The sequence below is a fragment of the Salvia hispanica genome, chromosome 1, assembly GCF_023119035.1.
Source record: "Salvia hispanica cultivar TCC Black 2014 chromosome 1, UniMelb_Shisp_WGS_1.0, whole genome shotgun sequence".
In the NCBI taxonomy this organism is placed as follows: Eukaryota; Viridiplantae; Streptophyta; class Magnoliopsida; order Lamiales; family Lamiaceae; genus Salvia; species Salvia hispanica.
In genome coordinates, this window is record NC_062965.1 from 7,866,994 (window position 1) to 7,937,264 (window position 70,271).

Below are 70,271 nucleotides of genomic sequence, written 5' to 3' on the forward strand. Positions count from 1 at the left end.
CCACGGGCTATTCGGGTCAATAGTAATCTTATATGTTACTTTTTATTCAATCCAATATTCTAAATTATTAAAAAGCAGATTGTCGCAAATAGTAAAGTATTATCAAAGTGATCAAGAGAAAGAAAATAATAGCAATTGAAAATGGAAAAAAATAGATAAACATATCGTTTAATTAATAGCACACATAAATAAATCATGCATTTCATATAACCATAACTTTCAATTTAAGAGAGGAGACAAAATTACCATATGTTCTTCATATCAATCTTGTATCTAATATTGATATTACAAATATACTTAATATAAGTATATAATCCAAAATTTTAATTATATTTTTATATTAAATGCCCAACCCGTGGGCTAGCCCGCATAACCCACTGACCCCATCGGGTTAGCCCGTGTAGCCCGCTTCTGAATATGGGTTGTGATTTTTCGGCCCTCAATCTATAATTTTACCGGATAATTCGGGTTGACCCATGAATTTTGAGCTAGATTGACATCCCAAGGTACAACATCCAATTTTCCAACGTCATTAAATAAAAGTTTTCTAACATCATCTTAGATCCACAAATTTGACTCTTCGCACTTAGAAGCCATTTCTGTTTCCGTACATGTATGCCACCTCTATATCTATAACTCTATTGCAACTTTTTTTAATTCCTTCGTCGCATATAAATATGAACAATTAATATGACACGAAAATTAAGATAAAATTAGTAAAGTAGGAGAAGTGTCGTTAAAATAGCGTTATTAAGCCCACACTATTAGTAGTGTTTGATGATAGTATAAGTTGTAAATAAGTTGATGTTTAGAGATAATAAATTGAGATATTTTTTTAAAAAATGGAATGCACTTACTTTTGTGGACGGACGAAAATAGAAAGTGCACATATTTTTATGGGACGGAGGGAGTATAAATCAAGCCGAAGAATAAATTAAATAAATTACTCCCTCATTCCCTCAATAATTGGCACCGCTTGACTTGGCACGAGTTTTAAGAAATGTAGTGGAAAGTAGTCCCATAAAAGTCGAGTCGTATTCCTTTTTAGTTCGTCCCAACAAAGTTGAGTCATTTCCTTTTTTTAACAAAAGACAAAACATCTAATCAGTCTTACTTTATTCCATTATTTACTTTACTCTCTCTTATCTTTTCTATTTTTTTCATCTCTCTTATTTATTTAATATAAATTTTTAACCTCGTGTCCAAAAGTTTTGTCAATTTTTATGGGACGATTAATTTTATAATAAAAGGTGGGTAAAATAAGTTAGTAGAATTTAGGATCTACTATCAAAAATAATAAAACGTAAAGGTGTCAATTAATTAGAAACATACAAAAAAGAAAATTAGTGCCCATTAATGAGAGACAGAGAAAGTATTCAACACCTGCATTCTTTTCTCAATGTTGGTTTTGGTACATCTTCTGCATCATAGAGCAAGTTTTGACTAGATCTCAATCCGTCCTCAGCACATATCAAAGTCTACCATGTTTGGGGTCAAAGAGCTTCTAAATTCCGAAATAACACGACCCGCAGTGGTGGATTTGTGATTTTTAATTCGGGAGTACAATATTTACATTAGATCACTTTTCTTCAGTATTATTAGTTGTTATAGAGATATTTTTATTAACTATGAACAATTTGTAATTATGAATATATTCTACTAATAGGGATGTGATCTATTGCTAACTAATTATCGATCCAAAATTGAAATCAATTTTTAACCATTAGATTAGAAGATCTTGTGGTTGATATAATGTCAAGTGTAATATATTTTAAATTTAAATAATTATTAATTAAATTAAAAGGGTATTAATGTCAAATCCTATATGTAGTAATTATAACTAACTCTCTCAATTTAAATTACTTTTTAGCAAAAAATATATCAAATTAAAGATAATTTAATAAGGATTCCAACGAGATCTCAATTGCATATGTTCCGACGATGTTCGGGTGATGAAATTTGATAAATTATATTTCAATTTTCGTACATGTTGATAAGCAGCTTTTATCAACAAATGCAACAAAAAAATCTCAATATATTGTAGGCAAAATCTCAATATTATGCATGTCCAATCTCAATAAAAATGTGTTGATATTTTTTTGTCCTTGTGTTGATATTCTAATGTCATATTGTTGATATTTGTAATACACAATGTTGATATAAAAAAACACGCACGAAAATTATCATATGATAGTATAATGACGATATTACCCTTTTGTTGATATTTTGTCTACTATTTATTGAGATTTGTGAGCTTTAATCTCATCCACTCATTTTAAAATCCAAGGGTGGAGATTTAGTCTTGATTTTAGATTAGGGTGCTATAAGCATTAGAATAGGACCATATACTAATAATAACATAATAAATAAAAATACTAAATCTTTTGAAAATAAATTATTTGAATAAATTTTAAGTTGTTTTTAAAAAAGAAAAAATATAATCACTACACAATTGATAAATTATTTGTAAATCGTACTGTATAAATAGGAATATACTTCAAGATACTTCAAGATATTTTTTATTTTCAAAACAGAAAAGAAACTTAATCGTAACTTATATGCTAAATATTTCATATTTTCAATAGATAAAAATATAATATTTTCAAAATAAGTAGAAATATACTACTTCCGTTCCACAATAAGAGTCACATTTTTCCATTTCGGTCTGTATAAGAGTCCCATTTCATTTTTACCTTAAATAGTAAACAGGTCTCACATTCCACTAGCTCATTTCACTCACAATCTATTATAAAATCAAATATAAAAAAGTGGACATCATATTCCACTACTTTTTTCTAACACTATTATTTACATTTCTTAAAATTCGTGATCACACCAAATGTGACACCTATTTTGGGACGGAGGGAGTAAACAAAATAAAAAGTGGAATATATTAAAAGCAATAGATTAAAAAGTACGCCTTATGTGTCACTCAAGATGTTTACCTTTTCTTTTTAATTTATCTCACCCAAGATCAGAGGCGGATCTATATATATAGTTGGTGGGGCATTTGCCCCTCCTCAAAGGTTTATACCAGTGGTATTTTTCTCTAAATTTAAAAGTTTATTTGATATTCTCCTTTAAATGCCCCTCCTCATTACTACAAAATATGTCTACAAATATATTTTTGCCCCTCCTTACGTCAAATTCTGGCTCCGCCCCTGCCCAAGATGACCACTTTCTATATGTGAAAATAAACATATCTCTGCTCTCTCTCTCTTTATTGAAATATTCAATCAAATTTTTCACTTTATATTATCACACTCAATTACTCCATCTAAAATTTTATGTCATTCTAGAATGTGGACATCTTAAATGGAACGGAGGTGATTCTTCTTTAGTCAAAGAAAGTGAGGATGATTGGAAGTTGGAACACAATAGGAAGGACAAAAATAAAATGCAAAGTAATAAAAAAGATTATTTGACAGCCGAGGTTCGAAATCAGGCATTTAAAAAGAGCAGGTGACATTCTATCCCTGGACTACCTAGCTTCGTTTGAAATTTCATTAAAATTTAGGGATACGGTTGTACCCCTTTGTATTACACTGGATTGATAGTGACAACCCCCGTGCTAAATGCTAGCAAGGATATCTCTAGCAGAAAAGGAAATAACACATTGTATTTCTATCACCGCTAAAGAATGTCAAATAAGATTCATCTTGTATTACTCCCTCCGTTCCCTAAATATTGTCCCACTTTGACCCGGCACGAGTTTTAAAAAAATGAAAAATGAGTTGAAAAAATTAGTGGAATGTGAGACCTACTTTTATATATTAATTTTATAATAAAATTTGAGTAGGAATGATTTAGTGGAATATGAGATCCACTACCAAAAATGTAAAAAGTTAAATGAGACAAATTTTATGGAACGAGCAAAAATAGAAAAATAGGACGAACTTTCAGGGACGGAGTGAGTACTTCATTGAACTTTCTGCCACCATTAACATAAGCAAACAAAGAACATGTTTTGCATGAATGAAATTCAAAATGAGTCTAATCTAGATCTTAAAAATCGAGATTCATGTCTTCGACTAGTCTCATAATCGGCATTGGCGGACACACATAAGCATGATGGAGCAATGACGGATCCAGAAAATATAGCTCAAGGGGTCGGACCGAAAATTTAATACTAATATATAATATTTAAATAAAAATTAATATATATTAAATAATTATTTTTATCATTTTTGTTGTCCTTATTATGTTTTTGTTACAATTGAATACAAAATTTATAAAACTTGAATTAAATCAATTAACTATGCTAGTTAAATTTTTTTAATATTTAACATAGGATCAACTAAAGCTAAATTAGTTACACAAGATAAACAAGCACGTAGTATTAAATATATCAATTACTAGTTTACAACATAAAACTAAAAAATAATGAAATAAAAATCATAAATAAAAAAATATTCCTAGATTTGCTAAATCGCCGCCCCCTCTCTTCTTCCAAGCAACGTTTTTACAGTTTTCTTCAAATTCAAAATTCATCAATGGAGCTTCCTCTTCACTAAATTTTTGCAATATCTTTAAATTCACTCTTCTTCTCTAAATATCCTTCCTATTATAATCAACAACAATGGTTTGTCTATATTTCTCTACTCTCTTCTCATTTATTCTCTAATTTTCCGTAGAGGCGGAGTTGTCGTACGTGGGGTCGGGATGCGGAGTTGCTGTGGGTCGGAGGACGGATTATAGAGCTTCCCAAGCAGTACTCACGGACCAACGGTGGGATCGGCCGACCCGGCCCGACCCCACCTGGGTCCGTCGTTGTGAGGGAGGGCTTAAGCCCTTCCCAAACTATTTTTTTTTAAATTTTTTTCAGTTGTATAATTTTGTTAGTATTTTATGTGAATTAATGTGCAATAGCCCATACTAAAATGATAAAATATAAGAAAATTATTAACCCATCTAAAATTTGAATTTATACCCCCTACCATGACAATTTTCTGTGTCCGCCCCTGATAATCGGCTCATATGGTAATGCTGACTCTCAAGCATTAAGTACATCGGGTCACACTTGGTCCGCACATCCAAACACAAGAACTTTGAGGTATCAACCTTAGATATCCTGGCTATATTTTTGAATGAGATGGATCTAACTGATGAAGACTTTAACAATTTCACCGCTTATGTGATTCGTCTCTCAGACATGCCTATCTCTGTTAGTCCTTCAAACACAATCAATTTGATTATGTGACATCGACGGTGAATGTATTGCCCTTAGGCAATAAGCATATATCTTGCATTGAACGTGGACTTCATAAGTCTAAATTGCTACATCATTCGCTGAAGCATTGTTCAAAGTGTAACAAAATAGTCATTAGAATCCCCATTGCTCCACACAAGCCGTTAATGATGCAGCAAGATCCTCCCCCATATGACTTCTAAGCTTACCAAAATTGATTACTCTCATCATTTTACAAAATCCGCTATCAGCGGCGATAGATGTGAATAGTTTTGCTAACCATATAATATGCCTAACAAGAATTAGGTAGGTATTCAAGTAGATGAAAAAAGTTGGGAAATGATTGAGATTATTCTTGATTGATTTGGTTAGTGTTTATATTGAATGTGAGAATGACACCTATGCATATAAACAAGTAACATGGGTGTTAACAAATGCATGTGGGTATGGTTGGTGAATTAATTGTGACTCGGCTGTTGGTGCTGGCTTGGCCCCATTATTATCAAACTTGCTTTATGGACCCATCATCACATGCTACCACCCTATGTGCTTCACCAATATTTGCATGTGACCTACAATATTACCCAAATTCTATCATCCTTCAATTTTCATGTTGTGGTAAATCCTCCTATGGAAAATGGGATGCCTTTGCCATGGGATATTTTCATTTATTTATTACTTTAAATGACTAGTATATACGGATAGATTTTATGACTATGTTTGGAGCATATAAACTTATCTTTCTGGTGAGAAATGCTAATTATGAATTAATATATGACAAATTCTCAAGCCTGAAGTTGTTTCTAAGGATAATTAGAAATTATAGCTTGCAAATTAAACACATGTAAAAATCATGTAAAATTTCTTTTCTTGACATAAACAAAGTAAAAAAACCTAATCTTGAGATTATTAATTAAACTTTATGGATTCTTAGTTAAAGTAAATGTTAATGATAGTTCTTACTACTTTTTACGGCAGTGCATACATAAATAATGATTTACTCGTATCACATCGAGATTTAGCCATGTTTTTGATGGGGTCTAGCAATTTATTTGGCGACCATTTTGGCACTTTATTTCCAAAGAAAAAGGTGCCTTTATTGCATGATCATCCAAGGGCAATTACTATTAAAATTCTGGAACTTATAACACCGACAGATCTCTATCTAATTTATGAGATGAGATTTCCACATATCCATATATTACTATTTGTTTTACAGATCTATTCCTCATTAAATAAAAACATACAATGATGATAAGAGAATCGGATAAGTCGAAAAATCAAACTAAATAAATTCCAGAATCAAACAGAAAAATGGAAAGGGGAGTTATGACAGAAGAAATAAAACAGCAAAAATGTAGTAAAAGCATAATGTATTGAACCTCACTACTTACATACTATGCATCATCTATAACAAAAGTTCCTTGTTGGACTCTCACAATAATAGATACTCTTAAAAATGTAGTATAGATTTTCTCTGTTAAGACCGGGACGGAGAAGATTTTGGACAACGCTTCCGCACCTGTTCCGAACAGCAATGTTTGGCGGCAGCCAAGGGCCCCTGCACCGGAAGTGATGGATCCAACCATGGAGGAAGACTTTGCACCCAAACTCGAAGCACGAGCGTAGCTGGCTGAAGCTCCAGCTCCTGATGGTGTGAAGTAAGCCCCATTCAGCATCAGGTCTCCTTCTGATCTCCAGTTCCAGCTCTTCCACTTACCTGCAGCCGTGTCGACTCTCTTTGTCACCTGATCGTAGAAACAGCAGACGTTTAATAAAATCTTGTTTGTAGAGAAAAATGTGACTAAGAAGTGGAAATTTTGAGACTTGCTGTACCTCCTTTGCAAAAGGATTGACTGGTGCAAGGTATCTGTTTCCTTGGCTGTTGATGGTGGGCTCTGCACTTCCACCTATCGCGTACATCTCCCAGTGAGTGTAGTCGTTGTTCACGACATGGAAGTATCCATGTCTGCACCTGAAAATTTTGATGTCTAACAAGTTAGATAGATGGATTGGTTCCAACAACATTGTACATAGTTGTTGATTATAATACCTTGGCATTCTCTGTATGAGGCCTTCTCCGAAATGGTTAAACGCAATCGTCGCCTGCATTGACTTGTCTCTCATGTAAGAATCACTGTGGCCTAACAGAATAACCTGTGTTTTGACCAAACTGTTAAAATCCAAAACAGAGGAAGTGATAGTAACATTCAACAAATGTGAAATTAGCTACCTCATTGTGGTGTGTGAAGTAATTGTTGGAAATGGTGATGGCAGTGGATCCCATGACAGCGTCCACAAGGCCATCCGCGCAGTTAGAGAGGGAGTTATGGTCGACCCAAATGTGGCTCGACCCGAAGATGGAGATAGCATCACCATCAGCCATAGTCCTCCAACCGTAATGCGATGGCGAGCTCCTCACCATGGCATTACCAGTCGGCTTGCAGTCATGGATGTGCAAGCCATGGATGATAACATTTGTAACAAACTGGATTGTGATGCATGCGCCATTGGCAATGTGCACATTGGCTCCGCGCCCGTCGATGGTCTTGAAGCTGTTCATGATCAGCTCCTGCTTCAGCGTGATGACCATGTCGCGCTTGAAGACGATCCACAGGGGCTCGTCCTGTATGACCGCGTGGCGCAGAGTGCCCGGTTTAGGGTTGACAGGGTTGTCGTCGCCAGCGTCCGTCACCACATAGTAGCGGCCATCGCGGCCGCCTATGGCATTGCGGCCGAAGCCGATCCCGCAGTCAGCGAGGCGCCTGCGGTTCCTCTGCCAGTTGGGGTCACAACGCCAGCAGTCGTCGATGGGGTTGCCAGTTCCGCATGAGAAGAAACCGAGTTTTCTCCTCTCCGTGCTGTTTCTTGTGGCCCTGTAGGGTTCAAAAGACTCCCCATCATCAAAATACAGAAATTAACCCATTAAAACCAACTGCTCCTTTTTTATTAGACCATATAAATAGTCCATTTTCATCTGCGGCAGACTTTTTTCTTTTTCTCTTTTACTTTTTCTTATTTTCTCTTATTTTATCATTTAAGTATTAATATGCGTGTCAATCCTAAATGACTTATTTTGATGGGACGGAGGAAGTAAAATGTTTGAGGTAAAAAGAAAACACCTACATTTCTACCATTCTTGCAACCTCTTCTGGATCATCCACCGCGTGTTCGTTGAAATACTCCTCCTCAATTCCTTCAAACCTGAACCAATTTTTTTAAAAAATAAATGAATACATAATCACATGATTTTGTAACAACAATTGAATTTTGAAGTAGTGTAAGCAAGTTTACTCACATTTCCGGCGCCGTTGAATTCCGAGAGGTCTCCTCCAACTTCCCTTTCTCAACCGCACTGCCGCAACCAAAATAAGGAAAACATAAATACAAACAATTCGCTTCACAAATCTCTGTATCCAACTCCTCAGAAATTGTGAGATTAAAGCAAAATTGAGGATGCATTTTGGAAATATAGAAGAAATATCAAAGTTGAACCTCAAAATAGGTGATTTGTCATTCTGAATAGTAGAGAGAGCTCCAGCGACAAACGCGAACAGCAGCAGCAGCGAAAACAGAGTGTTCAACGCCATTCTCTGAAGAAATGTGTAGACAAAAGGTGGAGGGAGCTACGACGAATATAACGGCCATCTCCTGGTTTTATAGAGTGTGACGTTCAGATCATTTAACGTCCGTTACTTAACAGCGCGCCATCAATTACCGGTTAACGCCAATCACTGCCATTCGCAAATCACTATTCTTTGTTTTATTTGTTCCTTTCACCCTTGCACGTTTCACCTTATTAACATTCAAATTTTCCGATTTTATCAGATTGACATTTTGAATTGAGACAAGCCACTCTTTATGAAAATGTAGGTATATATTATAGACTTAGATCATCTCCAACTATTTACATTAAACACAAATTCATTTTTAATACTATATCACACTAAAAATAATTTTATTCTAATTAGTTACACTATATTCAAATTTTTACACTATTTTTGAGTATATGTCTCATAAAAGTTTTGTAGTAGACTCATATTTGATGTTGTTATGTACAAAACTGCAAAAATGAGTTTGAATTTGCAGAATGATTGGGCAAGTTTTCTATACCAAAAAAGAGATTTTGGTGTATGGTTGAAGATGACCTTATCCAGATTTTAAATACTGTGCCATTTGGCTTTGGATTGTGTTACAAAACTCATCTGGGTACTATGGCATTTTTACTTTCTTATTATGAAAACTTAGATTTTATAAGTCAATGCTTCATTGAATAGCCAAGTTTTTTTTTCATTTATGACAATCTCCATCCGGTAGCTTATTTGATTTAGGCACTTACAATGATAAAATTTTGTATTATGTATAAAGTGGCATGGTCTAGTCAATTAACTAACTTTGTGTATACAAAAAAGGTTTCCCTTTTATAAAGGCCATTTACAACTAGAGTAAAACAATTCAAAATAGTAAGTAGTCCTCCCTCCGTCCCCCATTAGGAGTCACACTTTGATCGGGCACGGGTTTTAAGAAATGTAAAGAAAAGTTGGTTGAAAAAGTTAGTGGAATGTGAGACCTTTTTTTATATTGGTTTTATAATAAAATGTGAGTGAATTGAGTTAGTGGAATGTGGGACCTACTTACTATTTATGGTAAAAATAAAGTGTGACTCTTAATTGGGGACGGACCGAAATGGAAAAGTGTGACTCTTAATAGAGGACGGAGGGAGTACTATAAAATTCACGTACTCCTAATATAATGGAAATAAAGTAAATATAACTAGTTATTTTATTTTCCTTTCACATAATTTAAGACTTGCATGTCACTTAATTTTCTTTTATAAAAGTATAAACTTTTATTAATGCGTAAAAGGCATAAAGTTACAAACATTCTTTATCAGTAACGTAATTAACTGAATCTATATTGATTTCCAATCTATAATCTATACAGTAAATCAACTGCTAGTGCCATAAACATGCCCTGATTTTAGGAATCACTCAAAAATCAAAATATTCTAAAGGAGAAATGAATTTTGATAGGTGCATGAATTAAAAAGTTTATACCGTATTTAGATAATTTAATTTAATCTCCCTAGTAAAGACTAAAGAGTAGTCTTCACCTATATATTGTATGTACACGTGTAATTATTTAGCGACCTCTTTCCGAATAATTGGAGAATAGTACAGCCTATGATAAAATTCAATATTGTGGTGCATGTGGAATTGTGGATAATGGATTATTTATCTGTAATTTTTCATAATAAATTAATATTATTATTGTTTATATAGATTACTTATTTGTATTTGAAACGAACTATTGATTTTATCCAATCTCTCTGCATGTCACGTGCTCGTGTCGGTCGCTCACGTGGTACACCTCACATTTTCTGGTTTTTTTATTTTTAAATGTTGGTGACCGTCATTTTCATTAGTTGCAAAATGTTATGAATTTGATTTTTGCAAATTTAATTATTTCGGTATCTTTTATGAAAGTGTTGGTGACCGTCATTTTCGTGAGTTGCAAAATGTTATGAATTTGATTTTCGCAAATTTAATTATTTCGGTATCTTTTTAGTGTAAGGATACTAAAATAGCATTGGTCAAAAGATTATAATCAATAAATGCACTCGGTGAATAGAAAATATTATAGAACTGTGTTTATTTTGAAAGATCTTACTATTATATGAAATGATGCATTACAGAATAGATATAAGAGTCATTCAGTCAATTCACTTGTTAATATTGTGTAAAACAAAAAACTCCTTTCTATTATTGAAAAGAGACATTGAGTTAATTGCTGGCTGATGCTAACAAAGATGGGGCCCACTTAAATTAGGGTGGAATTTCACCATTTTTTGTTTTTTCGTTATAATTAAATTAGTTAGGACTTGTTTGGGCGGCAAGTTTGTTTGACTTGCTCCGCTAGTCTCGGCGCACGCCATTGCGGAGAACTGGGAAGAAGATATGGTTTTCACTAACAGCCAAACACGGTGTTATTTAGAGTGACCACCACAGTGGGACCGCCACGGCGGATGAGCCGCAGCGGGAGAGGAACAGCCGCAAATGCGGCGGTGGAAGAGGCGAAGCGGTGGTCGTGCGGCGGTTCCACGCAGAGGCGGACACATAAATGAGCATTAGTAGGGACTATATTTTCAAAATATTGTTTGAAAACAATTTTCTACGTGATTTAGATTTCTAACAAGAGTTTTAATATAATTATATGTATAAATTATGAATAAATTATAAATTTTTATAAAAAAAATTAAAAATATAAATTCACTAGGGGCTAAAGCCCTGCCCTCTCTCCACATGTGTCCGCCCTTGGTTCTGTGGCGGCCTATTGTGAGCCACTGAGACCGCCGCGGCGGTCAAAAATGCTTTTTTTCCATAATTTAATTTATGATGACAGGAGGATAATTTTTTGTGGCTGTACTGACTAGACGGACAAGTTTTTGTGATTGTGGCGTGGTTGTTACGCCTTATTGTGGACACTCGTATATAGCATCAAGCCACAAACGTAGGATTTTTTAGACAAAATATACAGTTTATTTCATCACGGTATTCCATTTGGTGATAATTCAATACTTTCCGGGACTGTTCCATTTATAAGATTATATCAAAATATTAAATATGTATCATATTTGGTTCATGAATTGAATCTTATAACTAATAGACACTTCATTGTTTAAAATTATACATATGGTTAAGTTTAATAGGTACTCCCTCTGTCCCAGATAATTCGTCTCACTTTAACTGGGCACGAGTTTCAAGAAATGTAATGAAAATTGAGTTTAAAAAGTCAGTAGAATGTGAGTCTTACTTTTACATATTAGTTTTAAAATAAAATGTGAGTAGGAATGAGTTAGTGGAATATGTGGTCTACTACCAAAAATGGTAAAAAGCAAAATGGGACAAACTATGTGGGAAAGACCGAAATGAAAAATGGGAATAAATTATCTAGGACGGAAGGAGTACATAATAGAAAAATAACTAATTTTCAAAACATAACTTTAACCATGAACATATTAACATTGTATATTAAAAAGAGTGAAAATGGTACCTAATCTTTCACTTTTGCACATAAATGATACCAGATCTTTATTTTATACTCCCTCCGTCCCATAAAAATATGTGCACTTTCCATTTTGTCCGTCTAACAAAAATATGTGCATTCTATTTTTGGAAATTTATATCAATTTAATAATATAAGTCTCACCATCCACTAACACTACTTTAACTATCATTCTTCTCCATCTCTCTTACTTTACCAATTTTGTCTTAATTCCTGTGTCATACCCATTGCACCTATTTTTATGAGACAGAGGGAGTATCGTTTTTGGTACCCCGTGACAAAAATAACCATAGGTACCAAACATGTGATTTTTTTGTTATGGAGGATATTTTTGGGAATTTGAATCAAATAGTACCAAACATATTAATTTTGTATATTTAAATTAGAATGAACTACATAAATGGTACCTGATCTTTCACTTTCACACATAAATGATACATGATCTTTATTTTATATCGTTTTGGTACCCCATGACAAAAATAATCCTAGGTACTAAACATGTGATTTTTTTTTGTTATGGGGGATATTTTAGAAATTTCAATTAAATAGTACTCCCTCCGTCCCATAGTAGGTGTCACACTTTCCTTTTTAGTTTGTCCCACAAAAGATGTCACATTTCTTTTTTTGGAAAAAGAGTCCTCTCACATTAATATAAATATATTTTTTTTCTCTCCGAACCTAACACACAAAACAATATCTCCTAAAATCCCGTGCAATTCTCCAAGTGTGCAATCTATTATGGAACAGAGGGGGTACCAAACATGTGATTTTTTCTTCGTCTTTTCTTATTTCTTTTTTTCTTCTTTAGTTTCTTCTTCTTTCTTTTTTCTTCATTTTCTTCTTTCTTTTTAGTATGTTGTCTTCCTTTCTTCTTTCTTTTTTCTCCTTCTTTAGTTTATGTTTCCTCTTGTTTCTTTCTTTATAGTGTTTTATATATACATCTAATTGCATTCATAATATAAATCAAGAACAAAACACATAAAAAATTAATTATTTAAAGTAATTAAATCAATTGATTATTATTTATTAAATTATTTTATACTCAATTTAGGTTGAAAAACAAATTCTCTTTTGACAAGAACCGACTGTGTTACTTTAATGTGAACGACGCCCACAACCAATCTACTTGAGCAAAAGACTTTGATTTTTTTCTTATACATTTAAATATGCAAAACAGCCATTGAATGTACAAACAGAACACATTGTGACATAATAATCTGTTTTACTAATTAAAAAAATAAACGAAGCATATTTAGAATATACAAACACTCGAAAAATGACTTACAATATACAAAACTCTAACAAGATCCACTACTAAAACTAGTGAAATGAAGTGTGACAATTAATATGAGATGGACCAATTACTAATTTAGTTAGGTTAACGTGATTTTGCTTTCACTTTCTAATTTCATTCCAGCACGCTGTTAACCAGCCGTGTCTCGTCCTTATAATTTATCTTTAACATGATTTTGGATGAAGATTTTAAGAGCACCTGCATCGGTGCTCTTTGCATCGAGTCGGTGGCGAGGCGAGCACCTGCTCGCCAGTTTGATTTTGCCGATGAGAAGGTGATGTGGCGGTGTATTATTGACCAACGGCAATGCCGTTGGCATTTTTCTTTTCTTTTTTAAAACAAAATCGAAATATATTAAAAAAAAACAGTTTTAAATAAAAAAAAAATTATTTTCCCACTTTGCAATAAAATTATCCGTTTTTTCTCCACTTTTAACTTATTTTTCATTATTTTTACCCCAAAATTCACATTTTCATCTAAAAATAGCCCCATTTCCACACAATAATTTTTACACCACACTACACAAAACAATTTTCTCATCAATTCTCTCTAAATTCTCTAATCAATTCTCATCTAAATTCTCACTTTTTCACTCTTGCATAAAATGTCTGGGTCCAACGATCACTCCTTCGACTCTCGCGGATGGTGTTAGGTTTGGTATACTGAAAAGCATGTTTCGAGCAAGTTTCGCGCGAATAGAATCTTGCTTGTATACATAAAACTCTACAATCCACTTTTAACCCGATTCAGTATTATTCGAGCAGTCTCGCACGAATAGAATCACTATTATTATTGCATTGTGTTTGCTTGTGCATTTATAAGATGTTTTACAAACATTTAAATGCATAAGAAGTAAACAAAGTCTAAGTCTTTTGCTTAGTAGACCGGTTGTGGGCGTCGTCCACTTTAAGGTAACACGGTCAGATCTATGCAATGCTTTGCAAAAGAAAAAGAAGAATTTCACAACCTAGATAGGCTTTGGCTACCTATTGTGAAAGGTTGCAATGTCAGTCCGCATATTTCTAAGCCTTACTGAAATAAGATGACATTGGTGTGGTATAGCACTGAACGGATCTAACAGCAAGACGTGTCTTTATGATATCTACTGAAAGACTAGGTCTTGATAAAATACTATTTCTTAATCTACATATGTTAGCAATGAGCATACGGTATTGATTATGCACTACTTTGACTTATCAAATGGTGCGGGTTTTTCGCAACCCAATAATCCTGATATATTGGGTAGTGTTGATTAATATCTAGCGGTGCTAGGATTGCTATTATGTTGAATCGTGCGCGAGGTGAGTCTCGTTTGATAATGTCCTCAAGAGGAGCTCGAACAAGGTTTTATTATTCGGAAAACTGGCCAGTTGGAGTTTTATTACTCTATGAATAATAAATAAATGTTTCTTGCTAAGTCCACTCTTGGAATTAATAAGATATTAATTAATTAAGTCCATAGCAGACATTAATTAATTAATGAACATTTATATCTTAAGCGCGGGAAATAAATAATATAAATAACGGAAACCCGGATTACTTGTAATTTCGGATTTGGATGGGGAGAGTTCAATATTACTTCTGTAGTGGCTGCTCGTAATATTCCAATATAAGCTTGTATTAAATTGGGGGTTCAATTTAATTAGTGAAAAGCTAATTGGGGGAGCCCATATCCAAAACCTTCCATAGATCCCTGTCTGGGCCCAAAAGGAACTTAATATAAATAGGAGAATAAAGGAGACAGAGAAATCACAATTTTACTTCTTGTAATTTTCGAAATTTTCGAATATCTCCAGCTGAGGAGAATTTCGAATTCTACTCCCTTTTCTAAAAGGATTTCTTCTGTCTTCTTTATTTAAGTCCTAGTATTTTGATAAGATCAGCCCACCCTGATATCGAGATACAGTTCGGGAACCAGAGAGAAGATCCGTGGTCTAGTATTGAAGATCATCGTGGAGAAGGCGCGAGCAATCGACGATTCTTTGGAGAATCAAATCGGTAACTCTAAACCGTAGAATTCATGTTTTAGGATTTACTTTCTTTGAGCATGAATTATTTGCGTTCTAGCATGCAATTATCTGTTTAACATGTGAATTGATTAATCGCATAATCGGTCAAATAGATCCTACGTCTGATTTATTTGTTTTGTACAAGTCTTCCGCTGTGCAAGGGGCACCAAACCCCAACAGATGGAACCACGAAAGGTTCGGCTCATCGCCATTCTCTAATCCGGATACGGACGGATTTCTCGCCCCCTCCTCAAACCCAAGGTTTGCATATTCCGGATGGCTACCGGCCTTACCCTGTGGACAAGCAAGATGTCGAGGGGCAATACGGGTGGGCTCCTGAAACCGGCACGGGATGGAGCGCCCGGACTCGCCACCGGAGGGCATTTCCAACGCTCCTCCTCCTCCTCGTAGTGTCCGTGTTCGTACTCGTGGCAATACCGGTGATCCCAACGTCAGCATCGACCGACTGGATGGAACCATCGAGCGCAATGAGAGTATGGTGCGCAATGCCATCGGAAGAGCCAACGATAAAATCCAAAAGTTCCAGGGGTATTACCTCTAGGAATAGCGGTCGGCAGAGAGCGGCTCGAGTGAGGTCGACATCATCACGTTCGCCATGTCGACCTACCAATCAATTTAGTACAAACCATTCAGGCATCTCAATGCTTGGCAGGAGGTGCGTAATCATCTGAGGTATAAAGGAGGCGTTGCATCCTCCTCCAGCTCCTCTAGCAAACGATTGAGGTCGGTATACCTATTCGACGAAGGCGAAGATGAGGTGGCTAGCCAGCTTGCCAGAACTCACTTGGATAACCCTGACGTCGGCCCGAGCAGTTCCCAACACTGGCCGCCAGGAAAGAAACAGACGACGGCCAACCGCCGTCGCGCCGCAACCCCATCCGCAACGCGAGCTCCCGCTCCCTTTGTGTGATACACTATTTTTTAGCACTAAATAAACCTGCAAGTATACAGAGTATATATAGTATAGCCAAAGGTCAGTACCGGGATATCAAACACGGGGAAGGCAAACACAAAGTGTCTATCCCCTACTAAGACTCAATTACTATTTGGAAGAACAGAAGGTTTGTGAAAACTTTTGAAAAAAGAAAATATTTCAAAACAGTTAACAACTAAATGCAAGCAAAACACAGAGACAATTGATAGAGATAAGGGAATTCCAGGGATGTGCGTTCACAGTTATAGTTATACAAATTTCAAACTACAATACCCTAGCACAGTTATTACTTTGATAGGACGAGTCACCTAGCTTATGCTCATGCGATGCAAACGTTGATTACAAGATTAGGGTTGTCAATTCTAACACGTAACTCCATAAAGCTCCTAAGACCCTTGAAAAATCTTCACTCTCAATTAACAATGTCGTTTTAAGGGAAGCTAACTGTAGCGTCTACTAAGTGGACCTAACTCGCTAGAACTTTGTCACAGTTATGAAGCAAGTTATATTAAATCATACACAATTGTGTCACTCAATCATGCAGCATCAAGACTAACTTAGAGAAGAAACAAAGTAAAAACAAATGGATATTAAATAGAAAATTGGAATTGTATAACCAAAGTCGTTACTAACACATCCCTAGAATCCTATGAGTTTAGTTACACATAACGAGATAAGCTAAACACATAGATTGAAGGAAAAAAAATTTGAACATAAAACTAAAGAAAATAAAACCCGTAGGTTGAATCCTTGTCGTTCTTGATGTTCTTGAAATCCTTCTCCAACTCTTTGCACAAGTGAAGTACTCTAGCTCTTGATCTCTATGAATTATTTTGCAAGTAGAAGCTCTCTCTTTTTGATGAAGCTTGAGGTCTTATTTATAGGGGAAAGACAATCCTTGTTGTAGAAGGAAAAAATCTTCAAAATATGGTAAATCTTGGAGCAAATCTAGGCATCTCGGATTCGCCGCCTTTCTTCGGTGGGCCGCAGCACCTTGGTCGGCGGTCGCCGCGTTGGAGTCCAGAGAGTCTGTCTCTTCGGCGGCGGACCGCCGCACGACTTCCGGCGGTCGCCGGGTGAGACTTCTCTTCCAAGTGTATTTTCTGAGGCGGACCGCTGCATTGATTTGCTCGCCGGGCGCCGGCGGTCGCCGCACACATTCGCGACGGTCGTCGGTCGCCGTCTGACTCCAGATTTCCAGACTTTGCGTTTTGGCTCCCTTTTTCGACTCAATTATGCACATTTCTCACAAAACACGTCAAAATACCAAAATAGACAAAATATGCAAATAATGGACGTGTAGAGTGACTTTGACATAAAAAACGGACCAAATAACGACCTTAAAATAGTGCAAAATCCGAGCGTATCATTGTGCCGCCTCCACGCCCCAGCAACTCGCTGTGGGCCATTTTGGCTCAAGCCAATATGGCTGATACGTCTCGGATGAGACCCGATCAACTTGATTCACATGTTGCAATGATACGAGTTCTTTAAATTTCCATGAAAATATTTTTTAGGATTTAACTATGTAATTTTTAATTTGTAGGATTTTAATTATGTAATTTTTAATTTTTAGGAGTTTAAGAATGTAATTTTTTTATTTTTTTTTTGTAATTTGTAAATAGTAATTTGGGTATTTTTAATGCATTATAATATTATAGAAATATTTTTAGTAACTGAAGAATTTAAATTTAATAATAGAAATGTGGGACAATGAGCATGCTCTTGCAGAAGAGCATGGATGTGGGTAGTGGCGAAGCCAGAAGTTTTACGATGGGGGCCCAAATTATTGTTAATAGTTATAGGATTTTTTCGATATTCATGACATCAAAAGCTTAATTATTTGATATTTTCAATTTTTACTTAAGTATAATGGATGGAAACGAAATTTTTATGATGTTTAAATATCTTCATAAAAAATATTAACGAAACTTAAATCATAACAAATAGAATAAAATAATTACTATATCTTTAAATTTTTCTAAATATGAGTATAATGATGGAAGAAAACAATTACGAAATGACAAATAATTAAAATGAATATTAGTCCTGGTGTAAAAGAGAACAAATAGAAATTATGTTCCAGAAATTAGAAAGCAAAGAAATACTCCCTCCGTTCCATAGTAATAGAGTTATTTTATCATTTTGGTACGTTCCATAATAATAGAGTCATTTCTCTTTTTAGTAAAAGTCAACACATTTTTCCACACCGATTTTATTCTCTCTTCATCTCTCTATCTTTTTTATTTTCCATTTTACTCTCCCTTTACTTAACCCACCTAACACAATTTTTCTTAATCTTCGTACCGAAAAGAAATGACTACATTACTATAAAACAGAGGGAGTGTAAAATATCCACATTATACTGCATAAATAGAAAAAGAATAAAAAAAAGTTGCATAAATAAAAAGAAGAGAAAAATAAAAGTTGAAAAACGTCACCAGAGGGAACCAAACAGTGGACGTTTACAAAGGAGGCTAAGTTAGCTAACAACTGCGCCATTGACTTTGCATGTTATCATTGGTTTAAGTATTTTAACAAACGGAAATTGGTCCTAATATCATTGACTTTGTACAGATTTTGGTTTTTTTATAAAATTTTGAATTAATACCATCAAATTAGTTTGATATTTTCCACGCTATATCAAGAGTAAAATCCGACTAGCTTATATGACATTTTGAATCCTATTTAGCAGAATTCTTATAAGTGACATATCATGATGGTATATCTATTTGGAATATTAAACGCAATACAACTTATATTTAACAAAATAAAATTCTAAAAATAAAGTAAACAAAATAAATTTAATAAAAACATAAAGAATTCAATTAGAAACACACACTTGTGACGCTACGCTACAAAAATTAAAACACAAAACCTTGTTTCTCTCTTTCACAAACGCTACGAATAAATTTTAGTGAATTTCCTAAAAAATTCTTGGATTGTTGGAGAAATACCAAACTAATCGGAAAGTTCATGATTTATGGCACTAATTGAAAAGTTCATGGAAAAAACCAAAATCTGGGCAAAATTCATATATTAGGGACCAAACTATAAAACTTTAACTATACAAGAGCAACAAAAGAAGGAGAGACTTGCATAACAATTTATTTAATAATTATAACATATAATAACTTCAACTTGTAAAAATATTCTCTTTAAGACAAAGTTGATTTACATTAAAAATAGTCGTTGGAATCTTCCCCTCTTTTTAGCGTGTGTAGCCGTGTAGGTATGACCAATAAAACAGTCTCCAAGGTCCATATCAACAATGAACAACCAATAAAACTCTGCAACTCAAGAGAAAGTCCAGCGTTTGGTTGGTGGGTGAGTTTAAGATAAAGGGGACATGGTATACGGAAAAGTTCATGCATTAATATAAAGAGAGAATTGAAATCACTATATAAATTTTAGGATGGAATCATATAAATTTCAATTTTTATATAAGAGGGGACCGTCGACCGTAAACAAAGTTTAACTGATCCAATTACGTGAATTGAAACTGAAAAATATCTGACCCAACAATATATGAATTTTAAATCTTGATCAGTTTGTCAGAACGGTGGTGTAATTCGGTCAAAGAAAAAAGTTCAACTCCTCCAAAATTCACCTTGAAAGTTAAAAGGCGGATGTTGGCAAAATGAAAATAGGCCATATTTCCTTTTTCATCCGTCCCATAGAAATAATTCATAACCATTTGTGTAAACTTTTTTCTCCTTCTTTTCCCTTTATCATTTATGGGCTCCACACTCCACTACCCAATTTCAACTATTTTTTCTCCTTCTCTCTTACTTGATCAATTACACATTAAAACTCGTGCTGACCACAAATGACCTATTTCTTTGGGACGGAGGGAGTATTATAATAACATCTCACACTAATATAAAGAAAGAATCAAAATCACTATAAAAATCTAATGGACCACTTCTTATACCACCAATTGGTTTCTGATGAATACTATTTTCTCTGTCCACCATTTAAAGAATCATTTTGTCATTTTGGATTGTCCATAATTTATAAAACTATTTTACTTTATTTCACTTTTAGTATGTGAGACCTCACATTTTACTAACTTTTTACACACACAAAATCCAATATATTATAATACTACTAAATGAGTCTTATATTTCACTCACTTTCTCCCTTTACTTTTCTTAAAACCCGTGACAAGTCAAAATATAGTCTTAATATGGTAGACAGAGGGAGTCCTATCATACAATAATTTATTATAATACCGCGTTTGGTTGATGGGTGAAGTTTAAGAGGAAAAGCACAAGCATATGGAAAAGTTCAACAATCGGAGGATTTTGGAGTACATTAAAAATTCGCTATATCACTTTCCTCTCTTATTTATTGTTCATAGCCCATCATCAAGCCAGACACCAAAAAAACTCAATCTACACAACCAAACGGTAAGAAATGCACACTTTGCTATTCTTATTTCATTCTAGAATAATCTCTGTGCAACATGCTAGAATGTATTTGTTCACTTCCAAAATCAAGATTAATTAGACCATAGGTTTGTTGCAGTTGATGTTAATTGCTACTGCTTTTGCTATAGAAAAGCAGATGCCAACTAAGTATGTTTGTTTGTTTGTTTGTTTCAGAGCTTGAAAAATGTTAGAAGTCAGTAGCATCAATGAACTGATTGTGAGCATTGATCAAATGCTCCCTGAATTTTGCGACAAAGCCTCAACTCCATCCATCCACAGAGTCAACGACTGTCTACGCAACACGAATGAGAAGGCGTATGATCCAATGATCATCTCCATAGGGCCGTTGCACCAAGGAAAACCTCACCTCAAAGCCATGGAGCAACACAAAATGAGGTACCTCAAGCAGCTGCTTGTAAACTCTAGTATTTTTTGTACCTACTTTAACACCATAAGGAATATGGAACAAACTGCAAGAGATTTCTACTCAGACGAGATTGAGCTCGATACAAACCAGTTTGTAAAAATGCTACTTCTTGATGGAATCTTCATCATTGAGTTCCTCCGCGAGTACAAACTTGTGGATGGAGGAGGGAGAGTACAGAGAGACGGAAATCCAATCTTTGGTTTCGAATATGTTGTGAGTCATCTCCTTCGTGATCTAATGCTGTTCGAGAATCAAATCCCTATGTTCGTAGTTGAAGCCCTCTTCCAACTCTCCAATCATGATAATACAAAGTTCAAAGATCTAATCTGGCCCTTGACAAAATGTAGTAAAGAATATGTAGCAAGTGCATTATTTCCTAATGATGCTAGGCATCTCCTTGGCCTAGTTCATACTGTCAATTGTTTTTCCTTTGCTCAACTACCCTCGCATAGTAATCATGCGAAACATTGTGAGAAGAAGAACATAAACTCTGTCACGGATCTTAAAGAAGCCGGTATAGTCTTCAAGAAGCCTGAGGTTGAGGGGAAAGATTATAGTTGGTTGGATATCACATTCGAGAATAGGACACTTTACATTCCTGAGTTAGTGATTTCAGATGAGATGGAGTCGTTGTTTAAAAATATGATTGCATATGAATTCTATCTCCCGAGGAGTAGCCCCAAGTACGTAAGTGACTACGCGTATTTCCTGCACTGCCTGGTGAGCAGCACAAAGGATGCAGAGGTGCTGCGACGGTGTGGGGTGATCAGCAACTGGTTGGGCGGGGATGCTAGAGTTTATGAGGTGATAGTCAAATTGGGGACACATGCGTTTAAATCTAGGCGTTTTTCGTATGAGGGTGTTTTCGGTAGCATAAACGAGCACTGTGGGAGAAAGTGGAACAAGTGGATCGCGGTGTTGCGGCGCCACCACTTCAATAATCCATGGACTGTCCTTTCCTTGTTTGCAGCTGCAGTTTTGCTCACGGTTAGCATAGTGCAGATGGTGTTTGCTGTTCTCTCCTTTTATAAGGAAACTTAGTTTTCATTTCATTTCTGCTGCATTTTTTGTTATCAATACTTGTAGTGTAATGACTTTGTCCAAATATATTACCAGACTGCGAAATTGAAATCCATTAAGACCACTAAATAGAGTCCAGATAAACTAAATTTGTAGAGGATAATAAAGTTGAAGCAAGGGATGTGATTTTCTTCTTTATATGGGGATGGGGCATAAAAATTTGAAGGCAAGTGCCAAATGTTAATGTAATATGGCTTGTGAATCTACTTGATTAGTCTGCGACCCATATTTATAATTAAACACACGTCTCTTGATGGCAGTAAAACTCCTCTTCATGCTTATAAAAAATCTCAAAGTCTGACTTTCAACTACCATAAATTTTTATAAATAAAAATTGCTAAATATTGATTTTTCAAATCAATGGAATTTTTTTTTAAAAAAAAAAAACGGCAAATGGTTGGTTATTGAATAGTAATCGGAAATGCCAAAATCGGACGTTTTTGAACTGGAAACCAAAATCGGCAGATGGTCCCTTATTGGGTTGGTTACCGTTCAATCATTTTGGGAACTGGAACCGGCGGTTCTGAACCGAAAACAGTGATTTTTGAACCATGAGCATCTCCATCCCCCCAATATGTGTTCCATTTTGACCTGATATGAGTTAAAAAATGTACAAAATAAGTTGAAAAGGTCAGTGGAATGCGGATCCTACTTTTATATACACTAGTTTAAGTAATAAAATGTTAGTGAAATGAGTTAATGGAATGTGAGGTCTGAGATTTGCAGCGGAAAAATATACTCCCTCTGCCCCATTAGAAATGCAACGTTTTCCTTTTTGGGTTGTCCAACTAAAAATGAAACGTTTTTTTTTTAAATGGAAACATAATTCTCTCTACTTTTCTCTCTCTCTCTCTTACTTTACTCTCTCTTCATTAACTCACAAAAAAACACTGCATAAAATCCCGTGCCAAAAACCAAGTGTTTCATATTTATTGGGACGGAGGACCAAAACTATTCGCACAAATAGATGTTGCATATATAAAACTTGAATTCAATCATGCCTTGATATAATTGATATCCTAAACATGCATTCTACGGAGATAATTTGGTACCTTGTTGATTCTCCAAAGAATCGAAGTTGCTTGCTACTTCTCCATGTGATGGTTTTGTGTACTTAACCACAGATCTTAGAGTGTGCTAAGCTTATCAAAAATATATAGGTCTTGAATAAATAAGAGAGAAAATTCCAATACAATATAGAAGTAATATTTTCGATCCATATGCGTGCAGAGTTGGGACGAAAATTTGACGGACACTAATGATTATGTCTCTCATCTATTCACCTATTTATAAAGTTATGTTGGGTCAGTCAATGATCTATGGAGGTTTAGATATGGGCCACACCTATTTGGTTCTAAGTAATTAAGTTGAGCCACAATTTAATTCAAGCCCAAATAGAATTTTATTATCAGCCACTACATCACTACAGTAAAATAATATTGACTGTCCATCCAAATATGAAATTACAAGTAAGCTGAGCTTCCACTTTAATTTAAATACTTCTTACGCTTAAGATATAAATATCTATTAATTAATTGAAGTTTGCCATTGATTTAATTAATTAATAATCTATCTGATTCTTAAAAATGAAAATGACACGGGTTTTAATTCGAAATTGGTAAAATGAGACTGACGAAGAGAAAAATGGATAAAGTAAGAGAGAAGAAGACAAAAAAATAGTTAAATTAAATTAGTGGATTGTCTATTTTTTATGAAACATATAGAATATCTTTTATTTCCACTAGTGGACCTAGTTTGAAATTCTTATTATTGTTCATGGAATAAATTCCCACTTGCCGTTTTCTGTATAATAAAACTTTATTTCAAACTCCTCTTCGGGACATTATCGAACTAGCGTCATCTGGTGTGCGATACAATATAATAACACTCCTTGCACCGCTAGATATTGATCGCTACTACCCAAAGTATCAAGATTCTTGGATTACGAAAAATCCGCACTTTTTGATAAATCAAAGTAATACATAATAAATATCGTATGTTCAAAGCTAAATTTATTGATTAAGAAATGGAGTAATAATCATTGAGACCTCTTCTTTATGGTAAAAGTGAAATATGACTCTTATTCTGGGACAGACCGAATGGAAAAATATGACTCTTATTATGGGACGGAGGGAGTAGTAATCATCGAGATCTCTTCTTTCAGTAATCAGCAAAAAGACTTGTTTAACTATTAGATTCGTTCTGTGTTATACCACACCGGTATCATTAATTTCATTAACACTAGGAAATATGCGGACTAACACTGCAACCTTTTGTGATTAGATAGTCAAGGACTATCTAGGTTGTGAAATACAATTTCTCATTTTTCAAGAGCCGACTGTAATACCTTAATGTGAACGACGCTCACAACTAGTCTACTTGAGCAAAAGACTTTGACTTATTTGTTTCTTTTACATTTTTATATGCAAAACATCCATTAAATGTACAAACATAACACATTACGACAAAATAATTTATTTTACTAATTGAAAACAAAACATTTTTACAATATATAAACACTCGAAAAATGATTTACAGTATACAAAACTCTTACAAGATTAGACCTGCCCAAGGTTTACCGAACCGGCAGTTAAAACCGAAACCGTAACCGCCGGTTACGGTTCCGAACCGAAACCGTGAGAATTTACCCGAATCGAAACCGTCAAATTTTGAACCGTGGTTCAGTTCAGGTTCAAAATATTTCGAACCGAAACCGTGTCGGAATCGCCGGTTTCAAACCGGAACCGCGAAAAATCGCCGGAAAACCGTGAAATCAAGCCGGACCCGCAAAAAATCGATGGTTCGGAACCGTGAAAAACCGTAAAAAACCGCCTAAAAACCATCGGTTTGGAACCGAAACCGAAACCGGCTATTTTGGAACCGGAATCGTAACCGCAACCGCGAAACACTCTCGCGGTTCGCTTCTGGTTCAATAATTTCCAAAACCAGAACCGGCGGTTCCGAACCGTCACCGCCAGTTCCTGAACCGTGGGCACCTCTATACAGGATCCACTACTAAACTAGTAAAAAAATAGTAAGGCAATTAATATAGGACGGACCGAAATGAAAAACTGAGACACATCGTGACGGACAGAGGGAGTAGTATATTATGAGTTACGACATAAATATTTATGTACGTCGTGTAAATTTGGTTTCCCAAAAACATTGACTAATGCATCGGGTAATACCTGATTGAGTTACCTAATTATTCTCTCCCTTCCCCATTAATTGGAACCAAATTCATATTTCGTCCGTCCCCAATTAATTGACACATTTAGTTTTCACTACTTTTGGTAATTGACTTCAAATTTCATTAACTCATTCCACTCCATTTTATTATAAAACTAATACTCCATCCGTCTCATTAAATATGAAACATTTGAGAATCGGCATGAGATTTTATGTAGTGTTATTTTGTGAGTTAATGAAGAGATGGTAAAGTAAGAGAGATGGAAAAGTGGAGATATAGTTGTTTTCATTTTAGGAAATATTTCATTTTTAATAGGACAATTTAAAAAGGAAAACGTTTTATTTTTAATGGAACAGAGATAATATAAAAGTAGGATGACATTCTACTAACTTTTTACACCCACTTTCCACTATAAATCTTAAAATCCGTGTCAAGTCAAATAGTGTCAATTAATGGGGGACGCATGGAGTACTAATTTAGTTAGGTTTTGCAGCTTTAAACCGTGTTTCGTCTTTAAACGGTGCAGCGGCGTCGGATTGTCGAGAACTCAGATACATGCTTTATTTGATGTGTACATGTTCTTGTTCAAATGCTTTTAATTTTTAAGTTATGTTGTTGAATTTGTTGTTGTTATGATTCTTAAATTGATTTGTGTGATACTGTATTTGCTTTCTATTGAATTTGAATTAGTGCACCCTTTCTCTTTGAAACAAGGATTCTAACAAGAATTTTGCTATCTCAAAAGGTTTATTATGGCGTTTTCATGGAGAACGTAACTGCCACCACTAGTTTGATCTCTCAGTATGTTATACTAATTTTTGAATTATGCAATTCGTAAATTATGTAACAGTAGTAGTTTAGAGGCCCTCCAATAGACAAAAATAGAAAAGTTTAACCAATATTGAGAAACGATTGTTCGAAGACAAAAGAGTCGAATAAGCAATTAATACCGTGTTTGGGTGGTGGGTATTATTAGGAAAGGGACAAACCATAAAACCTTAACCACACAAGAGCAACAAAAGAAGGAGAGAGTTGCATGAAAATTTATTAATTACTCTCTCCGTCCCACAAGAATATGCACTATTTCCTTATTAGTTCGTCTCATAAGAATATTCTCTTTCTAATTTTGGAAAGTCTTTTATCTCTAATGAGGTGGGATCCTTCTCCACTAACAATATTTTAGTTACATTAAAATCTATGTCGAACCCAAAGTGCATATTCTTTGGAGACTGGGGGAGTATAATATAGTACTAGTACTATAATAACTACAACTTGTAAAAATATTCGCTTAGGAAGTTGATTCACATTAAAAAACAGTCGTTGGCATCTCCCCCACTTATATTAGCGTGTCTAGGTATGAGTCTGGAAATAAAAAAATACTAAAAAAATGGTTGACCAATAACACAGTCTTCAAGGTCCATATGAAAACTCTGCAAATCTAGAGAAAAACCAACCCGGGAAAATGTCATATGGAGTATAATTTATTAAGACAGCGTTTTGTTGGTGGGTGAAGTTTAAGAGGAAAGGGACAAGGTGTATGGAAAAGTTCAAATGTTTGTGTACATTAATTCACTTTTTCCTCCATTTATTCTTCATAGCTCAACAATACATCAAGCCACAGACCAAAAAACACAATCTACAAATTACAAAACAGTAAGAAATGCATACTCCACTTTGTAATTAGTATTTCATATTTGTCATGTTTTATGACGTCACTAGTAGAATAATCTCTATGTCCACAATCAAGATTAATTAGACCATATGTTTGTTACATGGTATCCATATATAGCTTTATTTGCTAACTCAAGTATGTTTGTTTGTTACAGAGTTTGAAAAATGTCAGAATTCAAAAGCAGTAATAAGCTGAGTGTCGACATTGATCAAATGCTCCGTGGGTTTTGCTACACAGCCACAACTCCGTCCATCTACAGAGTCAACGACTGCCTACGCAACACCAGCGAGAAGGCGTATGATCCAATGATCGTCTCTATAGGGCCGCTGCATCGAGGAAAACCCAACCTTGAAGCCATGGACTACCACAAAATGAGGTACCTCAAGCAGCTACTTGGAAACCCCTTTCCTGTTGAAATCTACGTGAACACGATAAGGAACGTGGAACAAACTGCAAGAAATTTCTACGCACAACAAGAGATTGCTCTCGTCGATGCAGACCAGTTTGCAAAAATGCTGCTTCTCGATGGCATCTTCATCATTGAGTTCCTCCGCGAGTACTCAGATGTAGATGGAGGGGGAATACAGAGAGACGGAAATCCTATCTTTGGATCCGAATATATTGTGAGTCATCTCCTTCATGATCTGATGCTGTTTGAGAATCAAATCCCTATGTTTGTTGTTGAAGCCCTCTTCCAACTCTCCAATCATGATAATAATACAGAGTTCAAAGATCTAATCTGGCCATTGACAAAATGTAGTAAAAAAGATGTGGCAAATGCATTATTGCCTAATGATGCTAGCCATCTCCTTGGCCTAGTTCATTCTGTCAAATGTTTTTCTTTTGCTCTACTATGCTCGCATGAGAAAGGTTGGAAGGAGGAGAAGAACATAAACTCTGCCACGGATCTCAAAGAAGCCGGTATAGTCTTCAGGAAGAAGGCCGCGGGGAAAGATTGTAGTTGGTTGGATATCACATTCAAGAACAGGACGCTTTACATTCCTGAGTTGATGATTTCAGATGAGACAGAGTCGTTGTTTAAAAACATGATTGCATATGAATTCTATCTCCCGGGGAGTAGCCCCAAGTACGTGACTGACTACGTGTTTTTCCTGCACTGCCTGATGAGCAGCACCAAGGATGTGGAGGTGCTGCGACGGTGTGGGGTGATCAGCAACTGGATGGGAGGGGATGCTAGAGTTTATAATGTGATAGTGAGATTGGGGACGCACGCGTTTAACTCTAGGTATTTTTCGTATGGGGGTGTTTTCGATAGCATAAACGAGCACAGCGGGCGAAAGTGGAACAAGTGGATCGCGGTGCTGAGGCGACACCACTTGAATAATCCATGGACTTTCCTTTCCTTGGTTGCAGCTGCAGTGTTGCTCTCGCTTACCATGGTGCAGACGGTGTTTGCTGTTCTCTCCTTTCGTAAGCCAACTTAGTTTTCATTTCATTTCTGCTGCATTTTTTGTTACAAAACACTGTATTGAAGTTCGTAGTTCTGGATTGGGAATTAGTTAGTATTTGATCACAACCCTTAATTTTATGTGTAATATCTTATTTTTTTAATCATGTTGAAGTACATAAGTATGTAAAAGTATTTTGAGTTTGATAGTTAGGTTTAATTGTTTTAGTTGACTTGCTATTCTTGTTTATGACATGGATTCAAGTTTACACTAAACAATATTTCCAATCTAGTGTTATGAAATTGATACATTACCTTCAGCATAGATGTCTTCATCTATGAAGAAGATTGATTTTTCATTTCACATATATTACACAAAGTCAAATAGGATCCATTTGTCCAATTAAAATTTGTGTATTAGAAGATGTTGTATATGTTGTAGGTGGCCATCCCTTCCGAGCAGCTAATACTCCTAGTTGATTGTGGTGGCGATGTTTCGAATCTTGAATGATTATTGAATCCATCCTCATTGCTTATATACTTTAATGGTATTTCCAATCTTGAACATTTGAAACTTGAACTTAAAAGATGATTTCTCTTAACAAGTTTATAACATGTGGAATATATCAAATCATATCTTAGACAATATTGAAAAGATAGAGCTAATTCGTAAAATATCTAAACATACTAATATACTCGTATCACACTAAGCCAAGCTTGGACCCGCTTCATTTTATCGATGAGCTGGGCCTGAGCTGGGCCGAGCTTAGAACATCACATCCCTTGCTCCAACTATATTATCCTCCACAAATTTAGTTTATCATATCTGAACAATACTCACTTCACTTCACATATATTTTTGGACAAAGTCATTACACAGCAAGTATTGATAACAAAAATTGCAGCAGAAATAAAAAGACAACTAAGATTCCTTATAATAGGAGGTAACAGTAAACACTGTCTGCACAATGGTAGCCGTGAGCAAAACCACAGCTGCAACCAAGGAAAGGATAGTCCATGGATTATTGAAGTGGTGGCGCCTCAACACCGCGATCCACTTGTTCCACTTCTTCTCACAGTGCTCGTGTATGCCATCGAAAACACCCTCATACGAAAACACCCTAGAGTTAAACACATTAGTCCCCAATCTGTCTACCATCTCATAAACTCTAGCATCCCCACCCAACCAGTTTCTGATCACCTCACACCGTCGCAGCACCTCCACATCCTTGGTGCTTCTCATCAGGCAGTGCAGGAAAAACACGTAATCACTTACGTACCTGGGCCTACTCCCCGAGAGATAGTACTCATGTGCAATCATGTTTCTAAACAACGACTCCGTTTCATCTGAAATCATCAACTCAGGAATGTAAAGCGTCCTCTTCTCGAATGTGATATCCAACCAACCACAATCTTTCCCCTCAACCTTAGGCTTCTTCTTGAAGACTATACCGGCTTCTTTAAGATCTGTGGCAGAGTTTATGTTTTTCTTCTCCTCCCAACGTTTCTCATGCGTCCGTAGTTGAGCAAAGGAGAAACATTTGACAGAATGAACTAGGCCAAGCAGATGCTTAGGCTTATCATCATCATTAGCCATTATTGCACGTGGCACATCATGGCATCCTGTCAAGGGCCAGAATAGATCCTTGAACTCTTGCTTATCATCCCTATTCGAGAGGTGGAACAGGACTTCAACAACAGACAAAGGGATTTGATTCTCGAACAGCACCAGATCACGAAGGAGATGACTCACAATATATACGGAATCAAAGATGAGATTTCCGACTCTCCTGACTCTCCCTCCGTCCACAACTTTGTACTCGCGGAGGAACTCAACGATGAAGATGCCATCAAGAACTAGCATGTCCAAAAACTCGTTGTCACTGAGCCCAATCTCTTCCGCGTAGAAAGCTCTTGCTTTTTTTACCTCACTCCTTATGGCATCCTTGTACATATCAACATGCCCAGAGTTTCCAAGCAGCTTCTTGAGGTACCTCACTTTGTGTTGCTCCATGGCTTTGAGGTGGGATTTTCCGCGGTGCAACGGCCCTATGGAGATGATCATTGGGTCATACGCCTTCTCGTTGGTGTAGCGTAGGCTGTCGCGTAGGCTGTCGTCCACTCTGTAGATGGTTGGAGTTGAAACACCATTCCCAAGTTGATCAATGTTGACATGGAATTCTGACATTTTTCAAGATCTGAAACAAACATAATTGAGTTAGCATCTGTTTTCTTTAACAAGCTTATGGACACCATCACCATACGAATGGTGTTAAAAAGAATAACAAAGTATGCATTTCTTACAGATTGGTTTGTAGATTGAACAACAAAGTAGATATTTTTTTTTGTGGTTGATGTTGGGATTGAAGAATAAATAGGGTGACATGGTTGACGAGGTCAACTTAATTAGAGGGGAAGTTTACACCAACATGCATATGGCAACATCGTCCTATTGTATTGTTATATACTTTTCCATATGCTGTGTTACCCGTGTCCCTTTCCTTTTAAACTCCCTCAACAACTAAACGCGTTTTTTTAAACTTATTATGTGACATTTTCCCGATTGAACTTCTCTTCGTGGAATTTCTTTTTCTATTAATTGGTACTGGTTAAACTCAGCACGAGCTTTAAGAAATATAGTAAAATTTGAATCGTACTTTTATATATTTTTTATAATAAAATGTGAGTTAAATGAGTTAGTGAAATGTGAGGTCCATTATTAAAAATAGTAAAAAGTAAGGATGGATGAAAAATGAAATTGGTGCCAATTAATGAGAGAAGAGAGTATTATTCTATCCAAAAATCTATTACTAATAAGAAGAATAGCTAATTTGATTTATATAATGGTTTCAATATTTTATTTACGGTGAATGGGATATTGCCATAATTATTTTTTGTTTCATTTTGCCTACTCTCTCCCACGTCAAATCTTTAAGGTGAACTTTAGAGAGGTTGAAGCCCATATATACCAATGATCGGTTATTTTTCAGTTAAATCTAGATATATAATTGATCAATTAAATTTATCTCATAATCGGCGACCCACTATGATACTACGATAGAAATTCATAAAGTTCAATACTAAAACTAATTGAAGGAGGAGGGATTTATATAGAGTAATAGTTTTAGTTCTCTATTTACACTTAGAAATATTATTATGATGATTTGTTTTTCATTTTGCCAACCTCTCTGTCTTCAAATCATTATTTCTTTGGAAGTGAACAAATACACTCTACATATAAGCCATTGGACACCATTACCATGAGTCCATGACTGCAGATAGTTTAAAAACTGTAATAAACACATGGTCAAATTAATCTTGATTTTGGAAGTAACAAAACATTAAACAAAAGAGACTATTCTACTAGTGACATACTATAATAATTTTTCTTTTTTCTTTCTTCAACTAGACAAGTGTGTATTAAGAATAACAAAGACTTAGCTTCGTCGTAGATTAAGCTGCACAGGTTTATTGGTTTCTGATTGTTATGGACCTTGGAGAAGTGTTCCATCGGTCAACAATATATTTTATTCTTTCTTCATCCCACAAAAATACGTGCATTTGAATTGATTAGAAAATTAATACACAATTGATAAAGTAAGAGAGATGAGAAAAAGAGTTTTATAGCAGTGTTAGTGGATATAGTGACTCACATTATTTTATCTATTAATTTTTTTCTGTTCATTTATTATTTTTTTATTCTTTTATGTCTATACATGAAATTACTCGTTGGGTAGTTTGGTCAGTTCATTTATTTTGTCCACTTTTGTCATTTAGGTCTATCTGCGAAATGTTGTCCACTTTGCTCTTTTTTTTTTTTTTTTTAGTAAATGGAGCTTACTTTCCACTAATTTATCACCCTCACATTCTAATATAAAACTAGTATATGAAATAGGAACTCACATTTCTCTAACTTTTTCCGTTCATTTTCTATAAAATCCGTGCATAGTCAAATACGAATAACATGTCGCGAACGGAGGGAGTAAGAAAAGAATAAAAGTAGAAAATAAAAAAAATAAAAAAATAAAAAATCCGCTAAAATAGGTCGAATGTCCCAATCTCATATTTTAAAAGAAGTACAAATTTAATCCCAAATTGTGAATTATATCCATATTTTACACATAGATATGTTATCAACTATACATTTTTAATATGGCATGGAAACTTTCTATCTTTGTTTGTCTTTTAGTAATATTTTCATGCCATTACATTTTCTTTCCAACTCTGACAACAGCCCCTCACACAATCACAACCACAAAAACTAACAGTGTGCTCGATCATCATACAACACCCGCTCAATATACTCTACTCCACCTGATAATTTGGAGATATTATTTTTATGGTAAAATATCTATTTTTTTTATTTAGAGGCCAATATATATGTTTTTTTTGCATTAGAACTTATTTATAAAGTAAGATAGTTTTGACATGTAAGATTTAAAAAAAGGGATTCACTATTTTTCATAGAATAGTCGAAGGATGAGCATGTAACCAACTAAGTTGGTTTTTCTCATTGAGGGGTCACAAAACCTTAACTTTGAAGTTTACTTAGTCCACAGACTTTGGCGCCAAAAATGAATATCTAAACAGAAATTTCTTACCATGACCTTAAGATTTCTAAATGAAACACTACCTCTATCCTTCAAAAGAAGAAACTATTTTAATTTTTTTTCTCTTAAAATTAAAATCTTTTTATTTTGTGATTTTTTTTTTTTAATCTTAGATTAAACTTACCCTCCACTATCACGGCCTATGTTATGCAAGCAATTTTCCATATGTTATGGAAAGCCCTGCAAACGAAAATCACCATTGTTTTGATGCTTCAGTCAATTACCATAACCAGCTTGTTGATACGCCAGTGATGGATAGCTCAAATCAAATCAACTATATGGTACAAGAAAAGGGTCATTTTTGTTGGGACGGAGGGAGTACTTTAAGGTGGTGTTCGATTTTCTAGATGAATTAGTAACAAGATATAACTTAGTGTTAAGTTGTGAGATTATTTTAGTTGGTGGGGTTGACTGTGACTAATTATCACATGATTATCCATCTAAGATTGAGTTATGGGATTCAATCTTATGAAACAAGCACACTACATATTTAATCACGAGATACAATCTTACAAACTGAACATCCTTTAATAGTATTTCCAATCTTGTGCAATACCTTTCACATTTGACACTTCAACAACTAAGCCTAGCTCGGACCTGTTTCATTTTATCGATGAGCTGGCCGGGCCTGACCTGGGCTGAGCTGGGCTAAATCAGTTGATAAGTCTTGCCCCAAATCAGTTGAGCTTCTTCATTTTATCGATAAGCCAAATCAGTTGATAAGCCTGTATGTTATTCTCCCAATGTTCTCATGATTTCTATATGCGAGCAAAGGAAAAACATTCGACAGAATGAACTAGGCCAAGGAGATGCCTAGAATCATTAAGCAATGATGCATTCGGCACAATATTAGGCAATGATGCATCATTCAATCTTAACAAGGGCCAAATTAGATCTTTGAACTCTTTATCATCATCATGATTGGAGAGCTGGAACAGGGCTTCAAGAACAAACATAGGGATTTGATTCTCAAACAGCAATACATGACTCGCAACATATTCGGATTCAAAGATTGGATTTTCATTTCTCTTCAGTTCCTCTCCATCCACAAGTTTGTACTCGCGGAGGAACTCAATGCCATCAAGAAGCAGTATTCCCGTAAACTCGTATGCATCGAGACCAAGTGCATCATTACCTAATAAACTTATGGACACTATCACTATAAAGATACTTGAGTTAGCATCTGTTTCCTTTAACAGCTAGCAAACAAACTTATGGTCATGGACACTATCACAATAAAGATATGTTTGATCCTTTAACAGCTAGCAAATAAACTTATGGACACTATCACTATAAAGATCTGTATCAAACATATGAATAACAAAGTATGCATTTCTTACTGATTGGTTTGTAGATCGAATTTTTATGGCTTGATGTTGGGCTATGAAGAATAAATAGGGTGACATGGCATGGTTGACGAGGTTAATTTAATTAGAGAGGAAGTTTACACCAACATGCATATGGCAACATCGTCCTATTGTATAATTTGTATTGTTATACTCCTCCGTCCCAAGATATTAGACTTATATACCATTTTGGGGTGTCACAATATACTTGAGTCATTTTTATTTATGGTAAAAATTTACTTTATTATCAACTCCACTTATACCATAAAATAATATCTCCTAAATTTCTGTGTCCAAAAGAAAATGGTCTAATATTTTGAGACAGAGGGAGTATAATTTTCTATATGCTATGTGACCCGTGTCCCTTTTCTTTTAAACTCCACCCAACAACTAAACGCGCTTATTGTATGACATTTTCTCGGATTGGACTTTCTATTAATAAAATTATATATCATTGTATCCTAAAAGCAACTGGTTATAAGAAAAATAGCTCATGAAATTTATATGATGGTTTCAGTTTTTTATGTGCATTGCTATGGGATATTGTCATAATTATTTTTGTTTCATTTTGCCAACACTCTCTCACATTAAAACTTTCAAGGTGAACTTTAGACAGGTTGAACTTTTTTTTCTAATTAGGTTTGGGTTTGATTTTCCTAATACAATTTAGCACACAATCGGTGACCCACTGTAATACCATGATAGAAGTTCATAAAGTTCGATCCTAAAACTAATTGGAAGAGGAGTGACTTATTGGAATTTTATAGTAATTTCAATTCTCAATTTACATTAATATAAGATATTATCATAATTATTTTTTTCATTTTTTTCATCACCATACCTTAGAGTTTGAAAACTGTAATAAACATATGGTCATATTAATCTTGATTATGGAAGTAATAGAATATTAAACATAAGTGACTATTCTACTAGTGGCATATAATCATTTTTCTTTTTAGTTTCTCCAACTGTTCATGACAAGTGTGTATTAAGAATAACGACTTGCATACTGTTCTATCGGCCAATCATTTAGTTTACTCCTATTATTATTTCCACACTAGTACATAGACACGCTAACTTTTACTTCCTCCGTCCCTTAAAATTTGACATCATTTGATTCGATACTGGTTTTAAAAAATATAATAGAAAACGAGTTGAAAAAGTTAGTGACATGTGTGCCCTATTTTTGTATATTAGTTTTAAGATAAAATGTGAGTGAGAATGAATTAGTGATATATGAGGTTAACTGCCAAAAATAATAAAATTAAAAATTGACAAATAAGTGACAAATTTTCAAGGACGAAATGAGTAATTAGCATTAAATTGGATCGTGTTTCAGCTTTTGGGATTGAATTCGCATTTTTTTATAATATGATCTCGAAGCAGGCAAACTTTTCATTTTAGAAGGTTTATAGGCCTTTTTCCAATTTTTAGTTCTTTTTATTATTATCTCTCATAAAATACATAAATTGATTAAAATATTGGAGTATAAAATGTTCTGTTCCTATAGATATATAATCATTAAAACTTTAATAACGAATGTACAAACATTAAACCATCCATGTGATAATAACGTTATATTTCATAATCGCATTGTATGTTTTATTTGAATCGTGAAAATTATTCACTTAGATTGTGATTAGATCGGTGATTAGATAAATTGATTGTAGATCATGTAATCAGACCAAAATTATTCTTTAATTTAGCTTTTTTAGTTATATAAGTTGGCGCGAATTTGGCGCCATTTGTATTAACAAATGTATCGATATTCCGAAAGCCATGGAATGCCCCCTTTCTCTCCACCAATCTCCACCTCGCAACCAAACCCCAATTCTTCAACAATGATTTTCTTCTTTCCTTTCCCTTTCCCCCTTTCCCGAATTCCACCTTAATGTTTTCCAGAAATATCGCACAAACATGGGGTAACAACCTGTTCACATTTTCATATTGAAATCAGGTAAAAAAATTGGGGTTTCCCATCATCTCCTTGCTCTGTTTTTCATATTTTGCTCGTCTTCATTTTGCGTTGATAAATACTTTTTCGTTGGTTGCTCAATGCTTTGTACATCTGAAGGCTGAATTATTTTTATTTTTTTTTGTAATTTTTCGTTGATCAGATTATTCAACATCTGACAAAATTTTCATTTCTTTTGGTGATAGTCTTTGTTGCTCCAGATATTTAATGATGATATCGCGAGCAATTGGGGCTTTTCTACTGCGTCATTGATTAATAGTTATTGAAAGGGTAGTTGATTGCAACGATAAAGAGAATGCACAAAAATACTGGGATTTTAGCTGTTTTCCAACATTACTTGTTAGCTCACTAATTACATTAGGTAATATAGCCCCGGATCCGACGTGGTACTGAGAGTTCGTTTTGAATAGAGAGGTTTTACTTGTAAGGAAGCATGATTTTTGTAGAGATACATACACAAACATGGATAGCTTGAGAATGTGCTTCCAAGTGGAATTGATCTCTGATTGTAGACATGGACAGTAAGTTCTGTGGACAGACTTATGCTGATTCGCCCAGCTCATCACAAAGTAATCACAATATAAACTTGCGGAACATCTCTGTGCAGACGGGGGAGGAATTTTTAGATGAATTTTTGAGGAGAAGAGTTCATGTTGCAAATGATGCTGATCAGACACACCTGAGTAAAACAGGTTCTGATGTTGTTCAGAATGAACGTATTACAAGTCTTCATGATACTAGGAAAAGAGATACCGAGATTTGCCCAGATTATTTATATTTCTCTTCTGGCGAGGGACATGCAGTAGAGGTGAATTCCAAGTATTATGTGAACGGATCAAATGCGTATTACAGGGAATTGCAGGTAAATGGGCAGAATCATAGAGAGTTTTCCGAGAATTTGGATAGAGGCGGTCCATCTGGTCCACTTGTCCACTCATCAGAGTCTCCTCGTTCAAATCTGAGTTCTAGTAAAGGATCAGGATTTACAGACAATTCATTTTCAGTAAAGTTAAAATTCCTCTGCAGTTTTGGAGGAAAAATATTGCCACGACCAAACGATGGGAAACTTAGATATGTTGGTGGTGATACACGGATTATATCTCTTGGGAAAAATGCAACCTATCTGGAGCTTTTGAAAAAAACTATGGTGATCTGTAAGTACCATCATACGATCAAATACCAACTTCCCGGGGAAGATCTGGACGCACTTATATCTGTGGCTTCTGATGAAGATCTTCTTCTTATGATCGAAGAATATCACGATCTAGAGAAAATTTCTCAGAGATTGAGACTTTTTCTTGTTGCTTCTGGTGATCTTGAGCGTCCATATTCTTCAGAAGGTAGGACTTCTGATTCTCCATATGTTGTTGCTGTTAACGGCTTGGTGGATTCTAGCCCTCAAAGAAGCTACAGCAGGGAGAGCTTGGAAAGCCAGTGGACAAATAATGTTGAGACTCCATCTCTACAAATGGACTCCCCTACTCCTTTTCGTTATTTAGAAAATCAGAATGGAGGTGGTTCGTTAAATACCACATGGACACTTTCAAGCCCCAGCGGTCAGGCCTTTAGTACTCCTCAATTACCTTCCACGACCTATGTGTCACCATCTCCGTTGTCTCTTTTTCAGTTTACAGATCCCAATGCTTCCTACATGAAAGGGTGTGAAGATGTTCATTCTTCATATGCATATACGAGCAATTTTCCATATGTTATGGAAAGCCCTGCAAACAAAAATCCCCGTTGTTTTGATGCTTCAGTCTATTACCATAACCAGCATGTTGATACGCAGCCAGTTATGGATAGCTCAAATCAAAACAACTATATGGTACAAGCACATGCTACTCCTTTAGTGTTGTCTCAGTTTCATATGCCTAGTAGAGACCTTCAGCCTCCATCATATGCTCCCAGGTTTGTCGATGCTGGGATAGGTTTTTCGAATGTGCCACCACATTCCGAAAAGTTAGTTCCTTCTCAAGATAAATTTGGTTTTTCTCCAGTTAATGGTGGTAATGCCAACTCTCACTGGATAAACACCAATCGTATTCTTGAATCACAGCCAACGAATGAAGAGTCATCAAGTGTCCCGTTAGACCAAGAGATAGAAATGATTTCATTGGCTTTTACTGGAGAAAAGTTACCATCCCTTGCAGTGTCTGTTTCATCTCTTCAGGAAGTTGAAGGCCAGAAAGAACGTGAAAATGATCAAGTAACTAGGAATGAGTATCAAGTTTTTCATGAAACTGTCAATCTTAACAAGGATTTTATTGAATGGGGGGAAGATACACTAATGCCAGTGAATAATGATTCTGTTGATCAGGATAGGGAAACTTATGCCATTGAGCAGAATTCTATCTTAAATGACGAGTTTTTGGAGCACACAAAGAATTTGCCTCAAATAATCTGCCGCGCAGATTCACAACTCTCTCTTCATGTCTCAAAGTCTAAGTTGCAGATGAATGGAAGCAAAAACTCTTCTTCATCATTTAGTACTGCAGAATATCCAGCAGATTACTGGAAAGAGCTTTCTGGAAACTGCCAAATATGTAAGAATGAGCCTGAATTTCTCATCAAGAGCCAAACAGGACCTCATGCAACTGACTGTGATACAGCTTTCTTTGGTAGTCATGTGCTTCATCCAGTTTCAACCAATGGAAATACCCAGTCGCAATGTGTCGATTCAGTTCTTCATCCAGATAATTCTAGTGCACGTTTATGCTTGACAGATCATCTCCTATTTCCAGAAACAATCTTAGACCATGCTCTGGACGGAGAAGTCTCTTGCCAGAAGGAAATGGTGATGAAGTCTAGCGACATGGAAAGTTCTCATGAATGCAAAAATAAGAAAATTCCATGCATAAATTCTCTGGAGGACTTGATTATTACAAATGACACCTTTGGCAACTCTCAGTACCCAAATAATTGTCATAAATCTGGCATACTGCAAGGTCCTGGTAAAGTTGAAGATGTGGCTGGGCAACATGTAATCCCTACCTCCTCAACAAATGTCATTCCAAGACCAGATGAACACAATGAAGCTTCTGAGTCCCCTGAAGATACACCAGGAACTGAAAGTCATCCCTCTGAATCTAATGATTATGTATAACATTCTTAGTACTTCAATTTCCAAATATGAGGAGTTGATTTTTGGTGGGATTTGATTTACTTGTACCCTCAAATATAGGATGTTGAAGTTGATGAAGTGACTACAATTGAATCATTTAGTGAAGCTGCAGTCATTGAAATGGAAGCTAGCATCTATGGTTTGCAGGTTCACCACTACACTAACTTCTCTAGCCTGCTAAGTTTTTCCTTCATTTTGTCAGTTTATTCGCTCATGATTGCATGTGGAAAAATCCTTGTATATAAAATTTAAAATTACTTTGATTGTGAGAGTTAGATACATAAACCTTTAGTTAATATTTGTGTCATACTGCACGTATAGTATGCCAATTTTCTGCAAAGGTGTCAGGTTATGTCTATTTTCTGTACAACAGGGTGTTTATGTGCATTACCATATATATATATATGCATGCTTGCATGTTACACCTCATAAACCCATAACTCACTAAACAAGCATTTGGCTGTACAGATAATGTAAGTTTAAAAACTCAGTATGATACCACATCTTTCTAGATGATGTCTGATAATTGTCAAATTAATTTTTATCCTATTTTCTGGAAAGAGGAGAATGTTGTTATCATATAATTTACTATAGTGTCTTTATTCAAAACATATGAAACTTAATACATTGATTTTGTGCTAAACTAGATTCACATTAGGATGGCTCTCTGCTTCTATTGAAGTTTGTGAGTTGTTAGGTGACTTGATGAATCATATTTTACTAGTTTTATAAGTGCAGGGAAAATCCAAGTACCAAATGGGCTTCTTGCTTTCTTTCAGTCACTCCTTTGGCAAATACGCTAAGATGTAACTGGCGTAGCTGCTTGAGACTTCTTGTAGCATGATTACTTCTAGAAAGTTCTCTGATACTATCCTCCTCCTCTTATGTGTTGTATTTCTTCTTTCTTGAGCAGTATTCGTTTATGAAAATGTATTTTTCTCTTAGTAAAAAGTAAACCTTAATGGAAATTAGCTACCTTCCAGTTTGGCACTGATTTTTCTGTGTGACAAGAATTGATTTTGTAATGTCAACTGAATACCACAAAACTTGGGCAGATCATAAGAAATTCGGATCTTGAAGACCTACAAGAGTTAGGATCTGGCACCTTTGGAACAGTATTTCATGGAAAGTGGAGGGGGACAGATGTTGCAATCAAGAGAATAAAAAAGAGCTGCTTTGCTGGGAGATCTTCCGAACAAGAAAAACTGGTTTGTCCCGACATAAACACATAACTGAAAAGTGTTGGTTCTTCTCAAGTTTGAGTATTGAATGAGATTCTTCGTTTCATAAAATACTCGCCAAAGTTCTTTCTAGGAAAAAACCATATTGATTCAGACCTGATTCAATTTCTCCATTGGAAAACCGAAAGACTTCACACCATCCACTCTTATTACAGGCCAAAGATTTCTGGAGGGAGGCTAAAATTCTTTCCACACTTCACCATCCCAATATAGTAGCATTCTATGGGGTGGTTCCAGATGGACCCGGGGGAACATTGGCCACTGTTACAGAATACTTGGTAAACGGGTCACTACGACATGTCCTCTTGAGGAAGGGTCGGTGAGTTGATGTATTTCTCATTTCTTCTCAGTTTTAATTTTGGAAAATGGACCTTGAGTTAGGTTCCCATTGCAGAGTCTTGGATCAGCGTAGAAAGGTTATAATTGCACTGGATGCTGCTTTTGGCATGGAATACTTGCATTTGAAAAATATTGTTCATTTCGATTTGAAGTGTGACAACTTGCTAGTTAACTTGGGCGATCCTCACCGGCCTGTGTGCAAGGTATTTTCTCATGATGGAAATTAATTTACTCAGTCTTCGCCTTGAGGATTATTTTCTTTTTCTAATACTGCCTTAATCTGAAACTTAAATACCAACCAAACTTCAGGTTGGTGATTTTGGACTATCAAGAATCAAGCGGAATACACTTGTTTCAGGAGGTGTTCGAGGAACACTTCCTTGGATGGCTCCAGAATTACTAAATGGAAATAGTAGTCGGGTTTCTGAGAAAGTTAGGCTTCTTTCATAAAGATACTTAGAACTGTGGCTATTACCGATCCTCTCTATCTAAACAATCCATTCTGGCAGGTAGATGTTTTCTCCTTTGGCATCGCGTTGTGGGAGATTTTGACAGGAGAAGAACCTTATATGAATATGCACTGTGGTGCTATCATAGGTAAGCTTTCTGAGTACATTAATCTTATTGTATTTATATAGAAACCGACGATAAAATGAGTACACTTACGTTAGTAGCATGTTTGAGCTTTCTCGGTTTATTGTGGTCGAGCTAGGGGTTGAGTAGCACGTGGTGTCGACTCTGTTACATGCAGGTGGAATTGTGAGTGACGCACTGAGGCCACCAGTGCCAGAACGATGTGATCCAGAGTGGAGAAAGCTGATGGAACAGTGCTGGTCGCATGAGCCTGAAGCAAGGCCGCCGTTTTCTGAGATAACGAGGAGGCTGCAAGGAATGTCTAAGGCTATACTACCAAAGAGAGTGAATAGAGTTAAGAGATGAATGAGAAGGCATAAATCATGAAAGATGTTTCTCTTCTTTTTCAAAGGACCTTCCAGTCCTTGAGCTGTTGTGTATCTATTTTTGTGTACAAATCCTTCTCTGCTTCTTCATTGGAAGTGTGCATGTGACCAAATCTTCAAGAAGAGCTTACTTTTATTGAGTTCAAATCCTAGCCTCTTTTAGTTATTTATATATAGACAGGTTTGATTAGATAAGAGGATAGAAGCATATGCTTAGTTTAGTACTCCTTTTTACTCCCTCCATTCCACCTCAAGTTTTCAATTTCTTTTTGGCACGGAATTTAAAGAAATGAGTAATATTTATAGACAAGTGAAGAGATAATACTACCTAGAGATAAAAGACAATAAAGTATGGAGTATAAAAGAAAAAACAAAGTATTAACTTTTTGCTAAAAAGTGAAACCTATGACTTGTAATGAGATAACAAAAACAAGAAAGAGTTAATGTTTTCATTCCTAGTTTCATTTTTCCTGGAAATGAAAGTTGTTTGTTAGTTTAGTAGTACATAAAATTTAAATAAAAATGCTTGAAAATTCAGTGGCGAAAGATGAGGAGTATTAGAATTGGATATTTCTTATTAAACGTAACATTTGTTACAAAACTTACTTATGAGACTAAAAATCACAATTTCTAACTCAAGGACCAAAAATACAATACACTACCTTATATAAAATCTTGCGGTAATTCTTGCTAATTAAGGGGTGAAATAAATATTATTGTGGTAAATCTTTGCAAACAACAAGATATGTAGCTAAAAAACACACAAAGAAGCAGTACAAAGTTAAGCCTCAAATATTAAAATTGAATTTTCAGATAATGAACAATAAGTAGCAGAGACTATCCATATGACGATCACTACATCAAACTACTACAGTTTCATATCATAAGGCTTGTACCACAAATTTATATTGATCCCCCAGAGGTTGTATGGCTTCCCTTTTCAAACAGAAGGCGATCATCAAACACATCGCAGCAGGAGTGGGATGCCACAGAAAACAAGAACCTCATTCCGGGTCAGGTGAGCCACCAGGAACCAACTGCATACAAAAGAACAACCACACAGTTTACTGAATGAAAGAAATGAAAAGGGACAGACGGGCTTTCGAAGAAATGTTCCAACAGTTGTGTCAGACTTACTATGGCAATGTTGTTTCCGTTTAACAAGATTTGGTCAAGTTTTGTAATACGGCGTCCTTCAGAAGTGATCTCACTGAAATAAACGTACTTGGTTAAGCAAGCACACAACTAACATCATACAGGAGTATATAAATATCATCACACATACAAAGGTTGAAGACCTCGGTGACACTTGATAACCGGAAGCTTTTGGAATGATGCAACATTTAAGTAATTGAGAGATGTAGAAGAAAGATCCTTGGTAAGTGATAAAGTTTAAACAAACACCATTCCATAGTTAACTAGCCATTGCACGAAGAACGAGAATATATAGACATGAACTAGTTCGAAAGTAAAACATACACTAGCATATTGAACTGATTATTTGCAAATTCGTACTCCTGCATTGCGCGAGTCATTATAGGTATGAAGACAATCAAGTGAATTACAATTTAAAATGACTAAACAAGGATCTAGCTTCTAAACCATCGCAAACTAGAGAAGCCAAAGCTTCCGAAAGGGCATCAAAATCAGAACCCAAAAACTGGAGACGATGCACACAACTAGAATGTGCTTTACATTTATTAACTTAGGTAAATGAGCCCCCTTGCAATGGATAAGCATAAAAGGCACTGAAGCAGTGTATTTTTTTCTATATTTGCCTCAAAACTACACAAATGTTATTGACTATGCAGTTAAGACCGTAAAAATGTCCTACATCATGGAGTATATGCTCAAACAAACCCTTTGGAAATTGTTCTACATTCAAATATCAGTAATGTCTTCCTAATTGACAAAATCAAACAAATCAAGAAGCCCTTTTGAGCCAAGTATTATACTTCATCCGTCCCATAAAAAAGGTGCACTTTCCAATTCCATCCCTCTCATAAAAATGGCATTCCATTTATGGAAAAGCTGTCTCCTCATTACTCATATACATCAATTTATTTACAACTTATACCACTATAGATCCCTATTACAACTCATTAAACACTAATAATAATATGAGTCATATTATCCACTAAACTACTTTTACTGGATTTTGATCCCTTGTTGTGCTTCTCTCTCCATCTCCACTTTAACTACCATTTCAAATGCACATATTTTTATGGAACGGAGGGAGTAACTCGAGATACTGCAGCTCCACATTTGTATAAACGCATAAAAAATGATCAAAATGCACAATGCAAAATCAACGAAATCCATCAAAATCGGCAAATCATCCACAAACATAATAAATATCACACCACATTTAGAGAAGCAAACATATAAAATTCACTTACTTAGAATTAAAAAATTACAAACAAAAGCTTGAAGAAAAAAGGCTTACTATTCAGTAACATCTTCCAACACCATATTAACATAGACATCGAAGCCGCGGAGGGTGCCCACCAGCTCCTTGTCGCCCTTCATTATCACCCATATTTTCGACCCAATGCATCGGTCAATCAACTCTGAAGCGCAACTAACAAAATTTAAATTCCACGAAAATGCTTACATAACAAACAACTCACTCAACACAAATGGAAAAGGACCTGATGGCAGGAGCTGCGATGGATTGTTGGACGACATGAACGAATTACGAGGGTTTTCTGAAAATTCAAAAAAAAAAAATTTAAAAATGAGGGTTTTTTGATTAGGTGGTTTGCTCCAAAAATAGTAGGGAGTATTTTCATCTTATTATTTCAGTTAATGAGTTCATTTTATGGGCCGGAATAGGCCCAGTGGGTCAATATATGGTTTGGGCTGGGCTTCCGATAATGAGTGCTCATGCAGTATAGATTATCCACGACTAATTTCTTAAATTCATTCACTTTATTATCTATTTCCTTATTTAAGAAACAATATATAAAACCCATTATTCCTTCTATTAACTATCCATGTGTCCCACTTATTTTATTTAATAATTTATTTATTCCAATTTAATATAAATACAAAATTCATTAAAGCATAAAATTATATTTTATTGAAAATTGAAATTTTATTTTATGGAATGGGTAAAATACATAATCTAAATCTGAATCACTACTTGTTGTTGCCAAATTTCAGTAAAAAAAAAAGAACATTTTCCAAGCACCGAATGTGATCGGAAAATGGTGTGTTTCCGAGCAAGTTCCCTGCATTACCTTCGTCGGAAACTTTTCCGAGTACTTTGCGAGCACACATGGCTGAAGAATTTTGAGCACCAATAATGTGCTTGGTCCCTATAGTTGGAATTTCCTCATAATTACTGATCATTTTAATTTTTTTATATTTTTTTATTATTTGAATTTTTTTTTAATTATTAATTGAATAAGTAGAGTAAATAAATTTCAAAATGATATTAAATTAATTAACATCTTTAACACACTTCATTTGAATCAAAATACCAATCTAATTTTAGTTTCTTCATCAGTTATGTGCATGTAATATATAATTCATTTCTTTTGCTCAAACACATAATATGACATCAATATTTTAAAAGTTCAAGATCAATTTGGTAGTGTTAATATATCAAGACATGAGTAATCAGCTAGAAACCCAAAATCTCACGTGAAATATATAATTCATTTCTTTTGCTCCAAAATCAGTTCTAAGAAGTTAATACTTTTCCTTCGTTCTACTAAAAATGACTCACTTTTTCTTTTCGATTTATCTCAATCAAGATGACTCATTATTAAAAATAAAAACGCATTTCTCTCTACATTATTCCTTCTCTATTAGGAGTAGTATTTTATAGTTTTCACTTCACGCACAAAATAAAATTGCACAAATTCTCGTGTCGCTCAAAAAAGTGTCCTTTATTTTTGGACAGAAGGATTACTACATGATAAAACTAATATTAGATTGATCTTCCATTTTGATCGTATATAATATTCAATCATCTGCATTAAACAAAAATCTATTTTTAAGTATATTCCATATCAAAAAATAATTTTACTCCAATTATATGTACCAAACTCAAATTCTATACCATTTTTTTGAGTACGTGTCTCATAGTTTTTGTAAGAGCTACAACACACATTACTGATATTTGGTGTCGTTCGATAGAAAAACGCAAAAATGAATTTAAATTTGCAGTAAGATTGGAGAAGTTTTTACACATAAAATGAGATTTGGTGTATGGTTTGAGATGGTCTAAAAACATAATCATGGCGTCAATTAGTGTTATTCGATATTAAATATTTATTGTGTTTAATTTATAAGATTAAATCTCACGACTTAATCTTAGATGGATAGTCATGTGATAATTAGTCGTAGTCGTCCCTTCAATTAAAATCATCTATCAACTTAATCCTAGATTAGTTGTCATAGCAACCAAATGACACCATTATTGTGTAGTAGCATATACCGCAATATTTAAATCATTAAATAAATAACAATCCTTCAAACTATATCCTTAAAGTCATCGAATTATTAAAAATTAATATATAACAAAATAATAACAAAATAAACTAAAATATTTAATTAATAAACCATTATTAAAGGGAGAAGTTATTAGTGTAATCTACATAATTATAATAGTAATTTAGTAATAGTCCTTATTTAGTACGTAATATTTATTTCCTTTAAGAGGAGAAGTTATTAGTGTAATCTACTTAATTATAATAGTAATTTATTTATTAGAGTACGTAATATTTTGTTTCCTTTATATTTAGTACGAGATATGACAATCATTAAACCTTTCAATGTTATACCTTTAAATTAGCCTACTAAGCAAGCCCACCAATAGCCCTTAGACATACTAAAACCTAAATATTCGTCGTATTTAATTAGCTTAAATAGCACACAATTTTAAGAGAATCCTAATCAATCTTACCGCAGCCGCCACTTTCTTTGCTACCGCTGCCTCTCCTTCCTCTCACGGTTCCCTCTCTTAAATCTTGCTTCTGTTTTTGCTTAAGCATTATATATACAAATGTTACTGTGAATTTTGATTGCTTTATATGAATATCATACATAGTGAATTTTGATTACTTTTGCCCTTTTGTTGAGCAAGAAGAACACTACACTTTTTAAAAGTTAATAACATATTATTATTATACTATAAAAAGCTTGAAAAATTATTAAGATGTGGACACGTTGTGTTATATAAAACTAACTTGTAACTGTGTTGGTTTGCTCACATTAAGTGTAATCGGTTTTAACTTTTTTTTGCTAATATATGTGCTAGCGACCTATCAATGATAGGTTATACTCCCTCCGTCCATGATTAAGAGTCCCAATTCTAAATGGCACGGGTTTTAAGAAATGTTAAGAAAAGTGGGTGGAAGAAAGTTAGTGGAATAGGGATCCCACTTGTATATATTAGTTTTAAATTATATGTGAGTGGAATAAGTTAGTGGAATGTGGGGTCTCTTTACCATTTATGGTAATTATGAACCGGGACTCTTATTCGTGGACGGACCAAAATGGAAAAACGGGACTCTTATTCGTGGACGGAGGGAGTAATTTATAGCTGATATCTATTCTCTCATGGTTTCTGTTTATATGCCACGATAGTGTTCGATTTTCTAAAAAAAATGGTTGTCTATGTAATAAAATACATTTAGTTTCTTTAAGAAAATTAGTTAACTATTTATTTAGATTTGAGTTTATGTTATTGTTAAGAGTTTTCTGTTACACATTGAGTTGGTGTGTTGAATGGTCCTAATTGCTCATACACTCTCCGTTCGTGAAATATTGTCCAGTTTTGTCATTTCGATCCGTCCGTAAAATATTGTTCATTTTGTTTTTTTTTTTTTTCATTTTGGTAAATGGACCTACTTTCTACCAACTCATTACACTCACATTCTATTATAAAACCAATATATAAATATGGGGCCTACATTCCACTAATTTTTTCGACTCATTTTTCTTTACATTTCTTAAAACCCACACCGAGTCAAACATGGACAACATTTTGTGAACGGATGGAGTATTATTTTAAACAAACAAAATGATTGTATACTTTTATTTTAAGTTTGGGGATGAATATTAACGTGACTCAACCTGTGTATGAATCTTATACTCAATATTGCACTAATGCATTTATGTGTATTAGATATGCAACGTCGTGGTGGTGGTCATACACGTACTACTAAATCCTGTCGTGCGGGATCAGTTGAAGAAGATATGAATGCGGCACTTGAGTATGTCAATCCCACGGCTGATGATGGGACCATGGCACCTGATGGGAGGAAGCAATTTCAAATGGATACACAAACTGAGTTACTTATACCGGTTATTGATTATTAATTAAATTTGATTTTATAGTATATTAACTAATATTCATATGTTGTAGGAAATTAATGATGCACCCTTAGATGTCAAGAGATATCATAACAACATTCAAGCGCATTTCTAATGAAACAGGATTTAACTGGGCTCTTACTCTAAAGGAGACTTAAAATGTTTATTTTGAAGAATTCCGGGTGAGTATTATTTTAATTGTATAAAAGTTTTTTTTTTATAAAAATAATATACTAATAATTTTTTTTTCTAAAAAAACATATATTTGGCCAGATTCTTGGGAGCATGATGTGCGAAAGCTTTGGGAGAAAAGAGCCGCAATTCGATTCTCTTGTAGTTAATGAATGAAGAGAATCGAATTGCGACTCTTTTCTCCCAAAGCTTCCGCACATCATCCTCCCAAGAATCTGGCCAAATATATGCTTTATGTAGAAAAAAAATTATTAGTATATATATATTTTTTTTAAAAAGATTTTTATATAATTAAAATAATATTTATCCGGAATTCTTCAAAATAAGCATCTTTGGTTTCCTTTGGAGTAAGAGCCCAGTTAAATCCCGTTTCATTAGGAATGCGCTTGAATGTTGTTGTGATATCTCTTGGCATCGAAGGGTGAATAATTAATTTCCTACAGCATATGAATATTAGTTAATATACTATAAAATCAAACTTAATTAATAATCAATAACCAATATAACTAACCCGTTTGTGTATTCCTTTGAAATTGCATCCCCCATCAGGTGGTATGGGCCCATCATCAGTCGTGAAATTGACATCCTCAAGTGCTGCATTCATATCTTCTTCAACGGATCCCGCGCGAGAGGATTCAGTAGTATGAGTGTGACCACCACCACAACGCTACATATCTAATACACATAAATGCATTAGTGCAATCTTGAGTATAAGATTCATACACGGGTCAAGTTACATTAATACTGATCCCCAAATTTAAAATAAAATTACACTATCATTTTGTCTCTTTAAAATAATATGAGCAATTAGGACCATACTAAACACCAACTCAAAGTCTAACTGAAAACTCTAGCAATGACATAAACTCAAATCAACAAGATAAATAGTCAACTAATTTCCTTAAAAGAAAATTAAATGTATTTTATGGATTAATGCACAATTGGAAAAATAGAATCCTTTGAAATGTCACGGATTTTAATGCAAAATTGGTAAAGTAAGAGAGAAGAAAAGAAAAAATTGTAAAGTAAGAGAGAAAAAGAAAAAAGTAACGGAATTAATGTTAGTGGATTATGGGGTCCACTTTATTGTAGTGGTATAAATGGTAAATAAATTGATGTATATGGGCTTAAAGATTCCCTAATATAGAAAGTTTGAAAGTTTCTATTTTACAATTTTGCAACTTTTTGATAAATATTTATTACCAGTGCAATTTTTTGTTGTTAACTAGTGTAAGACCATTTACCGTTGCTAATTTGTTGGTAATTTAATTCTAGCGACATTTGTCTGGTGCTACATACTAGTGAAAATTATTCTGTTGTAATTCCGTTGGTAATTTATTACCAACAACATTCGTCTGTTGCTACTTACTAGTGAATATCAATCAATATTGTTTGTAATTTATTACCTGTGACATTTGTTCGTTGCTACTTACTAGTGAAAATTAGACCGATGTAAATTTGTTGATAATTTGTTACCAACAACATTTGTCTATTGCTACTTCCTAGTGATTATCAATCTGCTGCAATATTGTTGGTAGCTTATTACTAGTGACATTTGTTTGTTGCTACTTACTAGTGAATATTAAAACGATGTAATTCCGTTGGTAATTACCAACGATATTTATCTGTTGCTACTTAGTAGTGACTATCAATCCGTTGCAATATTGTTGGTCACCAACGACATTTATTTGTTGCTACTTAACAGTACAAATTAGTCCGTTGTAATTCCGTTGGTAATTTATTACAAACAACATTTGTCTGTTGCTACTTACTAGTGAATATCAATCTGCTGCAATATTATTGGTAATTTATTGCCACCGAAATTTGTTTGTTACTACTTAGTAGTGCAAATGAGTTCGTTGTAATTCCGTCGGTAATTGTTTACCAACAATATATTGTCTATTGCTACTTACTAGTGAATATCAATCCAGTGCAATATTGTTAGTAATTTATTACTGGCTACATTTGTTCATTGCTATTTACTGGTGACTATCAATCTGTTGCTATATACGCTGCTAATCATGACCCGTGATTGAGGAATCAAAATCCATCATAAATTTGCTACTAATTTCGCTAGTACAATTACTAGCGGATATTCCGCCCCCAATCTGCTACTAACAGCAACAGACTATATCTGCTATTAATTTCTGCTGGTAAATCGACAGTTTTTTGTAGTGAAAGGAGTCGAAGATGATCTCTGTTTACTTTGCAAGAAGAAATTGAGTCTACTGAACACATCTTATTCTGCTGCAAGGTATCTAACATCCTTTGGAATTTTTGCTGTAACTTGTGGAATATCTCCTTCTGTCTTCATAAAGTCCGTTGGCTTGCTTTCTAAGTTGGCTTGGAATTGGATCTCTATGTTTTACATCATTCTTTGGTCTATTTGGGATATCCGCAACAAGATAATATTTCAGAAGTTCCACTCGAATTGAGAGCTGGAAAAGAGAAACTTTTATGGCGTCTTGGGTATTGGGTGAAAGGAAGGTATTCAAGATTCTCATTGCCATCGAGCCAAATGACTAATTAATACTATTCTTTAGTCAAGTCTCCACAAGTGGTTGGTCATCCTTACTAGTTGGTTTTAAGTACTTTCTTGTTTTGGTGTCTTACTCGTTGGCTTGTTGGTTTTCATGTTGAGTTGAGGTTGTCTTATGGCTTTTTTGTGGGTCACCTAGCTCTTATCTCGCTTGCCTCTCTATGTCGGCTTTGAGCATTTTTTTTCTTGATAAAAAAAAACTATAACAAAGAAAACGTTAAGGACATATTATTGTTGGTGTCCCAACTAAAATTAGAAAAAGCAAATGGAAGTATTCTGAAAAATAAAAAATTAAGTTAACTTAGCCTTAATTTAATTAGCAGCAATTTTTTTCTCCATCCAAAATTTTTGTTATTTTAAAAAAATTTCAGCGTAAGTAATTGCATTTCTATTTTTTTTTCCATCAAAAATAAGTGTTTTGTAGTGGATAAACAAATCCGTAAAATCTAAAAAGATTGGAATGGGATGTTAATTGCGATGTTAAATAGTACACTCATCGTCCCATTAGAAATGAAACGTTCTCCATTTTGGGTTGTCCCAATAAAAATGAAACGTTTCCTAAAATGGAAACAATATTATCTCTATTTTTTTCTTCTATCTTACTTTACTATTTCTTTATTAATTCATAAAATAACACTGCATAAAATCCTGTGCTGGAAACCAAATATTGCATATTTATTAGAAGAATAAACCGATATGTTATGGTAACCGTATTATGGAAATATTGAGTAATTTTAAGATATCTCTTAACTACCTTAAAGTGTATGATAAGTATGTAAGTGGATAAAGTCATGTTCGTTTACCCATTTTAAAAAAAAAAGATAAGTGTTCAATCTTTTGTTGCTAAAAGATATAGAGTGTAGGTTGGTTGATTGTAAATAAGTTGACAAATACCATCTCAATAAAACATACTGTATTCTTTTTAGAAAATAAATGAACATATTCTCGTGAAATGGATGAAATTTGAAAATTTAGCATATTTTTATGAATGCATAAAATAGTATTTGTGACTTCATCTATGCGTTAGAATTCAATTAGTCGGATAAGACGTCAATTTAGTCAAAATTACATAATTTAGTTGAATTGATAAGGTTTATACATTCAAATATTCAATACACATTGATTCATGTTATTTATTTAATTGTGTTTTATTCAATACTATGTACTTATGGATTTTATTAGAAAGTATACATATATGGATTAAATTCGACCACCAAAAAATCGGTTTGAAACGACCGTTACCGCCATTTTTTCCGCTTCTTCATTGATCCCTTATTTGGAAATCAACTAATACCCATTTGTTGTGTTAGTCCTCCAATCTCAGCTATTATTTCCTCCTCTTGCTTGCAATTTTTTGGTTTTTGGGTTTTATATTTCATGTTAATATAATCAATAACAAACCCAATCAAGAATGGGTCAGCAGAAATTGATCTACAGTTTAGTAGCGAGGGGAACCGTGGTCTTGGCCGATTACACGGAATTCAAGGGGAATTTCGGCACCATCGCTGCTCAGTGTCTCCAAAAGCTCTCCGCTTCCAACAACCGTTTCTCCTACACTTGCGACGACCACACCTTCAATTACCTCGTTGATAATGGATTCAGTATGAACGTTGATTCCTTAATAGTACTCCCACCGTTCCATCTTAATAGAGGCGTTTCATTTGCTGCACTTGTTTTGGAAAAAATAATAATAAATAGTTAACGTGGATAAAAATAAATTAAGTGAGAGTATAGAAAATGAAACGCCTTTATTCTTTTGCCATTTTATTATTTTTCCAAAATGAGTATAGAAAATGAAACGCCTTTATTAAGGCAGAACATAGGGAATAATTAGCAGTTTAGCATGCATGTTGTCCATTGTCCGGGTTCATAAAAACAAGCATTTATGTGGCTTTGCAGCTTATTGTGTGGTTGCTGTTGAATCCGCGGGCAGACAGCTACCGATCGCCTTTCTGGAGCGCATCAAGGATGATTTTACGAAGAAATATGGAGGTGGGAAAGCTTCAACTGCTGGCCCCAACAGCCTCAAAAGGGAGTTTGGGTAAAGTCACATTTCTTAGTACCATTTTTCTTAAAAAACAAATTTTCCAACTCCTTTAATTTGGTATTGTTCTAGGCCTAAATTGAAAGAGCAAATGCAGTACTGCGTTGATCACCCAGAAGAAATCAACCAGATTGCTAAAGTCAAGGCTCAGGTCTCTGAGGTGAAAGGTGTGATGCTACAAAACATTGAGAAGGTATGTATATTTAAGAGGTGGTAATATATTTTTTTAGTCCTCAAACTTTGTCAAGGTATCAATTTTGGTTGGAAATATTTGGAAATATGCTTTGAGGTCCATTAACTTCGTTGTAATCTTATTTGAGCTATCTTTTCATTGTTTTAAACTTTTTTGAGACAAAAATATCCGCAAGTCCATGAAGGGCATTTTAATCTATTTATTCTCTTTTCTTTATTAAAATAATTAATTTATCTCTCTTAATTTTTTTGCCCCTTTCTTCCCTCTCTTTTTCTCTCTTCTTCCCTATTTTTTCTATCTCTTTTTTAATAAAAGGGCAAAAAAAGTTAAAAGAGAGATTAATTAAATATTTTAATAAAAAAGAGATAATAAATACACTGAAATACCCTTCATGACTTGAGGGTATTTTTGACTAACAAAAGTTTGAAATAGTGAAAAAAAAACTCAAACAATATTACATCAAAGTTGATTGACTTTTCAAATATTACGGACCAAAATTGATATCTAGGTTTACGGACAAAAATAAAGTTGTTCCCTCTTTATATAAAAAGTTTTGTTATTCTTGTTGCATATTGTACTTGACAATGTGGTATGAATGTGGCCTTGCAACGAATAGGTTCTTGATCGTGGGGAGAAGATCGAATTGCTTGTTGACAAGACAGATAATCTCAAATCACAAGTTAGTCCCTGAAATTAATAATTAAACAAGAAGCTTGTAAGTAGCATTTGTAAAAGTAGTAAAATGATTGTGGATTTGTAGGCAGCGGATTTCAAGAAGCAAGGGACGAAGATGAAGAGGAAGATGTGGGTTGAGAACATGAAGATCAAACTGGTGGTGTTCGGCATTGTGGCGCTTTTGGCTCTCCTGGTGGCGTTGTCGGTGTGCCCCAAATTCCAGTGTTAGATTGGCTCACCACTCAGAGTTATTATGACTTAGTCTGTAAATTGTGTACAAGTGAATTACAATTGTTGATCATAGAAAGCTTGTTGTTTCACATTCTAACACACTTTCTTATATATATACATGTATTTGATGGTGTATTTCACTACTAGATTCAACATATTCCGAATTCTACAATTTTATTTACTCTTACCAAGTAGTACTTGTACTTAACAGTACTGGAGTAGTATATTTATACTCCCTCCGTCCGGCAACAGGAGTACTGTTTGAATTGGTGCGGGTTTTAAAAAATGTTTGAGTGTGTAATAATTGGAGTGTGTGATACTGGAATGTGTGACCATTGATTTATTATTTGCTTTATTCTTTGGATATGTTTTTACTTGTGTTTTTTAGTGATATATTTTATAATATTTTTATTCACATTTTATGGAAATGTTTAACCGGACTCTTAATTCCGGACGGATGAAAATGGTCAACTAGCATATGTTATAATTTGATTGATAGTTCAAACTTTTCAATTAACGGTTAAAAAACCCAATCTTAATAATGGCTCCACTATAGAAAAAAAAATTAGCATAATTTTTTTTATTTTATTTTTGGTAATTTCCAAGGGTATCCACCGGCGGACCCAGTGAACTAAGCTAATATATAAGCGAGAGGTCATTGGGTGGGACTGCCGGCCTAAAGATTTAAAGCTGCTTCATACCCAGGAATCGATCCCTTGACTATTTCCATTTAGTTAGGGATGAACGAGTCTCATGCCACTCGACTAAATCCCTGGGTTAAAAATTAGCACAATTTAATTATTGAACTAACGTGAATGTGCTTCCATGATTTGAAAAAAAAAATAGAACTACTTTTTTTTAAAGAAAACCATCGGTGTCTAATGGTAAGATATTTTTCCAAAAATTTGACAATAAAATATTAGATTCATTATCACGGTTTGATAATAAATTAGGATTCGAATTCAAAATTACATTATACTCTCTTATTCCGTCACTAAAGGTCGCATTTCATTTTTATTGTACATCACAGGTATCAAGTGTGCATTCTATATACCAGGTGTTCTTAATTCTCCAAGTTGTTTATGTGATTAAAAGAATTTCTAAAAAAATGACAACATGCTTATGTTAGTAAGTAATTATTTGATCTAAATAATATTAAGAAATTTAAGCACTAGTGGATGAAATCTGCATAAGCCTAACCGGCTGCCCAACTACCTACTTAGTTAATAATTAGACGAGTTTTGGAGGCCCAAATAAGCCATCTTGGGCCTATTATTTATTAGCAACCTTCTGGTCCAACTTTTAGTTGAATAAATATGAACAAAACCAATTTAATTGTTTGGTGGTAGTATTCCCCAAGTTCCATTAAATTTATTATACTACTCCACTATCATTTTTCTTAAATCTCATAAATAAATAAAAAATACACACTCTTATCCACTAACAATTACTCACACCGGCTCAAAAAATAAACTATTTTTATTCCATCTGTCTCATAAAATTGATACACTTATAGCAATTTTTTTGTTGATGATGATTAGTCTCATTATTCGCTAATAGTGCTTTAATATTTTTTTTTTCTTTCTCATATTTTACCAATAGTGTATTAAAACATGTGGCGTTCTAAAATTTTTTATTTTTATAGGACGAAGGGAGAATATTATTTTTATTATCCTTATTTTATTTATTTTTAGCAAAAAACATTTTTAGTTTTATTTTCTAGTTTCTTGTAAATTAGATTTTAATAGTATTGTTATGGAGTTGTGTCAAATGACATTATATCGAGTCTTTAATATCTCAACTCGCACGATTTGCCCCTTCTAAATGAGATCCCTCTCTTAAAAAAAGAAAAATCTGTTAGAAATGAAAGTAGACTGCTTTTGAAGAATTTACCAAAATGAAGATAATAGCCTATTTTTAGAAGATAGAGAGACTATAATTTTAAAAATATATATATTTAAATTAAAATATTGGTTTATAATGTATATTAACATACTGTAGTAATTAAAGTATAAAAATATGACTAGTATTTTTAAATTATTAGTTAAAAAAATTGCAGGTAAAAATGAGTAAAATATAGCACTCGGTTTTCCGAATATCTGTGCTTTTGCCGCTCTTCTTCGTCTCCATTTCCCGCCAAACAAACACAGACAGTGGGTTCCCTCTCCGTCAAGGACGCCGCCGCTCGCACATGATGGATATTCCCGATTTGGATGAGTTGGAATGGCTCGAATCCCATGCCCAGGACGACGATCAGTTCGACGACGATTTCGAGCTCGATGTCGAACCGCCCTCACCCCCTTCATCACCGTCACTTGACAAGCCTCCACAGCGCCCGCCTCTGTCTCTCCCTCCCAAACCCTCACTTCAGCTGAACCCTATTTCCAAAAAACGCCCCGGATCTGATCTCTCGAGCTCGATATCGCTAGACGAAACCCCCAATCACCGCCTCAACAGTAATGGAACGAATGGAAAGAGGAGCAGAAGTGGAGAAGACGAATCTCGGAGTGATAAAGTCGCCCCGCCTGACTGCCCGGGCGTCTCTGAGGAGAACAAGGAAGGAAGCGGCGACGACGAGGAGTGGCTGAGATTCTCGCCGCCGCGGGATACGATTGAAGAGATGGAGGTGGTGGAGGAGGAGCAGGAGAGGATATTGTCGAGATTCGCGACGGAGATAGACGGGGATTGTGTGCCTATCACAGGGTTGGATGGGGAAAGGGTGTATGCCAAGATATGCACTAGTACGGAGATCGATGAGGAGGCGAGGAATAAGAAATTGAATTTCAGACGAGACAATAATGGTGAGGCTGTAACCAGCACACTTGATCAGTCCTGTTTGTGATTTGTTTTACATTGACAATGTGATTTTAATTTGCAGGATTAAATAAAAACAATGCTCATTATCTAAGGATTTGCATTAATTTCATCCATGTCTTTTTCCTTAACTACGAGCTTTATATGAATAACGAGAAGAATTTAATCCATTTAGCATCCCTGTTTGTGTCTTTCTATGCATTTACTTGTTATTTGGAATTGTACGATGAATGGAATATTTCTTATGCTTCGGTACGCCATCCACGATAGTACGATCTTCACTTGCACAAAATTCATCCTTATAAACTAAGTGCAAACTTCTAACTTACTGAATGCTGAGATTTGATGTTGATCAAGTGGACTGTTACATGCAGGACTCCTTCAGGAACCCGTCAGAGTTATGATGGAAAAGGTTGAGCAAGAACAGTTTGCAAAGGTAAGTTTGTCCTGTCCATACTGGTAGAAGAACTAATGTAGAGTTTTCCTTGTGACTTGCAGATGAATATTTCCATTCATGTTTTTTGTTGATCAACTGGTTATGTTCTAGTTTAGACAAGTATATGTGTATAAGCTCTGTATTGGATTTGTCTGGAGAAAGAGAGAAGATGTTATGTGCATTGATGAAACGTGTTCATTTTGTGAAGGCTTTGCAAGGAAGCTTTGACGATGATACCGTAGAGGTGGTCCCATCATCCGCACCAGTTACTACTGAAAAACTTTGGGTGGAGAAATATGCTCCAAGTTCATTTACAGAGCTTCTCAGTGACGAAAAGACAAACCGTGAGGTTGTGTAGCATCTTTCTATGTCACTTTCTACTACATGTTTTTGGTAGACTTCTCAAATAAATTGATTTGACTGTAGTACTCCTACATTTCTCTGCCATTTGTGTAACCTTTGTAATCTATACACTGCAGGTTCTCCTGTGGTTGAAACAGTGGGATTCCTGCGTTTTTGGGTCTGAGATAAAGAGTACCACTGATGATGTTTTAACTTCATTGAGACGGCATTCTACAGGCTCCCATCATCTTAAACAATCTTCCAGGAGTTTTTCTCGAAATAACAGAGAAACCAGATTTAACAAAGATATGATGAAGGCTGATATGGAGTTGGATAAAGAAAACAACACCTCCCCAGGCATTCAGGAAATGTGGGACAAAAAGAACAAAAGTTCTGGTCCTCCAGAACAGAAGGTTATTTATGTGCATATTATCTTTTACCAACATTGTGCCACCTTAATTATACCACCTTTTGATTGTGAGGTGGAGCTCAACTGCTGGAGCTGATGTCTCATTCACTAGTAAATGCCAATATTAAGGAATTTCGTGATTGCTATATCAGTAATCTGTTCTGGATTTATGATTACTTGCAGCATGGGCAACTAGTTCATTTTTGCAATTGAAGTTGCATGTATTACTGTCAATCATTTTACAGTAGTCATCTGCATTACATTTATTTCAGTGTTTCTTCTCTGACATTTTAAGAATGCTAATATACTGTTTTTGACCATTGCAGGTCCTATTGCTTTGTGGTTCCCCTGGACTTGGGAAGACTACACTTGCACATGTAGCGGCAAGTCATTGCGGGTACCGCGTTGTTGAGGTCAAATGATTTAAACTATATGTTTTATGAATTATGAGCTCATATTAGTTGCCTCTTTTTTTTTTGTTTTTTTTGATGGTCAAATAAACATAAGATTTTAAAGGCCGCACCATGGTGGACTCGAACCACTCTACCGCTAGGCCCACACACGCTTAGTTGCCTTTTTGTTGTAAAAGCAAATAGCTGATTATTTTTGCCTCATTGGTGAGTGGTTTATTGTGAAGAATATTTTCCCATGCTTATAGAATGTGAACTGAATGTTGCTTTAACTAAATATGCTGATCAGGATGAATTTTTTTACAAGCCATCAAGCTTGTCCTTTTTCCTACTGTTTTTTAGATATTTACCAGGTCAGAAGTAAACTGTTTACCATAAGTAAGGGAGTCTATCCAGGATAAGTTCTTGTGCAGATGAATACTGCTATCTAAATATGAACTCTTCTGATCACACCACCTGGCTAAAAGTGCCAAGTTTGCTTTATTGAAATTTAAGTATCATGCATATGAAGTGAGAAAGTTGGGCGAAGCCTTACATTTTAAAAACTTCAAATAAAGAAACCCTTTAACTGACTGGTTGGGTGTTGTTCATATGTCAGATTAATGCAAGTGATGACCGGTCAGCATCTACCATCGAAGCTAAAATCCTCGATGTGGTCCAGATGAATTCCGTAATTGCTGATTCAAAGCCAAAGTGCTTGGTTGGTTTCAGTGTGTAATAATAACACTGTTAATACCTCTTCAACTCTTTCACAATTTTCATTCCACAGTTAATGTGCTTATCTTGAACAAAATTTGGGACTTTTAAGGTTGTTGATGAGATAGATGGGGCCCTTGGAGACGGAAAGGGTGCTGTAGAAATCATTCTTCGATTGGTAAATTATTGCTTAGATTTCTTTCTTTTTTGGTCATAATATCTCATTTCATACAGAAGTTATACAGTTGAAAACCCATACCTCCGTGGTAGATTAATTATAGTAAAAGCTACTAGTGCGGTAGTGCCTTGGTAAAATTAGGTCAAAGCATATTGGTTTTGCTCTCTGCATAGATAGGCAGGCTTTCTAATGTCAGATATTCACTACAAAACACTATATTATGAACCATAATGATGCAGTTAGCGGCTGAGAAAAAACTTGATACTGGAAAAGAAAACGTATCTCAAGAGGCAAATACTGGTCGAAAATCTTCTGGAAAGAAGCAGAAAAGCTCAGTTTTGCTGAGACCTGTAAGTACGACTTTGCCTTGTACCATTTCTCATATATAATATGTATTGGTATGAGTTGACTGTTTGGGATACTCAGGTGATATGCATCTGTAATGACCTATATGCGCCAGCCTTGAGGCCATTACGTCAAGTGGCCAAGTAAGTCCCTATTTTTTTCGTTTTTTGAGTTTCTTTTGCAATGCTGGACTTGACAGGACCAGCATAAAAAAATGTGTTTATTTGGAATTGCAATAAATGTTAATTATCAGCTAAGCAGAAGAATAGAACAGAGTAAGAAGCATGTAATCCATAATACTCCCTCCGTCCCATGTTACTTGCACCGTTCCATTTCGGCTCGTCACAAACTACTTACACTATTTATAGTTTTAGTTAGAATTAATGTATTTAATTAATATGTTAGTTTAAGTTAAGAGGTCCTTTATTAAGTGATGTCTCATTACACTTAAAATTCTAATTTAATTATACTAAAAAATCAATCCCAAATTTACGGCCTAAATGAAAAGTGCGAGTAACATGGGATGGAGGGAGTATATGATTAAGAGTGACAAATCTCATTGCAGGTTTACAAAATTTGACCAATTTAAAGTACATAAACTATTTATTCTGAGCAATAATGCAACAAGATGATGATCTCATAAACTTACGCTTCTGTTTCAGGGTTCACATATTTGTCCAACCAACTGTGAGTCGTGTAGCAAACAGGTATGTGGTTGATTTTGTTGATTTCATGAATCAGTTGATGTTTCTTACCAATTTATTTCTGTTGCTTGATTTGATATATCTGATTTTCCATGCTGTCAATTTTTCATTTTTGCACACAGAACAGCACTCCTTGTTGATCTATATCTGCTTGGAACATTATGGCTAATAAAGCCGTTTGATTATTAGAAGATTTGTAATATATTTGGAAGCTGTTTATTTCATTTATGTTAAAAATATTATTAGTTTGAGAGTAATCTATTTGATATTAATGTATAACTCTTCATAAAGTATCTGCTTATGATCAATTTCCCCTTTATAGGGGATTTCCCCCCTTCTAGTACTTAAATTCTAATGTACTTGCTGTACTTCATATATATTATAGCTGCTCATGATTATTGGCAAATGTGCTTGTATGTGATGAATCGTTTTTGCAGTTACACCCAGTTGATACAACACAGATATAGTACACAACAGACTGATATTAAATTCAAAGTAAAGGCTATAAGTTTGATATGCTCTTCAAAGTTTAGTGTTTTGCCACTTTCCCAGTATGGTCCAATGACCATTTAAGTGTATTATGTAAAGTTTGGGCTATTATATAGGTTTATTTGATTCTATTTTCTGTTAATTGTTTGGTAATATTAGGAAAATACTGTTGCTTATCATTTTCTAAGCTTGGTATGTAAATTTTAATGACAGGTTGAAATATATTTGTAACAAGGAAGGAGTAAAGGCCAGCTCCGTTGCTCTTTCTGCTCTTGCAGAATGTACTGGTAAGTCAGACTTGCTGTTGAATGTACCAAGATAATGTATTTTTAATAGCTACTCAATGCATACAAAAACATATAAGATTGGTGCTGAACACTTTTATGTAGACAAACTACATATTTGAGTTAACACATTAATTATTATTATCACCAAGCTAGTCATTGTAGTAAATGTGTTCATAATCTTCACTTTCATCAGAATGTGACGTACGGTCGTGCTTGAACACTCTTCAGTTTCTTAACAAGAAGAAGGAAATGCTGAATGTGGTATGACCTTTAGCAACTTTTCTTTGATATGTATCTGTGTGTGTATATCTGAATATACGATCAATATAGTACTTATGATGCTCTCTTGAAACAAATCAAAGATGGTTTGACCTCCTTATTTTGATTACTTTTCTGCTTCAAGATGGATATAAGCTCTCAAGTGGTGGGTCGGAAAGATGCAACTAAAAGTGCTTTTGATGTATGGAAAGAGGTGAATTGCCATTGTTCAGTTACATGCTCATTTGCTTGCTCATTATTCTGTTTTCTGTTTTTCATATATTCATATAATCTACATTTGTATGTACAAAGATCTTCCAAAAGCAAAGGCCGAAATCTGGCAGAAGATCTAACAACTCAAGCAACAACGTGTCCAAAGACTTTGAATATCTCTACTCCTTGATATCTAACCGGTAAGCATAAATTTTCCTTTTAAGTTCGACTGTTCAAGTGAAAGTCGATTTAATTTTTTTTTATTTTGCCAGTGGCGATTCCGAGTTAATATTGGATGGGATCCATGAAAATATTTTTCAGCTCCATTATGTTGATCCTCTGATGCAAAAGACTGTGAGTTATTCTTCATTTATTTGATTTTTTTTTGTTTTGGTGGGGTCCAACCCCTCAAATATTCACTAGGTGTATGACTTGGAAGAATCATACTACTTTGGAGTAAACATAAACGTTTCACTGAAACTTATGTCTTAGGTACAATGTTTGGACAATCTGGGAGTTTCTGATGTAACTCATCAGTACATCATGCGCACACAAAAAATGTCTCTTCTAGGTAATACTGTTGTAGCAATCTTCAGATGTCACATTCTCAGTATATGACGCGTATCTGGTCCTAATTGTTTTTGTTATTTACTTCTTTCACAGTTTATCAACCGCCCATTGCTATATTTATTCATCGTCTGATAGCTCAACTTGAAAGAAAGGATATTCAATGGCCAAAATCCTTACAGAGGTATCTACACTACCTTTAATCTCTATTTTTCACTCTATGAGTATAATCTAATTGTCATTCCACAGACACCGAACCATTTTGGCAGAAAGGATTGACATGTTTCACTCATGGCATAATGGAATATCACCATATATTTCAAGGCATTTGTCAACAAAATCCTTTGTCGAAGACTCAATTTCGGCATTGTTGCATATTCTTTCACCACCATCTCTGAGACCGGTAAATGATTTTATTCCATTGACTTCAGTTCTCAATTTTATGTTTTCACTCTATTACACTGTTAAAAAAATCATGAATACTCGATATGTAATGTCCCACAACTTATGTGAAACCTATGCTTCAGAAATTTATTAGCACAGTTTACTCCTGTAGTAACACGGATTAATCAATTGGTAATCCGAAGATGGATGTCAAATAGTTGCTCGAGGAACTCGTTGTGCAATTGTATCGCTACTGGGCCCCACCTCTGTGGGCTGGGGGCATTACACGATTCATTGGCTTACGTATAAGCTGTTTTAATTTCTCCTTCATTCACAATGGTAGAAGGTTTCCACTAGGAATGTAAACACCAGTCAACCACACTTGCTGCTTCTGTTTCTTGTGTGCAGTCACTAATGCATTCTCCATATTCAGGTTGCACTGCATTTGCTCTCGGACAAAGAAAGGGGTGATTTGATGCAGTTAGTAAATACGATGGTCTCATATTCTATGACGTACAAGAACATCAAATCTGATCAACCTGATACTTGGAGGCGTGAAGATGAAGCAACCACAATTGCACTTGATCCACCGCTTAGCAATTTCATACACTTCAAAGTTAGTTCCCTGGTTATGCAAAATGAGCTGACAATATTATGACTTTGATAAATTACTTGGTATTACTGCTCCGGAAATATCTCCTTGGTTTATTTGGTGTCTGTCTGTTGAGCAGGACTACAGTTCATGCCATATCGATCTTGCCTTGGCGGTAAAGCAGGTCTTGGTTCACGAGGTAAGTTATAGAACTGTGGGATGATTTATTCTATTTCTGAATTAATGCTCCAGGTTGTTCCTTCTGCTATTATTTTAACTTATGTTTTCTATATTCCTGCATCAGCCATTATGACCCATACATACACGCGATCATCTTATAATTGCAGGTGGAAAAGCAAAAGATTCTTCAAGGTAGCCTCTCCAAATCGGCCAATCTGCGTGGGGAGGAGAACCATGCCCTTGCAAAGAATAACGTTGGAACTAGACCACCATCAAAATTTAGTTTTACAAATGGTGCGGTTGAGAAGAAAACGAACCAGAAAAGTCAAGCAGTTGACAAACCTGAACTTCCTAAAGCTGTTGTTGAAGTAAAATCAGTTCAAAAGACGAAAAAGCCTTCTGGTAGCCTGACTAGTTTTTTCAGCCGGTATGATTAATCCTTTGCTTTGATCCGTTTCTAGTTTATTAGATAGGAAAGATAACGGCAAATGCATCTTATTCACAAGATTGAATTGCAGAACCACCTAGGCCTTCCCCTTAAAAAGCAAAAATAAGATCACATGAGTGCTGTCAAATGCCTAAAGGCAGTGAATGGCCTCTCTCTCTCAAACACACTCTCACGAAACACACACACATTTCATGTCATGCTATTCCTCTGTTTCCATTTCATCGTACGAATTTTTCTAATACTTTTTTCTCCTAACACCGATTGATCAAATCTGTTTCCCTCTAACCTTCCCTGTTTACCGCGGGGCTGCAAATGATTGGTTTTACTCTTATACACTCGTTATTCTTTATTTATTAAAGAGATACTTTGTTTGTCATTTATCATCTCCTATGCATTTCGATCAGGATTAAAAAGGTTGGTGAAAAAGGTTCTGAAGCTACAGACAGTGATGTGCCAAAGTCTGCAACAAGCCGGAGAGATTCACACCCTTTCTTGTTCAAATTTAACGAGGTATGCTACATGTTACCTTGAAACCATCGAATTTGACATGATTTCATTACCTGACCCTGTCCTAAAACCGGGCTGGATCCATCATTTTGGTCAACCAGATTTTGATACTTTAGTTTGCTGTGCTTTGCGTAGGGTTATACAAATGCAGTAAAGAGACCGGTGAAAATGCGTGAATTCCTTCTCTGATTTATCAAGCTCCAACAGATATACTATATTGTTAAAACTCCAATAGTTTTTTAGAAAAGAGAACAGTTTCAGGTGTTTTCCCATTTTTATTTTTGATAATGTTATAGTAATATTACAACGTAGCGGATCATTTCTCATTTGCTAGGAAAAACAAAAAAGTGTATTTTCATCCTAAAATAGTGAAAAAGTCCTACCAAGGTGTTTAGATTTTAGTTCAGGGGTGTCTGGTGACTGTGGAGGTGAAATGACGATAGTTTAGAAACCAATTTTGATTCCACTTCAAAAATAAAATATATTATTGGCATTTGGTGAATCTTATCAAGATTTCTAGAGCTGGAAAATGGAGTAAAATTAATGGTTTGAAATCAATTAAATATTTCTTTACAATGATATACTCTCCCATCTTTTAAAAAAATAAACTCTTTTCTTTTTCGGTTGATCTAAAAATAAAAACTTTCTATATTAAGAATTTTTTCTCCTAATGAGATGAGACTCATTTTTCATTAAAACACTTTGTTAATAACTTTTTCTTATTTTATTAATTTTATATTTAAATACATGCTGTTTCAAAAGTGTTCATCTTTAGAGGAAGGGGGAGTATGTTTTTTCAGATGATTCTAAGATTTAAAATTAGGGCTAGTAGCCCAAAAATACATAAACTTTTACTCAATTTAGTTTTTTTCTACAAATTTTGAAAGTGGTGAAAATATAAACATACTTTGAGTTTGTAGTAAATTTTACACAAAATTCAATTTCACTTAAATTTAATCCTATGTGGCGCACAGGATGTCTATGTCACTTGACTGGCACTTTGTTAAAAAAACTATACGAAGCTTGAATTTTGTAAAAATAATACATGAACTTATGAATATGGTCAAAGTCTGATTTCTTATTTTGATAGATTTTGCTGATGAGTTAATGGTTAACACCATACTTATTTTAGACTTATTGATAGTAGTATATCTTTAGACTTTATTTGAACCTTAACTATTAAAAAAAACATAAAGTTCAAAACGGTAATTCAACTCAAAAGGAAAAAACGTCGATAACAGTATTAAAATAGCAAAAATAATATATATTTTTAATTCAGATTAAAAAAAAATTAAAAATAGCAAAAACTCGACGCCCACTAACGTGCCGGCGAATGGGCATCACGCCACGGGCCAGAGCTCGCCATGTGGCGGGCTGTCCCGCGTCCTGTCCCGCCCCTCCCCCACGAGCTAAGCGGCGAAATGGAGCATCCGCAGCGGCGTTTCGCTGCGGATGCTCCCAAAAGCTCAAAAAATCTAATTTTGAAAAAAAATAGAATATCCCACAGTTAAATTATTCCATCCTATTAATATGCTTTCCGTGTAAAATTTAATGTCCTTTTTTGTGTGATAGATCATCCTCTCTCCCTCCATTGATTTTGTATGTATAATATTTTCACTAAGATGCCAACTTTGTGGATTCTTCTCTCTCTACATATAAGTAAACGGATGAGATTGTACAGAGAAAACGTAGTACAACTAAATATTGACAAAAATTCTATTAAGAATCAAAACTTGCTATATATATGATCAAATGATTTTTTAATTTTCAGTTTGCACATATTTATTGCATCTAAGTCATATGATCATATCGATGATTCGGATTCATATTCCACAATCAAACATTTGAGAATAAAATTTGGCTCAATTAATTGTCATTAGTAGTAGATCATTATGATGGATATCACTTTAATAGCTAATCTTTATCTGTGGGCCCTTCAGCTTTAACTACAATTAGTAATCCCCACTTTTGTTTAGTCCTTTCCATATAAGAAAAGGGATTCAAACAATTGGACGTAAAAAATAATGGGACATACTTTTTTCCTAAAAATGCCCATTTCCTCATTTACCAAAACGGCGCTAAAATAAGCAAATCTTCATTCCTTATGATGACTATATATTTTATATTATTATTTAGGGACACCATGATTATAAATTTATAACTAAATAATCCATTAAAACATTTATTTGCTCATCTGTCCTTCACTAGTATATATAAACATAGAAATTAAATTGTCACATCATAAGTAATACCTCCACTTCATCAAATAATATTTTATTCAATTTCAAATACATCCAAAGCCAAACTTAGCGTTTACATTGCTCGCACGAAAAAATCAACCTCAGCTAGAATTTATGAATTATGAACTCTACCTTTTTGTTGTTGTTGATTATGACATACTAATTTAACTTGTAGTAATAATGAACGATAAACTAATCACTTAGTTAGATTAATGAATTTGATTGGGTTATGCAAGAGCATAAGTCAACCATGATTGCATAAGGCGTGTGAGAAGGGCCCCAAATGATGGCTAATAAACTTTTATTATATTCTTAATTACGACAAATATTTGGAAGTGGTTTCTTGTCAATATCAATGCACCCATGATAACTTTTCTCCCCTCCATACCAATTCTTTAACAAAGTACTTACTCCATTACCAAATATATCCCCAGTCTTTAAAACTCATTTAAAAGGTGGTTGTTGTCCTCTTATTTTTAAGGATAAAGATAGATCATGAAATTTGGTTAAATTATGATTAATATTATCATTTTTGAAATTGATTAATTATATCATAACTTTGATATATCTTTCAATTATCCTATTCTCTTGTGTTTAGGGAAATTTATGTATGATGTGTCAGACGAAAGATATATGTGGACAAACTATAAGCTACTTAAGCGATGTCATCTAATACACCCAGTTAGCCACGTCTTTAATTTTTAAACATGCACACATCACGTCAATGTATTCAGACACGTAACATGCTCGAATATTTTGTCGATGGGACGATTAAGAATAATGTTAAAGTTGGGATATAATTGGTTATATATTTAAAGTTACGAGATTGACTAAAATTTGTTGATTTTTTCATCAATTTTTCCTACTTTTAATTATTAGTATAACATAAAGAGTATATTTTATTAAAATATGACATTTATTCAAAATGTTTAAAAGGGAGGAAAAAAAGGGCCAAAAGTGGTAATGGTGAGAAATAGACAATATAGTTGCGATTTTCTGCTACATACCTTTATTTCCATTTGTCTCACATTTTCAGTTTTATTTGCCTCATTTTGAAACAACGAAAATTCTCTTTCTACTCTTATTCTCTACCAACCAAACCAAAACCCCTTTCTATCTGTATTCCTAAACGAGAAATAAAAAGAAAATATGGAAAATGGCATTTTAATTTAAAATTCACAAATAAATTATATTTTAGTAAAATTAAATTAATGATTACTACTATTTTTGAATTTTTACTTGCAGGTTAAATGGAAATATGAAGAAGACGAGGGCAAACAAAAGAAAGCAACCACGCTTTGTATAAAGATGGTAGGAGACAGAATTGCCGAAAATCATCATATACATAGTTGTTAAGAATTTTTTTTTTTTTACAAGTATCACCAGTCACAAAAATATACATCCAAAAGAAATATTCAAAACGTGAGGTCATTATTGAAGTCGACCCCATAAGTATAACCAAAGTTTACAATTTTCTCTCCCACACAAAGTTTACAATTTTCTCTCCAAACATTTCCATCCAATAATTTGAGGAATTATATGTCCACCAAAACTCAAATGCGGGTAAATTATCGAATAAATCATGATAGAGGTTAACATTCAGGTCCCTCCTACACTTTTTCAAAATCTAAAAATTAAAATCACGATCCGACAGAAATTCCGCAATAATTTCATCCGTCTAATTTCCGATGAAATATGCGATGATGTGACAACCAGAATTTAAACATGTGAAACTGTTATGACTATATTAACTCATTTCTTTACGAAGACACATGTTTATGTGGCGGGTGGCGATCACATATTTGCTAGAAAGGAGCCAGATGAGATAATTGCAAATTTGACCATTCAAATTGCGAGAATAAAAGTGTTGATTCATTAGCTCGAGACTTCATCTAACAGCTTATACCTTCTCACCTTATTTCTAAAAACAGGTTTAATAATCCTCCTCTCACCCGAAACCCCACCGCGATCGCTCGTCACCCTCTTCCTTCCGGCCAATGGCGGCGGCGCAGCCATCGCTGTTTTATTCTCCCTCTTGCTTCCGTTACCAATTGCTCTTCTATCTTTAAGATTAATGTCGATCTTACCCTTTTTGATCTTCATGTCGTGATGATCGGCTTTGTGAGACGAATTTTTCGACGATTTTGTGGTCTCTTCCCCTTTTCGATTGATGCACCAGTTGCAAATGTCATACGATTCAGCCCCGGGGTACAAATTGCTGCAATATCTACCACATTTATGTATAGTAAGTAAATGTTTATACGATGGACTCAAACTCGAGACCGTTAAAACAGACTAATAAAAATTTATTAAATTGATTACTTGTGTTGTGATCGGAATCCGCAGGCGCTGCATAAGAAGAGTTCTGAAGAAACGCCATGATCTCCACACATACAACATTCAATTGATGAAGATGTTGCACCTTCCACTTCAACGTTTTTTCTTCCCATTTATATGTACATATATGTGGTATGAATCAAGAGAGAGTATGTATATATATAGGTGTAAATAAATGAATTTATAATTTTTTTTGAGATTGAGATTGAAATGGGTATCATATTCATTTTTCCAAGTCTTCTTCCGTGTGAGATAAGTTAGAAAAAAATAATAAATATATGCCACGATTAGTGGCATGAAAAAGAAGGGTGGGGGCTCACCACTCACAACCTTTCTTTCTTCCCTTTTTAAAATTGTCTTTCCTACTAAGGTTTTTGCCGTGTTTACTAATGTATGATTAGACGTTACAACAAACACAAGTTCCATTCGTGTTTCCATTTGACATAAGAAATTAAATTAGGTATGGTAGTGAATATAGTATTTAGGATTGAAAAAGAAAAAAGGAAAATTATTTAAAGGTGTGATTGACACATGCAATGAAATTATGGTTTATTTTTATTCTATGACTGGGTCTTATGAGTTATGAGTGTGTCTTGTAGGATTATATAGGAGTACTTTTTTTCTTCTACTTTTTATGATGTTGTCTATATTTTTCATTGTTTTTACAAACTCAAATGATATTGAGTTCCTTTATATCGTAATGACATAATGTGTAAGAAATAGAATTATTGTGGGTTATGGTGCAATTCTTTCATGATTTAAATTCTCACTTTCACTTTAACTTAGTACAAGTTTTAAAAAATATTCTCTCCATCAGACAAACTTGTAAATGTTACGATTTTAACGTGCAATTGGTAAAGTAAGAAAGAAATATGAAAAAATAGTGTTAGTATATTGTGGGGGTCCTCCACATTACTATTCC

General features: G+C 34.6%; 9 protein-coding genes across 15 annotated transcripts; 5 read left to right on the top strand and 4 right to left on the bottom strand.

Moving 5' to 3' along the window:
* Window positions 1-6,585: 6,585 nt before the first annotated feature.
* Window positions 6,586-8,807, bottom strand: LOC125186349 (probable pectate lyase 8). Its single transcript, XM_048082704.1, has 7 exons — window positions 8,684-8,807; window positions 8,487-8,543; window positions 8,315-8,392; window positions 7,422-8,064; window positions 7,242-7,345; window positions 7,025-7,163; window positions 6,586-6,936 (listed from the first exon to the last, which is right to left on the bottom strand). The coding sequence occupies exons 1-7, from the start codon at window positions 8,776-8,778 to the stop codon at window positions 6,586-6,588; spliced, it is 1,467 nt and encodes a 488-aa protein (XP_047938661.1). The 5' UTR covers window positions 8,779-8,807.
* A 12,032-nt stretch (window positions 8,808-20,839) lies between these two features.
* On the top strand, window positions 20,840-22,423 carry LOC125202600 (UPF0481 protein At3g47200-like). The gene is made up of 2 exons (XM_048101037.1): window positions 20,840-20,923; window positions 21,119-22,423. The coding sequence occupies exon 2, from the start codon at window positions 21,129-21,131 to the stop codon at window positions 22,410-22,412; it is 1,284 nt and encodes a 427-aa protein (XP_047956994.1). The 5' UTR covers window positions 20,840-20,923; window positions 21,119-21,128; the 3' UTR covers window positions 22,413-22,423.
* Window positions 22,424-27,162: 4,739 nt separating this feature from the next.
* LOC125202499 (UPF0481 protein At3g47200-like) lies at window positions 27,163-28,983 on the top strand. Its single transcript, XM_048100902.1, has 2 exons — window positions 27,163-27,294; window positions 27,468-28,983. The coding sequence occupies exon 2, from the start codon at window positions 27,478-27,480 to the stop codon at window positions 28,756-28,758; it is 1,281 nt and encodes a 426-aa protein (XP_047956859.1). The 5' UTR covers window positions 27,163-27,294; window positions 27,468-27,477; the 3' UTR covers window positions 28,759-28,983.
* A 563-nt stretch (window positions 28,984-29,546) lies between these two features.
* On the bottom strand, window positions 29,547-31,151 carry LOC125207156 (UPF0481 protein At3g47200-like). The gene is made up of 2 exons (XM_048106382.1): window positions 31,026-31,151; window positions 29,547-30,919 (listed from the first exon to the last, which is right to left on the bottom strand). Exon 2 carries the CDS (start codon window positions 30,907-30,909, stop codon window positions 29,644-29,646), a length of 1,266 nt encoding a protein of 421 aa, XP_047962339.1. The 5' UTR covers window positions 30,910-30,919; window positions 31,026-31,151; the 3' UTR covers window positions 29,547-29,643.
* A 5,344-nt stretch (window positions 31,152-36,495) lies between these two features.
* Window positions 36,496-42,432, top strand: LOC125217104. 6 transcript variants are annotated; one of them, XM_048118934.1, is made up of 9 exons: window positions 36,496-36,634; window positions 36,838-39,749; window positions 39,834-39,920; window positions 40,829-40,981; window positions 41,170-41,333; window positions 41,409-41,556; window positions 41,663-41,785; window positions 41,863-41,950; window positions 42,105-42,432. In XM_048118934.1, exons 2-9 carry the CDS (start codon window positions 37,167-37,169, stop codon window positions 42,290-42,292), a joined length of 3,534 nt encoding a protein of 1,177 aa, XP_047974891.1. In that variant the 5' UTR covers window positions 36,496-36,634; window positions 36,838-37,166; the 3' UTR covers window positions 42,293-42,432. The 6 variants fall into 6 exon arrangements, 5 of the variants coding, with proteins under 5 accessions (XP_047974891.1, XP_047974910.1, XP_047974904.1 ...); XM_048118953.1 differs by having other exon boundaries at window positions 41,867-41,950; window positions 42,105-42,245; XM_048118947.1 differs by having other exon boundaries at window positions 42,066-42,149.
* Window positions 42,433-43,081: 649 nt separating this feature from the next.
* On the bottom strand, window positions 43,082-45,079 carry LOC125201965 (sm-like protein LSM5). Its single transcript, XM_048100271.1, has 4 exons — window positions 44,964-45,079; window positions 44,759-44,882; window positions 43,450-43,522; window positions 43,082-43,349 (listed from the first exon to the last, which is right to left on the bottom strand). The coding sequence occupies exons 1-4, from the start codon at window positions 44,998-45,000 to the stop codon at window positions 43,317-43,319; spliced, it is 267 nt and encodes an 88-aa protein (XP_047956228.1). The 5' UTR covers window positions 45,001-45,079; the 3' UTR covers window positions 43,082-43,316.
* A 7,614-nt stretch (window positions 45,080-52,693) lies between these two features.
* On the top strand, window positions 52,694-54,661 carry LOC125202378 (putative vesicle-associated membrane protein 726). The gene is made up of 5 exons (XM_048100763.1): window positions 52,694-52,971; window positions 53,270-53,411; window positions 53,487-53,607; window positions 54,224-54,286; window positions 54,368-54,661. Exons 1-5 carry the CDS (start codon window positions 52,782-52,784, stop codon window positions 54,509-54,511), a joined length of 660 nt encoding a protein of 219 aa, XP_047956720.1. The 5' UTR covers window positions 52,694-52,781; the 3' UTR covers window positions 54,512-54,661.
* A 1,969-nt stretch (window positions 54,662-56,630) lies between these two features.
* Window positions 56,631-65,173, top strand: LOC125217799 (chromosome transmission fidelity protein 18 homolog). The gene is made up of 23 exons (XM_048119372.1): window positions 56,631-57,314; window positions 57,702-57,763; window positions 57,972-58,112; window positions 58,243-58,518; window positions 58,841-58,927; window positions 59,523-59,624; window positions 59,733-59,798; window positions 60,038-60,148; window positions 60,225-60,286; window positions 60,806-60,850; window positions 61,550-61,623; window positions 61,817-61,884; window positions 62,027-62,095; window positions 62,194-62,294; window positions 62,367-62,448; window positions 62,587-62,665; window positions 62,758-62,845; window positions 62,911-63,064; window positions 63,479-63,661; window positions 63,777-63,836; window positions 63,985-64,244; window positions 64,670-64,775; window positions 64,908-65,173. The coding sequence occupies exons 1-23, from the start codon at window positions 56,705-56,707 to the stop codon at window positions 64,959-64,961; spliced, it is 2,940 nt and encodes a 979-aa protein (XP_047975329.1). The 5' UTR covers window positions 56,631-56,704; the 3' UTR covers window positions 64,962-65,173.
* A 3,163-nt stretch (window positions 65,174-68,336) lies between these two features.
* LOC125217785 lies at window positions 68,337-69,494 on the bottom strand. Of its 2 annotated transcripts, none has more exons than XM_048119323.1 (2): window positions 69,335-69,494; window positions 68,337-69,239 (listed from the first exon to the last, which is right to left on the bottom strand). In XM_048119323.1, exons 1-2 carry the CDS (start codon window positions 69,460-69,462, stop codon window positions 68,888-68,890), a joined length of 480 nt encoding a protein of 159 aa, XP_047975280.1. In that variant the 5' UTR covers window positions 69,463-69,494; the 3' UTR covers window positions 68,337-68,887. The 2 variants fall into 2 exon arrangements, with proteins under 2 accessions (XP_047975280.1, XP_047975288.1); XM_048119331.1 differs by having other exon boundaries at window positions 68,337-69,230; window positions 69,335-69,491.
* Window positions 69,495-70,271: the final 777 nt, after the last annotated feature.

Excerpts from the sequence above, each read along its gene's own strand:
- LOC125186349 (XM_048082704.1), bottom strand. The coding sequence starts at position 8,778 with ATGGCGTTGAACACTCTGTTTTCGCTGCTGCTGCTGTTCGCGTTTGTC. Across the intron at positions 8,544-8,683 it reads GACAAATCACCTATTTTGAG|TGCGGTTGAGAAAGGGAAGT; the intron begins GTTCAACTTTGA and ends TGGTTGCGGCAG. Across the intron at positions 8,393-8,486 it reads AATTCAACGGCGCCGGAAAT|GTTTGAAGGAATTGAGGAGG; the intron begins GTGAGTAAACTT and ends AAATTGGTTCAG.
- LOC125202600 (XM_048101037.1), top strand. The coding sequence starts at position 21,129 with ATGTTAGAAGTCAGTAGCATCAATGAACTGATTGTGAGCATTGATCAA.
- LOC125202499 (XM_048100902.1), top strand. The coding sequence starts at position 27,478 with ATGTCAGAATTCAAAAGCAGTAATAAGCTGAGTGTCGACATTGATCAA.
- LOC125207156 (XM_048106382.1), bottom strand. The coding sequence starts at position 30,909 with ATGTCAGAATTCCATGTCAACATTGATCAACTTGGGAATGGTGTTTCA.
- LOC125217104 (XM_048118934.1), top strand. The coding sequence starts at position 37,167 with ATGGACAGTAAGTTCTGTGGACAGACTTATGCTGATTCGCCCAGCTCA. Across the intron at positions 39,921-40,828 it reads CTAGCATCTATGGTTTGCAG|ATCATAAGAAATTCGGATCT; the intron begins GTTCACCACTAC and ends AAACTTGGGCAG. Across the intron at positions 41,786-41,862 it reads GTAGTCGGGTTTCTGAGAAA|GTAGATGTTTTCTCCTTTGG; the intron begins GTTAGGCTTCTT and ends CCATTCTGGCAG.
- LOC125201965 (XM_048100271.1), bottom strand. The coding sequence starts at position 45,000 with ATGTCGTCCAACAATCCATCGCAGCTCCTGCCATCAG. Across the intron at positions 44,883-44,963 it reads ATCGCAGCTCCTGCCATCAG|AGTTGATTGACCGATGCATT; the intron begins GTCCTTTTCCAT and ends GTTGCGCTTCAG. Across the intron at positions 43,350-43,449 it reads ACGGAAACAACATTGCCATA|TTGGTTCCTGGTGGCTCACC; the intron begins GTAAGTCTGACA and ends TTTTGTATGCAG.
- LOC125202378 (XM_048100763.1), top strand. The coding sequence starts at position 52,782 with ATGGGTCAGCAGAAATTGATCTACAGTTTAGTAGCGAGGGGAACCGTG. Across the intron at positions 53,412-53,486 it reads AGCCTCAAAAGGGAGTTTGG|GCCTAAATTGAAAGAGCAAA; the intron begins GTAAAGTCACAT and ends GTATTGTTCTAG. Across the intron at positions 53,608-54,223 it reads TGCTACAAAACATTGAGAAG|GTTCTTGATCGTGGGGAGAA; the intron begins GTATGTATATTT and ends TGCAACGAATAG.
- LOC125217799 (XM_048119372.1), top strand. The coding sequence starts at position 56,705 with ATGATGGATATTCCCGATTTGGATGAGTTGGAATGGCTCGAATCCCAT. Across the intron at positions 59,625-59,732 it reads ATTCAAAGCCAAAGTGCTTG|GTTGTTGATGAGATAGATGG; the intron begins GTTGGTTTCAGT and ends GGGACTTTTAAG. Across the intron at positions 61,624-61,816 it reads TGCTCTTGCAGAATGTACTG|AATGTGACGTACGGTCGTGC; the intron begins GTAAGTCAGACT and ends CACTTTCATCAG.
- LOC125217785 (XM_048119323.1), bottom strand. The coding sequence starts at position 69,462 with ATGGGAAGAAAAAACGTTGAAGTGGAAGGTGCAACATCTTCATCAATT. Across the intron at positions 69,240-69,334 it reads GGATTCCGATCACAACACAA|ATATTGCAGCAATTTGTACC; the intron begins GTAATCAATTTA and ends TAAATGTGGTAG.